The 72,089-nt window shown below is 46.6% G+C and overlaps 2 protein-coding genes and 1 long non-coding RNA gene across 3 annotated transcripts; all 3 read right to left on the bottom strand.

Moving 5' to 3' along the window:
- Positions 1 to 44,001: 44,001 nt before the first annotated feature.
- LOC122406362 (uncharacterized) lies at positions 44,002 to 46,680 on the bottom strand. Its single transcript, XM_043411762.1, has one exon. The coding sequence runs from the start codon at positions 46,678 to 46,680 to the stop codon at positions 44,002 to 44,004; it is 2,679 nt and encodes an 892-aa protein (XP_043267697.1).
- Positions 46,681 to 47,363: 683 nt separating this feature from the next.
- On the bottom strand, positions 47,364 to 48,286 carry LOC122406567 (uncharacterized). The gene is made up of 3 exons (XR_006260010.1): positions 48,188 to 48,286; positions 48,009 to 48,067; positions 47,364 to 47,935 (listed from the first exon to the last, which is right to left on the bottom strand). It is a non-coding gene; the product is annotated as an uncharacterized lncRNA (long non-coding RNA).
- Positions 48,015 to 49,532, bottom strand: LOC122406361 (uncharacterized). Its single transcript, XM_043411761.1, has 6 exons — positions 49,215 to 49,532; positions 49,034 to 49,138; positions 48,756 to 48,950; positions 48,518 to 48,673; positions 48,188 to 48,439; positions 48,015 to 48,067 (listed from the first exon to the last, which is right to left on the bottom strand). The coding sequence occupies exons 1-6, from the start codon at positions 49,516 to 49,518 to the stop codon at positions 48,015 to 48,017; spliced, it is 1,065 nt and encodes a 354-aa protein (XP_043267696.1). The 5' UTR covers positions 49,519 to 49,532.
- Positions 49,533 to 72,089: the final 22,557 nt, after the last annotated feature.

The following is a 72,089-nucleotide window of genomic DNA, read 5'->3' as shown; positions in this document are numbered from 1 at the left end:
GTATACGGCCCATACTTTTGCCGACGCCCGCCGCCCGCCTGTTTTCATTCGGATGAAGATTCTTTAGTTTTAGCTGCGTCACGTAACGTTAACTTGGCCTTACCTTGAATTCTTGAATTTCTTCCTTTGTATTATTTATTGCCTACCTGCGCACACGCCATCACGAATTGCCTGTAAAAAGAGAGGGAGACGCGCATTTGTAGTACCTATTCGTATGCTATCTTCTGTCGAGCGTCGACGGACTTGAGGTCGAATCTTTGTTTCGCGACTATGCCTCGTGGGAGTTTCCTCGGGATCACCGAAGTACCTCGTTTCCTTCCCTCCCCCTCTGCCGGCCGCGCACGCGGGTCGCGCTTTCGCGTGCTCAATTTCTCTGTGTGGGGTTCGCGGGGACTTTCCTGTCCGCGTACCGGGGACTGGGCTCCGCACAACCAAGCTCAGTCCAGTGGGCGGTCAGAGGATCACGCCGGTTTTATCGGCCAATTTGAACGCCTCCCGTGACCTCTTCGCCGAAGCAACCGAGAGTTGTCCCGTCCACCGTCGTCCGCCCGGGCACTACAGTTCGTAAAACCGGCGCCTCGTCCAGTGGGGCTCGGGATTATCCACCGGGAGTCGGGGTGTAATCTTTGCCTGGTGGCGCCTAGCGGACCCACCGTGGCTCGAAGGGACGCCCCGAGTCGCGAGGGAGGTCTCCCCCCGGCTCTCCGGTAACGTCGGCCGAGTCCCCAAGAGGAACAGTGTCCGGGCCTCGACAAAACCACCGAACGCGGTCGGGAACTTTGCCCGCAGAACCCTTCATTTCTTGAATCCGGCGTTAGCCACAACCGGGCGCGTGAGAGGTTAACTCTCCCACGTGCTCGATTTTCGTATTTGCCGCGGGAAGCGCGGTGCGCGAGCAACCACAAGTCCGCTCGTGAGGCGCGAGAGCGTGGCCCGTGGCGTGCGGCCCGGCGGAGAGGGGGAAGTGCCGAGACGGCGCACCGGCCGGCGCACTAGTCAGTCTTCATCTGAACAGCGCGGCGGACGGTGCCTCCTACCTGACTTGAAGGGATCTCTCGGTAAGCCCGCTCCTCATGTTTCTCTTCCCTCCTGTTCTCGTGTCTCTAGTCCCTTTTTTGTATAATGTCGCCTCTGGGGGATCGAGCCCCTGACATTTATTTGTAGATTGTGCCTGATGAGAGATCGTGGAAGGGAATTGTCGGCCTCGCGGCCGGCAATCGTCCCGACTCTTTCTCCGTCGTCTCGCGGATATTTCCGGGATGGAACACGAGGACAGGAGCGATATTGTTTGGCCAATTGCTGATTCCGTCTATTCGTTTCCCTAGTTTTCGCCTCAAGTCTCTCGCCGTCGCGTTATTACATTTTTCGTCGTATTACCTGGCGACTAGCGCGTGCGCTAGCGCCCTGCCTATCTCTCTCTCTTTCGCGTTGTCGCGCTTCGGGATGTACGGCGTTGAGCCCCGGCTTTGTTTAGCCTAATATTTTACGTGCGCTTCTGCCGTCTCGCGTGTTACCCCGTCGTTGTAATGGAACTACTCTGATTTGTCCTCGGTATTGCCCTCGCGCGTTGCGCTGAGTCGATCATAATATCTTTCTGTCGAATCTTACCTGCGCTTACCTACAGCCTCCGCGGCTGTTCAATTTTTCCCTGCGCTTTACCTACGGTACTCGTTACCGGTTACCTGCGCCTTACCTCCGGTACTCGCTACCGGCTACCTGCGCTTTACCTACGGTGCATGTCGCCGTTTGTCCTCGACCTGCGTTCTATCTACGGCCTTCGGCCCCTGCGGATGTTACCGGCGTGTTACCGTTTCGTTCTGAGGCACTCACTGTATTCTCTACCCATGTTTTCTTATGAATTTCTTGTCATCATTAAACGGTGAATAAAATTGTTAATAATTTACTGATCCATTGATTTGTGTCGGCTACATTCTTTCGTGTCGTGAATGGTTGTCTTTTCCCCAAGTACCCTCCCCTCTACCTTTAGTAACTCAGAATCGAGCTGAGTAGTCGGGTCATCCTTCGTCGCGCGGGGAATCACGGGGTCGTGTATAACCTTCCAATTCGGGTGGGCAAAATTAAGTCGATTTCATCGGCGGTACGCTCGTACCTGGCGCCCAGCCCACCCGGGGCCGTGTGGACTCGTGATTCTCCTCATCGTGAGCGGAGAAGGGGCGAGGCAACCCTCTCGGGGGAAATGTCTCGTTACAAATGGCGCCCGACGTGGGGCCCGAAAGTAACCATTCGCGAATTTACAGATTGAAGTTAATTTCGTAAACTTCGGTGGAAATAATATCGTTTGCATTATACCGACGTCTCGAACTATCTTTTTCCCTCATCATCGTACCTAGGCACTAAGTCGCGGGCAATAAACGTGACCCCCCCCGGTCCGACGCAGTACATTCCTTTCGTCGATTACGGTTTCGTCGAAGAGTCAAGATTCCGCGTTTTTGTGCGTCGTACGGCGAGAGACGTTGAGTGTTGTTGTACACTAAAAGTACGTTATGATTATCATTATTTACGGTCTTCGGGAGCGCCAGCACTGCCCATTGTTCGCTCGGCCGCTCGAAATGTTTACACCTCTCCCTAAGCTCAACGTTGAGCCGACATTGTAATTGTGTCCTTTGTGTGATAAGTTGTCTTACGAGGCGGTGAAGCCACCTCTTACCCCCCACATTAAATATAAACGGGCGAGCGCTCGTCTCCCCGTACACCCCCAACCCGGCTATCATATACAATATCTGGTTTTTGCGTGCTTCCTTGGAACCCGCAGGCGTGCACACCGAAATTTTTTTGGTTTCCCCGAAATACTCGTGTCGATCAGCGAGTGGGTCTCTCGCGGCGTAGTGTTGTCATCTGCTGAGTCAACCGCGGTCGGACACGAGAGGTGCGTCGTAGTACGCGTCGCGCGGGTTACACACATCAGCGACGCTCGACCTATGCTCGCTTTGTTATTGTTTGAGGCACAGTTCTTCGAACGGGGATTAACCCCCCGAGCAGCGGAGCCTACGTCCCGAGGCACCGAAGTGGAAAACAATTTTTGTTCTTTCTTCGGAACTCAGTCCCGAGGTCTCGAGTGTTCCGCGAACGGTTAATCCGTTGTTTACACTAGCAGAAACGCCGCGTTCTTCTTCTCCCCTCCCCACCCTAATAATAGGCCCGGAAAGTTTAACCCCACTCCTGCTCTAGCACCAAGAGGTTCACGGCGAGGCGCGCCAACCGGACAGTATTGACCAAGCCGCGCGATCGAGTTGTCACGTCCGGGAGTACCCATCAGTTGCACCTCACGCACGCCGTACTTCGTCCGAATAATCTTCGAATTCAGCTCTTATCACGTAATTACCCAATTTCACCCCTTCGCTCTAGTTACGTCTATTCATTTACAGTCGTGCGGAAAATCAGTCGGCGCGACTTGCCTGTCGATTCGACAACCGCGCGCTCTCTTCGCGAATTACCTGTCGTTTCGACACTTTCGAATTAATTTCGCGAATTACCTGTCGTTTCGACACTTCGAATTAATTTCGCGAATTACCTATTGATCCGACCGTCGGATTAATTCCGCGAATTACCTGTCGATTCGACGACCGCGCGTTCTTTTCGCGAATTACCTGTCACTTCGACACCTTCGGATTAATTTCGCGAATTACCGGTCGATTCGACGACCGCGCGTTCCCTTCGCGAATTACCTGTTGTTCGACGCTTTCGAATTAATTTCGCGAATTACCTGTCGTTACGACACTTTCGAATTAATTTCGCGAATTACCTGTCGTTTCGACACTTCGAATTAATTTCGCGAATTACCTATTGATCCGACCGTCGGATTAATTCCGCGAATTACCTGTCGATTCGACGACCGCGCGTTCTTTTCGCGAATTACCTGTCACTTCGACACCTTCGGATTAATTTCGCGAATTACCTGTCGATTCGACGATCGCGCGTTCTTTTCGCGAATTACCTGTCGACTCGACGACCGCGCATAATTTCCGCGAATTACCTGCTGACCCGGTAGCCACGAATTACCTCTCACGAGTTATCTACCGGCCGCGCGCCCCCTGCCGTCTCTCGACGAGGGGCCCCCCCCGCTTCAGCTAACAAGAACCCGGGTCACGCTTCAAACTATCCGCGGGTCCCGACATGCCCGAGGGCGAACCAACGAGCCCTCCGGATTTCGGTTCCGGCCTGCCGCGGGCACCCTCGCCCTCCTTGTCAGTAGCGGCCGGCGGGTTAGACGAGCACCTCGACGCAGATACTCTGGCGTCGGGGACATCGCGATTACCCCACGGGGTGGGCGACGATTCCGGCATGGGGTCGGTTCTACACCCCGGCGGGGGTTTAGGTGCATCGGGCGTGTGGATGGGGGGAGTGACCAAAACGACCGATAGCGTGAAAGGCCCCCGGACGACCCCCGGTACCGACGCGTCGCACCACGCGGCGCCGCCGAATTGGTTAGACTCCACCCGCTACCAGGAAGTTTGGGCGCAACTAGCCGACTCCGCCGCAACCCTCCCGGGCCACCAACCCTGGGCCGGCCCACCTTCTAATCTCGGCAGTCAGCCCACCGGGACGCGCCCGAAAACCTCATTGGCCTGGTACCCTCCTCTGAGCGCGGGAGTGATGCACCCGGGGCGCTTCTCCGGCGTCTTCGCGGAACCGCCCCTAGGCGGGGGGCTCCAACCCCGAAGGACAGCGCCACCAGGGCCCGATCCCAGGTTAGTAACTGATAATTCTTCTCGTCAAGGGTCCGAGGTACCTCACCCTCGTAACCAGGCCTCTGCCTCTTCCGTTCTACACCTAATGCGTAAGTGGAACATCTCCTTCACGGGTAAGAAAGGGGAAGATATCGATACCTTCCTCACGCGGATCGAAGAAGGTCGGGCACTGGTTGCTGTTTCGGAAACCGACCTGATCCGTTGTATCCCCTTCTTCCTGTCAGGGGTAGCCTTACAGTGGTTCCGAAACGATAGCAACCGCTGGACGACGTGGAGTCAATTCGCCGCGGCGTGTCGCGTGCGGTTCGGCGACCCCGATTACCAATACGCGTTACGCGAAGAGATCATGCGTCGGACACAGGGGATCGACGAACCTGTAGCGGATTACCTTACCTGCTTGCGTGGATTATTCAACCGCTTGCAACCTCCCTGGCGCGAATCCGAGCAAATACAGTACGCCCACCGTAACCTGATACCGAGACTGCACATCGCGATACATCGGGACGACGTGTTCGACTTCGACTCCTTCGAACACATTGCCGTGCGGATCGAGAAAAGTTTCCTGGTCTCACGCACGTATCGGGCACCCCCGCCGCCCGGGCAGTCGTTATGCCCCGAATTAGCGTATCGCGGCGCGAGAACCGCCCCAGCGCCCCCCGCACGTCAGGCGTACGCCGCCGTGGAAGTCTGGCCCGAAGTCGCCGGCCGGGACGGCGAACCAACCGCGAACGCGGGCGCCGCGGTCTCCGACCTCGACTCAGCAGCCGTACCGCCCACGGAAGCGGTAAACGCGGTGCAAAGATCAGGCAACCCTCGGCCGAGACGTAAAGCCGCCTCGAAACCCCCTACCTCGGGTTCAACAGGTCCAACCTTGGACGCTACCTCGGAACCGCTAAACTCCCTCAATCCCTTCCGCGAAAACGGACCGTCGGCGAACCCGACTACCGGCAACCACTCCACCATGGCTTCGCGGCCCACCACGTGTTGGAATTGCGGCAAGTCAGGCCACCGGTTTAACGCGTGCTCGGAGCCGCGTACTACCTTTTGTTATCGCTGTGGGCGTCGCGGGTTGAAAGTCACCGAGTGTTCCTGTTCGGGAAACCGCTAAAAGCGGGCCCGGAAATCCCTACCGGTGTACCCGCTGACAGATCACACCAGCCGTACCTACTAGATACCTACCCGACCAACGACGAGCCGATCCGTTGCGGTACCGTCCAGACCGGAGAGAGCCCCACCGCGATTTTTATTACCTTCACCATCCGTGGCCACCCGATTCGCGCATTGTTTGATTCCGGCTCCAGCCGAACTTTCCTGGGCCCGCTCGCAATCCAGTGGATGGACGACCTCGGGGTAACCCGAGAGCCCTGCCGCCCGCGCGGAGTGGAAATGGCAGGGGGGCAACGGGCCATCGCCCGCGAAGTCGTTAACCCCCTCGTATGCCTGAATGGCAGTACCTTCCGTTTGACCGCATACCTATTACCTGCACTGGTTCTACCGTGCATTTTGGGATTAGATTTCATGCGTACAGCGCAGATGGTCGTCGACTTCGCTAGCGAACGATGGTTCAGCTGGTACGATCCCCAGCGAATCCATACCTTCGAGTCGCAACACGGACCGTCGGTGGTAAAACACCTGTGTTGCGGCCTGAGAGACTTAGCCGCGAACGAATCGGCCCTACTGAAAGAACTCGTGAAAAACGAAATACCCCCAGCGCCCGAAAAACCGGGTTGCACGTCCCTAACTGAGCACCACATCGACGTCGGTGGCCATCCCGCTATTAAACAACGGTATTACGCAGTATCCCCGGCCATCGAGAAGGCTATCCACGAGTCAGTCCAACAAATGCTCGCGGACGGAATCATCGAGCCGTCAGCTAGCGACTGGTCGAGCCCTATCGTCATGGTGAAAAAGCCCAACGGAAAGTTACGTTTCTGCTTAGATTTCCGCAAAGTCAATGAAGTCACGAAAAAGGACGCGTATCCGATCCCTCTCATGAATAGCATACTCGACCGCTTACGGCAGGCGAACTACATCACGACGCTTGACCTCAGCCAGGCGTACTTTCAAATACCTCTCGCCGAATCGAGCCGCGAGATAACTGCTTTCACGGTCCCGGGCATGGGCCTATTTCACTTCCGTCGTATGCCATTCGGCCTCACTAACGCCCCAGCTACCTTCCAACGACTGCTAGATCGCTTGATCGGACCCGAGATGCAACCGCACGTATACGTGTATCTAGACGACATTATTATCGTGACGCCCACTTTCGAGGAACATCTAACCTGGTTGAAACGTGTCCTCTCGAAGATTCGTAACGCCGGCTTGACTATTAATCCGGACAAGAGCGAATTCTGCTGTTCGGAAGTTAAATACCTCGGTTTCGTGGTCAACCGCGAAGGCCTCCAAATTGACCCGGAAAAGGTGTCCCCGGTCCTGACTTACCCCGCGCCGCGAAACATCAAGCAATTACGCCGCTTCCTAGGAATGGCCTCGTGGTACCGGAGATTCATACCTGCCTTTGCCTCGTTGGCCGGTCCGCTTACCTCGTTATTGAAGAAAAATTCGGCTTGGGCCTGGGACCTACCTCAACGTAAAGCGTTCGACGAGATTCGCGCTCGTCTATCTACCTCGCCCACCTTGAGCTGCCCCGATTTCGAACTCCCTTTCGTGCTTCAGACCGACGCCAGTAGCGTAGGCCTAGGAGCAGTGCTCACCCAAACCGTGGACGACGTCGAACACGTGATTGCGTACGCCAGCCGCGCCCTGAACCCCGCGGAGAAGAATTACACCACCACTGAACAAGAGTGCCTAGCGGTGATTTGGGCCGTTCGTAAATTCCGCTGTTACCTGGAAGGTTATCACTTCACGGTGATAACTGACCACTCGAGTTTGAGGTGGCTACACCACTTGAAGAATCCCTCGGGTAGGCTCGGTCGTTGGGCGTTGGAGATGCAGGAATACGATTACGAGATACTCCACCGTAAAGGAGCACTGCACCACGTCCCTGACGCGTTATCTCGTATCCCAGAGGAGACCTGTTCCGCGTTGACATTCCCCAGCCCCAGTAACGATCGTTGGTACAATAAGAAACTTCGCTTAGTCCGTCGCAACCCCGATCAGCATCCCGATTGGCGAGTGGAGGACGCGCGACTGTATCACCATCGGCCACCGCGTTTCCCTGCCCTCGAGTTAGGAGACTTAAACGCCTGGAAGCTAGTGCTGCCCGTTGAACTCAGGCAGCAGGTACTGTTTACCTGCCACGACGTCCCGCAAGCAGGTCACCTCGGAGTAGAGAAAACTTTCCATCGTCTGAGCGTGCGTTATTACTGGCCAAATATGTTCCGGGACGTTGCGAATTACGTGCGGAAATGCGGAGTCTGCCAGCGCTGTAAAGTAGAACAAGCCGTCCCGGTCGGTCTCATGGGTAAGCGTGTACTAGACAAGCCCTGGGACATCGTCGCGGCGGACATAATGGGGCCCCTACCTACTAGCAAAAATGGGTTCGCGTACATCCTGGTCCTGCAGGACTTATTTACGAAATGGATCGAGTGTTTGCCGCTGCGTAAAGCCACCGGAAAGAAAATAGCGGAAGTCATCGACGACTTCGTGGCGTGCCGTTGGGGTAAACCACGCGTGCTCCTCACCGACAATGGGACGGAATTCGTGAACCGCGATATACGGGCCCTGACTGAACGGCTGGGCGTTCTACACCACACCATCGCCCCCTACCACCCTCAAGCGAATCCGGTCGAACGCGTTAACCGCGTGGTTAAGTCAATGATTACCTCTTACCTCGGGCCCGACCACCGCCAATGGGACGTCCACCTACCTGAATTCCGGTTTGCCTACAATACTGCCTACCACAGCTCCACCCAATCGAGCCCCGCGTACCTAAACTTCGGCCGTGAGCCCCTACCTTCCCAGGATCTAGCGGCGCCGGACACTCGCGAACCGATAGCGAATACGCCTCAAGCCTGGCTTGATCGAATGAAACGGATGCAGCAATTGAGGGGACTCGCGCGAATAGCCATTGACGAGGCCCAACAACGCCAAGCGTTGTATTACAATCGAAAGCACCGCGACCGCGATTATTGCGTCGGCGACCTCGTTTTGAAAAGACAACACGTTCTTTCCTCCGCTACCCAACATGTCGCCGCGAAATTAGCGACGAAATTTCATGGACCATTCGTCGTCCGGAGTAACGTTTCCCCAGTGGTATTAGAACTATCTAACCTCGAAGGTACCTGGGTGGGCAAGGTCCACGTGCAAGACTTAAAACCCTACGTGGCCTAGACCGTGAGCACCCATTAGGATCGACCACGAGTATTTCCCCCGCTAGTCCTACCGCCTTGCCACTTTACCTCGCATGTGTGAAGCTAATCTTATTTTTTTGTTTGCGTCCACCCCTTCCACAGGCGTCTTGTTACCTGCTCATACCTGCACCGCTTTCTCATTACCTACCAAGCTTGGGCCTCCGACGTTACCTGCATAAAGTTACTACCTGACGCAATCCCTACCCCTCACACTACCTTGGCTGTTGTTTGCACCATTCGCGCTGCCTTACCCGGTTTCCGTGTCCCGAACGGCGCGACTCTTCGGTCCACGAGAATGAACGGCGGAAGTGCAGACCCGCGGCTACGGAGGAGAGCCTCGGAGGGAGCCTCGACGCCACCAGCTCCCGACACCGGCAGGGAACACCTCACGACCAGACCATCTGAGGAACCCCCACTCCTGGTGGTGAATCTCGACAGCGACGAGGAGGACGAATTGCTACGCAGTCCCAGCGATTCGAACGCGAGTTCACCCCCGCGAAAGCGCTGGTCTCCGCCGGGCAGTCCGTCCCGCTCGCCCAGCCCATCACCGCCACGCCACCGCCGCCGCGAGCCGAGAACTCCGCCGAGGTCACCGGACCCCTCACCGCCTCGGGGACGGGAGTCGCGCTCGACTCGGCGCAGTCCCACCCCGCCGCGCCAGCGATCTCCCCGACCGCGCAGTCTATCGCCACTGGTGATCCTCGGGGAGCTACAGGAGGCGTTAAAATTCGACTGGTCAGAAGAAATAGACACCAACCCGCTCTTCAACGGCATCCGTCCCTTCGCCAGCCTGCTGGCCGCCAGCGAGTACGTCCGCCCGGGATTCGTTTCGGCCCTGACAGATTTGGTCCGCGCGCTCACTCACCAGGGCTGCGGCTACTGCCCCATCGCAGAGGGACTGCGACCTCCACGGAGTATGGGGTCCTCCGCTACGATTCGGGAGTTCCCTTTAACCCGGGAGAGCGGCACACAAACGGTGGAACCAGAGCCACTCCCGTTACCTGCCGTCCCGCCTCCACCTCAAGAAACGGCCATAAGGGAGCCCGAACCAGCGAACCCGTCACCACCAAGTAACCAAGCGGAGGCGAGCCAAGCGACGGAGAATCGGGTCACCAGTGAACTCCACCCGAAAAGGAAGCCCAGCCGAGAGCTACCCAATAAGCCCGCCCAACGAACCCGCTACGGGGCCTGTTACAACTGCGGTAGTTCCCGGCACGCCCGCCAGGAATGTCCGGAGCCCCCTGGAATCTTCTGCTTCCGTTGCGGAACCCGAGGGGTCACAGTGCGTACCTGCCCGATCCATGGACCCATTTACGAGAAGGAGCAGCGCAACAACACCCGTCCAACACCGTCGCGGCGTCGCGACGACGATCGCCAAGGCCCTCAACCGCACCGTAACCACGCACGGGGATAACTACCTGCCCCCCTTCGCCACTCCGGATTGACAGTACCTCTCTCCCCTGCCCGACTCGACTGCAATACCTGGACGACACCTTTCCCCGCGTCCTACCTAGCCGGTATACCCCCCCTAGCTTTTAGTTCATGCACTCAATTTAATTTCGTTTTCCCTTTCTATTCTGTGGGTCATTTATGACGCCGTCCCCTCGAGGGAAAAGCCTATTTATTTTGCGTTACCTAGTTTAATCCTTACTGTAAGTTACGTTTACCTTGCTTTATTGTTAGCCACGTTGCCAAAGGGGCTATCATTGCGTTCCCATTGGGCCCATTACGCGAAGCGTTCACTAGTCTTAAGTCCTAGATCAGAGTGGGAGTACCTCGTTCCTGATACCTGTCAGCCCACCAACCTCAGTGTCACCGCTCTCTAGTGATTAACTCATTAAACATGATTACCTCATACGCCTTGTTGTTGATTAGTACCTTACCCCTTCCGGTGGACGTGCGATGGGCTTAGTGACCTTGAGGCTCACTCGAAGACCGAACCGTCCTTTATCAATTCAATTGGCGACTTCGCGTATGTTCGAGGGGTTAGTGGCCATTCGATGTGAAGAGGGAGCACGCCTGTGGCGTGGATGGAGGAACTAACAGGGCTCCGAGGACGGTCTGCCGAGGGACCCTTCTTTGTTACAGGTCATTTCTCTGGGAGGCTCCCGGAACACTGGTTGCTACGATCGTGCGGGCGGCCCCGGAAGGATCCTGGCTGCGGGAGGACGCTACACCACAGCGAACGCCGAACACCACAGCCGACATCGACGAGCGTCGCCTTCCTCTCCCCGAAGCGCATTCTGGGGTGGAGGTTTTGTGACGTGACATTTCGCCCCGCCACGCCCGTACGAACCCGTGTCGACCAGTGGACCGGTATACGGCCCATACTTTTGCCGACGCCCGCCGCCCGCCTGTTTTCATTCGGATGAAGATTCTTTAGTTTTAGCTGCGTCACGTAACGTTAACTTGGCCTTACCTTGAATTCTTGAATTTCTTCCTTTGTATTATTTATTGCCTACCTGCGCACACGCCATCACGAATTGCCTGTAAAAAGAGAGGGAGACGCGCATTTGTAGTACCTATTCGTATGCTATCTTCTGTCGAGCGTCGACGGACTTGAGGTCGAATCTTTGTTTCGCGACTATGCCTCGTGGGAGTTTCCTCGGGATCACCGAAGTACCTCGTTTCCTTCCCTCCCCCTCTGCCGGCCGCGCACGCGGGTCGCGCTTTCGCGTGCTCAATTTCTCTGTGTGGGGTTCGCGGGGACTTTCCTGTCCGCGTACCGGGGACTGGGCTCCGCACAACCAAGCTCAGTCCAGTGGGCGGTCAGAGGATCACGCCGGTTTTATCGGCCAATTTGAACGCCTCCCGTGACCTCTTCGCCGAAGCAACCGAGAGTTGTCCCGTCCACCGTCGTCCGCCCGGGCACTACAGTTCGTAAAACCGGCGCCTCGTCCAGTGGGGCTCGGGATTATCCACCGGGAGTCGGGGTGTAATCTTTGCCTGGTGGCGCCTAGCGGACCCACCGTGGCTCGAAGGGACGCCCCGAGTCGCGAGGGAGGTCTCCCCCCGGCTCTCCGGTAACGTCGGCCGAGTCCCCAAGAGGAACAGTGTCCGGGCCTCGACAAAACCACCGAACGCGGTCGGGAACTTTGCCCGCAGAACCCTTCATTTCTTGAATCCGGCGTTAGCCACAACCGGGCGCGTGAGAGGTTAACTCTCCCACGTGCTCGATTTTCGTATTTGCCGCGGGAAGCGCGGTGCGCGAGCAACCACAAGTCCGCTCGTGAGGCGCGAGAGCGTGGCCCGTGGCGTGCGGCCCGGCGGAGAGGGGGAAGTGCCGAGACGGCGCACCGGCCGGCGCACTAGTCAGTCTTCATCTGAACAGCGCGGCGGACGGTGCCTCCTACCTGACTTGAAGGGATCTCTCGGTAAGCCCGCTCCTCATGTTTCTCTTCCCTCCTGTTCTCGTGTCTCTAGTCCCTTTTTTGTATAATGTCGCCTCTGGGGGATCGAGTCCCTGACATTTATTTGTAGATTGTGCCTGATGAGAGATCGTGGAAGGGAATTGTCGGCCTCGCGGCCGGCAATCGTCCCGACTCTTTCTCCGTCGTCTCGCGGATATTTCCGGGATGGAACACGAGGACAGGAGCGATATTGTTTGGCCAATTGCTGATTCCGTCTATTCGTTTCCCTAGTTTTCGCCTCAAGTCTCTCGCCGTCGCGTTATTACATTTTTCGTCGTATTACCTGGCGACTAGCGCGTGCGCTAGCGCCCTGCCTATCTCTCTCTCTTTCGCGTTGTCGCGCTTCGGGATGTACGGCGTTGAGCCCCGGCTTTGTTTAGCCTAATATTTTACGTGCGCTTCTGCCGTCTCGCGTGTTACCCCGTCGTTGTAATGGAACTACTCTGATTTGTCCTCGGTATTGCCCTCGCGCGTTGCGCTGAGTCGATCATAATATCTTTCTGTCGAATCTTACCTGCGCTTACCTACAGCCTCCGCGGCTGTTCAATTTTTCCCTGCGCTTTACCTACGGTACTCGTTACCGGTTACCTGCGCCTTACCTCCGGTACTCGCTACCGGCTACCTGCGCTTTACCTACGGTGCATGTCGCCGTTTGTCCTCGACCTGCGTTCTATCTACGGCCTTCGGCCCCTGCGGATGTTACCGGCGTGTTACCGTTTCGTTCTGAGGCACTCACTGTATTCTCTACCCATGTTTTCTTATGAATTTCTTGTCATCATTAAACGGTGAATAAAATTGTTAATAATTTACTGATCCATTGATTTGTGTCGGCTACATTCTTTCGTGTCGTGAATGGTTGTCTTTTCCCCAAGTACCCTCCCCTCTACCTTTAGTAACTCAGAATCGAGCTGAGTAGTCGGGTCATCCTTCGTCGCGCGGGGAATCACGGGGTCGTGTATAACCTTCCAATTCGGGTGGGCAAAATTAAGTCGATTTCATCGGCGGTACGCTCGTACCTGGCGCCCAGCCCACCCGGGGCCGTGTGGACTCGTGATTCTCCTCATCGTGAGCGGAGAAGGGGCGAGGCAACCCTCTCGGGGGAAATGTCTCGTTACAAAGCATATGGAAAAAGGCGCCGGGATTTATATTTGGGTAAGCCACATAACTTGTTGGACGATGAATCATGCATTAAATTCAGCGACTCACTCATATCGTGAAATACTACTGCAATTGTGGTGAATCGGTCACTAATACAGTTTTTAAAATATTACTGAGATATAAATGAGGCAGGATGGAGAATTAATTTTTATTTTTCATTATAGCATGTCATCTTGGAATCTCATCGATTAACCTAGTTGGGTTAGTCATATTTTACAGAGATGGTTCAACTCCGGTAGAACTCGCAACGAATTTGCAAGCGAGAAAATGTGGATTAGGCCTCTTGGGGATACCACGTAAAAAAAAACGCGCCTAGAACTCTACCCCTGCGGTGGTGTGGAAAAGACTTCGAAATATCATATCATACCTTCGTCATGAGTATATAATCATAAAAAATAACTACAAACAGAATAATAATCTTAAAAAATATACTAACAGAATAAATTCAAATACTATAGCCACGAAAACAAGAATGAAAAATTCTTGAGAAAAAAGACGTGATATCAAACCGTGAAAATTCCCCTAGGGAAAAAAGGTTGGGACAAGTACATTGATGGTTCCTTGTTTGTTGATGACATTATAAAAAAATAATAATTCCATAAAAAAAAATTGCATAAAAAAAATTATTCCATAAAAAAAATAATTCTATAAAAAAAATTCCATAGAAAAAACTATTCCATAACAAAATTTTTCAACACAACAATTAAGAAAAAAATTTATAAATCAGGAAATTATATATGAAAAAATAATAATTCCATAAAAAAAAATTGCATAAAAAAAATTATTCTATAAAAAAAATAATTCTATAAAAAAAATTCCATAGAAAAAACTATTCCATAACAAAATTTTTCAACACAACAATTAAGAAAAAAATTTATAAATCAGGAAATTATATAACAATAAAAATCCACCATAAAAAAAAATTCCATAGAAAAAATTATTCCATAAAAAAAAATAATTCTATAAAAAAAATTCCATAGAAAAAACTATTCCATAAAAATATGATTTCAACACAACAATTGAGAAAAAAATTTACAAATCAGGAAATTATATTACAATAAAAATCCATAAATAAAAATAAATATTCAAATGAAACGTGATCAAATACGCCACTCAAAAATGTGGTTAATGTAACAAATAATGAAATCTCGTTAGAAAACATTTTAAACATCGATCCGACATTTTTCTCATCTTATTCTAAAAAAGAAATAACTAACTAAATGAATTGAATAAGTTTCCATCTGAGATACGTACAGCATTAAAATTTATGATATCAGTTCGAGGCCAAGTATTTATTGACAATTCGGAATACTAATTCCTACGGAACACAATAGGAACTTGGGGAAAATTTCGTGAATCAAAAAATTTACCATTTAAGTTATGTACAGTTGTAAAATTTATGATATCAATTAGTGGACAAGTATTTTATTAGAAATTCGCAATTTAACATTATAACATTATGGTTAATATTCTAAACCAGTAGTGTAATAGCATTAGAATAATTAATTTTAATACGCATTAATAATACTCGTCCGGCTCAATTCATTTTATGGAAATTAGAAGAACAATCAGTAACTATAAAAAATCTTGAAATCTTGCTTTCTAACAATTAGAACGATGCCAACTCATTTTTTTAATAATCAGAACATATACAAATAATCAGAACATATACAATTTTGTTTGAATGCGAGTTGAAAATACTCTTCCAGCCCAAGCAACGATGAAGTTAGAAGTTAGTTTCCGACAGCAGAAACTTATAAGGAAACCGAAGCCTTCCTGTCCATGACTTTTTGGTAAAATGCCTAATCCAAAAAAATCACATTAAAGGTAAAGCCATTTATTATTCGTTGACGGTAGAGACTGCTAAGAAAATCGATTCTTCTCTGACTTTCAGGACTTCCATGGTATTATTTACTACATTCGACGTCGATTGGATCGGTACAGATTTTGTTTAAATACGTGTTAACAGTACTTGTCCGGCCCATCACTTTTCATTCAAATTGCTCATTCAAATAAAAATCAAAGAAGAGCACAAACACTGACGCTGCGCGCTCACTTTACTTCGGACATCTGACAGGTGCTCCGTGGTAACGATTCACGGTAACAGATAAAGGCTCTACATCAAGAGACTCGGTAGAGTCTCGGGGCAAGTACATTGACAGCCCTGTCATCTGCTGGCCCGAGGCTCTCGCCGAGACTATATTATCTCTGAATAAAACGATTCGTGGTAGTTTCGATATATCGAAATATCTTTTTCAAGACAGAGTGTTCACTAGAATTTACTTCTCTCAGAGTTCTAGGGTACCCTTGTGGCGTACTTATCTTTTGACGTATAATTTAACGAGTTACAATTGTGTACATGATCATAACAAAATGGAATTGTATGGCCGAATCCACTTGCAAATTTATTAAAATGCGTTTTATTATCAGCTTAATGGTCTCAGCAATAGTATAGGTTATAGTTCTTATACCGAATAGATAGTTCTTATACCGAATAGAATTGTTTCGCTAAATAAAGAGAAACGTACAAATTGTTGTCATTGCAATATCAACTGGGATGTTTAAATCCCAGTTTAAATCTTAGATGCTCGAAAACTTTTATTATACAAAGTGTATCTTTTTACTGAACAAACAATATATTCCCTTGTATATTACAAAAAATCCTTTTCTATTTCTCTTTAAATCAGTGCAGTCGAGTTAAAATTACCTGAGATTAATCTCATTTCTCTCTGTATGTAACTTGTGATCGATCATTTCTAGAGGAGAGCCCTGATTTTTATTTGAATGAGCAATTTGAATGAAAAGTGATGGGCCGGACAAGTACTGTTAACACGTATTTAAACAAAATCTGTACCGATCCAATCGACGTCGAATGTAGTAAATAATACCATGGAAGTCCTGAAAGTCAGAGAAGAATCGATTTTCTTAGCAGTCTCTACCGTCAACGAATAATAAATGGCTTTACCTTTAATGTGATTTTTTTGGATTAGGCATTTTACCAAAAAGTCATGGACAGGAAGGCTTCGGTTTCCTTATAAGTTTCTGCTGTCGGAAACTAACTTCTAACTTCATCGTTGCTTGGGCTGGAAGAGTATTTTCAACTCGCATTCAAACAAAATTGTATATGTTCTGATTATTTGTATATGTTCTGATTATTAAAAAAATGAGTTGGCATCGTTCTAATTGTTAGAAAGCAAGATTTCAAGATTTTTTATAGTTACTGATTGTTCTTCTAATTTCCATAAAATGAATTGAGCCGGACGAGTATTATTAATGCGTATTAAAATTAATTATTCTAATGCTATTACACTACTGGTTTAGAATATTAACCATAATGTTATAATGTTAAATTGCGAATTTCTAATAAAATACTTGTCCACTAATTGATATCATAAATTTTACAACTGTACATAACTTAAATGGTAAATTTTTTGATTCACGAAATTTTCCCCAAGTTCCTATTGTGTTCCGTAGGAATTAGTATTCCGAATTGTCAATAAATACTTGGCCTCGAACTGATATCATAAATTTTAATGCTGTACGTATCTCAGATGGAAACTTATTCAATTCATTTAGTTAGTTATTTCTTTTTTAGAATAAGATGAGAAAAATGTCGGATCGATGTTTAAAATGTTTTCTAACGAGATTTCATTATTTGTTACATTAACCACATTTTTGAGTGGCGTATTTGATCACGTTTCATTTGAATATTTATTTTTATTTATGGATTTTTATTGTAATATAATTTCCTGATTTGTAAATTTTTTTCTCAATTGTTGTGTTGAAATCATATTTTTATGGAATAGTTTTTTCTATGGAATTTTTTTTATAGAATTATTTTTTTTTATGGAATAATTTTTTCTATGGAATTTTTTTTTATGGTGGATTTTTATTGTTATATAATTTCCTGATTTATAAATTTTTTTCTTAATTGTTGTGTTGAAAAATTTTGTTATGGAATAGTTTTTTCTATGGAATTTTTTTTATAGAATTATTTTTTTTATAGAATAATTTTTTTTATGCAATTTTTTTTTATGGAATTATTATTTTTTCATATATAATTTCCTGATTTATAAATTTTTTTCTTAATTGTTGTGTTGAAAAATTTTGTTATGGAATAGTTTTTTCTATGGAATTTTTTTTATAGAATTATTTTTTTTATGGAATAATTTTTTTTATGCAATTTTTTTTTATGGAATAACTATTTATTTTGTTAAAATTTATGATATATTAAATCGGTATCAAAGCGGCCGCGTAAATGTAGTCTGTGATGTGTGTGTGAAAAAGAATATAAAAAATGCGCGATGCATATGTCAATGAAACTTTTCAAGATTTCATTATTTCGTTCGATTGGAAATAAGTGTTGACTGAAATAATCCTTCAATTAAACCAGATTACAAAATATTGTCCAGTGCGAATATATCGTCACTGGCGTGGTTATATATCATGTGTAAATAGGTTATACATACGAATAAATAGAACAAAAACACACGGAACTGTTAGAATGATATTAGAAACTTTACTTGAATAAATGTTTTCTAATTTATTTCTTGTGTCAACATTATATATAAACATTCCCATATTTTGCTTGATATTCAGTTTGGCTCTGCCCTCTCCGATCCTTGTTTTCACCCCATCAGTTTGCAGAGGATCGATACATATTATTAATTCGTTCCCTAATATGTGTCCTATGATTTTCTACTCTTTCTTCATGATGATAGTGGTAACATGATTCGAGAGGTTTCTAACCATAATCTTGAATTGCACATTTTGTAAATCAGATTTTCAAAAAAATTTCTGGTCTTGGTATACTGGGTAGTTATTCTTTTCCCTGTCTGTCGAGTGATAAATTTGGAAACTAACTACAAATATGGAATTATTATAAAAAAAATTCATTCCGATAAGTCTACAGTTGCTCAGTTTTGGATGTGATCAAATATAATGCCTACCAACATCCCCAGAAACTTACAGAATTTCTGAATGCAATGTGCGCTATGTCATTTTAATGGGACATCATGACTTTTGACAACTTTTCATTATAATGCTGTAGATTCGGATCATTGAAATACAGCGAAAATCTGCAAACTATACAATTTATATACTGTGCCATTCATTTTACATTTTGACTCTAACCGTAACATATATATGAAGTAAAAAATTGATTATAAAAGTCTTCAGTTGCTCATTTATGGATAGATTTGAAATTGCTGTCTTCGAAGCTCATTGCGCAGATACATTGAACCACAGCAGATACCTGCGAACTCTGAAATTTCTGTGCATAAATATGTGTGCTAAGTATCACCCCCTATTTTTGATTATGGTAATATGTAATGGAACTTGGTTCAGCAAGTTTTAAGGTGTTTCTTTTCAAATAGTATTGAAAATGTATTACTGTGGTATGGAGCGAAAACTTTCAAACTTTCATATTTTTGTGGCGCAGCATGTGTGCCAATACTGCGGTATGGAGCGAATACCTGCAAACTTTCATATGTTTGTGTCGCAGCATGTGTGCCCATCATTTAAATTTTTTACTCCAACCGTAACATATAATCTCAAAAATTCATCCCAAAAGTCTTCAGCTTTACTAATTAACTTAATTTTCCTTTTTCTAAATTCTATGCTGAATTTCTGAATTTCTAAATTTATTTCTAAATTATCCTGAAATTAAATTGTTTACCTCCACAACCAATGCAGGTACCTTAAACGTCTTTGAATTCCGTTGCTCTGTTGAATTAAGTACGCTCAGTTTTTTTTGCTTCTTTGAGTTCTAACATAATAAATGTTTCCAGGTGCCTTTTTTCGGCAACTATCAAACTGTAGATAATTGGATCGCAGCGGCCACTTGCAAACTTTGGAAATATATTTCGTCGGGGGTACGTTTTGGAAGACACGAAAATGTCTAGATTCAGAATGCAAAAGCGACATTTAAAAATGGCCAATTCTGTTGGATTTGTTGAGTCTTGAATTTGATCTATCTTTCCTCTTTTCCTTTCTTTTTTCTAACGTTATAAGCTGAAAATCACATCTCGGGCCGCAACACGCATTGCTCCATGCTCTTGAGTTCCCAATGGACAAAACATATTAAAAGACAAGGAGAAAAATCACCAAAGTCCAAGAACAAACCTCTATCGAAATAGTTCCAATACAATTTTGACGAAAAATAGGTCTATTTTCGTGGAAACCAAAGTTACAAGCCGAAAAACATATCTCGGCCTCCAACCTGCTTTCCATCGTGCTCTTGGGTTCCTAATTGACAAAACATATTAGAGTTAAAGGAAAAAGATTGCCAAAGTCCAAGAACAGACCTGTGAAGAAATATTTGCAGTACATTTTTGACGAAAAATAGGTCTTTTTTTTGTGGAAACTAACGATATAAGCCGAAAATCATATCGCAGCCTCCAACCCGCTTTCGACCGTGCTCTTTGATTCCTAATTGATAAAACACATTAGAGTACATGGAAAAAAATCCTCAAAGTCCAAGGACAGACCTGTGACGAAATATTTTCAGTACTATTTTGACGAAAAATAGGTCTTTTTTCGTGAAAACCAACGTTATAAGCCGAAAATCATAAATAATTCGTAGAAATTTAAACTAAAATCCTATAGTCAACTGAACATAAATAAGGAACTTTAGAGAAAAAATACGTGATATCAAACCATAAACTTCCCCTAGGAAAAAAAAGGTTGGGACAAGTACATTGATGGTCCCTCGTTTGCTAATAAATCCATCCATAAAAAAACTTTAAAAAAAATTTTCTTTAAAAATTGTCAAAAAAATTATTTTATAAAAAAAAAATACAGTACAATTCGAAAAAAAATTCACAAATCTAGAAAAAACATTATGTTTAAAAAAAAAATATTCTGTATCTATTTTTTAAAGTTCAAAAAAATCAAATAACAAGTAAAAAATAAAAAACCGAAAAATCGCGTTTGAAATCATTATGCAAACCGATGCCTCATCCTTCTTATTTGATTCGAACAGCTAAATCAATTGAAAAAAATTCCATCTAATTTACGTGCAGCATTAAAATTTATCATATCAATTCGAGGCCAAGTATTTTCTAATGAATTGAAAAAAGTTACCACTTGAGTTACGTACAGCACTAAAATTTATGATATCAATCAGTGGACAAGTATTTTATTAGTAACTCCAAATTTTGACATTATTAAAATGTTCTAAGAAGCTTTTAAATCCAAAAAAAATCACATTAAAGCTAGTCATTCGTTACTCTATGGTGGCAAAGACTTATAAGAAAATCGATTTTTCTCAGACTTTCAGGATCCTTTGGTATTATTCACAAAATTCAACGTCGATTGGATCGATACAAATTATGTTTAAATATGAGTAGTAGGTGGTGCACTATGGCGACCCCCACTCCTATCCCCACTCCTATCCCCACTCCTTTCCCCCCACTAGGCCGAGCGGCCGGCGTTGTGGGTGAGCGGTTTGCGGGGGTGCGGAGCGTGGATGAGCGTGTCACCATAGTGCACCACCTTTTTTTTTTATTTTTTCTCCGTACATATATATATATATTTCAGTTCTTATTAATTTTACAATTCTGGTTATAATATGGTGCATAATTCGCAATACATATAGTAGTAGGGGGTATTTTTTGTGGATATTTTTTTGGTTTTCGGCCGATTTCACGACGGGACCGATGACCATGGAGCGGCGGCTTGTGAGGTGTGCTGCTTAGATGGTCGGACGATTCTGTAACGAGGGTGACGGAGATACCATAATGTGAGAGAGAGGCTCGTGTACATTTGGGAGTGTTCAGATTTATGATAAATAAGTTTTTGCCTCATACCTGTTTATGATCATTCTTCAGCAGGTTTGAACTCCAGTCTGTTGTATTCCGTGCCGTGGTACACCATGATTAATTTATTGTTTGAGGCTGCAGCGCACATCTGCTGGAATAAAACGTTCTTATCTTCGAAAACTTTCACGAATCTTAACGGTAGGAAGCATGTAAACGAGTTGTCCACGTCCATGACGATTCGTTTGCCCCATCTCGTTTCGACGAACCGAATACATGTGATGCGGTAATCTTTGGCTAGTTCAAGATCGGCCAGTTTTTTGACGGGGTAGACGGACTCCAAAAGGCCTGTTTGATTGACGAGCGAGAAATCCATTGTTCAGATCGAGTTTTTTTACGGCCACTGTTAAAGCGTGGAGTTCTGATATGTCGCGTATTCTTGCTTTAAGCGTTGCAATATCGTGCAAAAAGATATCTAAGAGTGCTTTCAATTCACGGCGTTTACTTATGCGACGACTCGGGAGTACTGTCGGCTCATCAGAGAACTCGAGCGATTTAAACCTCCTGTTCGGCAGATCCATATCCCTACCTTGAGCGCAGAAAAGAGCTGACAACAATCTTTTGGTGCAGCATCTCCCGCCATTGTCGCAGGGGGGTAGTGGTGGGAGAAATCAGCCAATGTCTTGGCTGATGTATTGGTTTACCATGACCCTGACAGCCGCCAGCATAAGTCAGCGTTTATAAGATGACGAAATGCGAGGATGAGATCAGCGGCAATGCGCGTCTTTACGAGGGTGATTTTTTGATACCGGCTGCTTTTCCCTCTTCCCGCTGCTTCACCGTTAATAAACCAGCAGTCCAGGATGTGGTGGTTCTGTACTCCCACAAGGCGATGGAGCGATCGTTATGAGAAAGCCATTTTTTCAATCTCACAGCGCCGTTGAGAGCACACTTGAACGAGGTATTTTTGTGCAGTAAGCCGTGAAATACGCAAAAAGTGCTGCTCTCAGGGAGGTTACGAGACGGTGGTTCTTCGTTCTCCTCTAGATTTATAACGAAGCAGTCTGTTAGCTGTGTCAAATATGCGGCTGCATCAGATCCTCTTGTAAACAGGCGATCGGATTGTACCGCGATTTGCTTTAAAGCCGCTTCGACCGCACGTAAAGGTGTTTCACCCTCGGACCAGTCTATACCGTGATGATTGCACTTTAACCACGTGTTTTGTCGTTTCACACTAGGAGGCAGCGCGCTATAAGCGTGAGGCGGTGATATGACCCAGTGTGCCAGGTAAGATGTTTTCACAGAGACCACGGCTATTTCTTTAGGCACGAAGTTATTATATTTATCCTTCAGGCCTTGTATATCAACGACGATGTTCATGATACCTCCCGAACGACGTAAAGTCTCAAGCCTTGAGCGTCGACTGACGATGAGTGTTGAACGCTCTGCAGCTGCATTAGAGACAACAGTGCTGATCGTCAGCGAAATTTGACATCCGACCCGCGTCACCACTCGTACAATTTTCGCCGAAAGAAACGGGATAGGAGACAGACACAGGATTTTAAAACAGCTCGTGTGATTCTTGTTAAAATTTTATTATCATGTAATTACCGAGAACGAGAGCAGCAGTGTTGTATACAATGTAAATGCTTAATCCTATGCCCCCTGCCGATACAGTCATCTGTATCGGAAACCATACCCTTAGATTTACCACCCTTGCTGCTATACGCATTATAATACTCATGAACTATTTTATCGTTTCGCTGCAGATCATGCGAAAAAACATCTCTAAATCGCTGAATACCGAGACCAGTAGCCATATAATGAAGAAACATAACACAATACTGTCCACAGCACTGCGAGTTAGGGCCTTGGAGCTGAACCGTGTTGCAGCGGAAGAGTCGACAGTTTCTTCGGAGACGCGCGAGATGCTGTGGGATGATTGGTGGTAGCCCGTAACTGTCGAAGAACCACCCGTGTCCATTTCGATCGACGTACATGGCGACCCAGTGGGCTCCCGGGCGTTTGTATCCATCGGTGTTAACCACGAATGCCGTCGGTTTCGTCCACACCCTCGGGATACGATCGGCTGGGTAGACGCCTATAGCATGCTCCTTTATGTTTTCGAGAGATTGTAAGATCTGAAGACTGTTCATGATTCGAGGGTTCTTTTTCCTCTTCGGTCCTGGTCTCGGACATACCAATGCTCCACGACGTGGTAGCCCTATACTCCCATAAGGAGGTAATCCTCTCACTTTGACAGAGCCAGGCCTTGATTCTCATAGCGTTGTTCAGGGCGCATCTGTAGGCCTGTCTGTGATTTGCGACGCAGTGGTGTATGCAGCATGCGTCGCTTCGAGGTAGCTGACGTAATGAAGGAGCCTCTTCATCATCTTCTAAATTTATAATAAAATAGCCCGTGAGCTGCGCCAGATACGATGATTTGTCAGAGCCACGCGTGAAAATCCGTGTCGCATGGCCCGCAATCCTTTTCAGATTTGTCTCCAGCGCTTGTAGCGATGTATCACCTTTAGACCATTCTATACCATGAACATTATCACATAGCCACATATTTTGACGCTTTACAAAGGCTGGCAAGTTATCGCCCGTATAGGGCGGCTTTACAATCCAGTGGCCATAGTCTTCAGTTTTTACCGATACGACGGCTACTTCTTTAGGTATAAACTGGTTATCTCTACCTCTCACGCCCTGCACATCAATAACAATATACATGATGCCGTCTTTTTATTTGACCGTCGCTCTTTGAATGCTCAGTGAAAACTGAGGGTGCTTCTCTCTCGCTCATCAACCGCTGAAATCTACGATGACCTGTCTAGATGAGTCAATCTCAAGCACATTATCATATTCAGCGTACACAATACAGTTAATCGTTGTAGGTAAAGACCCTGCGAAGCGTACTTCTATCCGCACGCTGCCATGCCTCACCAGGTTCCAGTGGGTGCTGCTATTAGCAGAGAGATCGGGTGTCAGATCAAACGCGAAAAGACAATGACCGTATGGGTAGCTCAAACGCGAGATACAATTACCATCGTTGAGAAAGTGAATACCCGAGCCAGAAAATAACGTATGATATGCATCCACATACATATTACTATCTGTGAAGTCTGTCTGCAGAGGTTTTGATGGTATCTGCTGGCCGTCTACATATAAAGAAAGATAATTGATCGAGTAGTGGTGAAAATTGAACGGATTTTTTCCGTAATCACCGTTGAAAGCCTTATTATCGACAAATCCAATTATTATACGTTTTGGTAGCTGGCCCAGTATGACGTTATCAAGAGTATCGCCATGTATTCCGGCATGCATTGATATAGCTTTAACCTCGACGCGTGTCAGCGGATATTTTGCTGTAGATTTAGACAGAGCTCTCGCATGAGACAGGAGTATACCAGGGGCTATCTTAACGCGTCGCACGATTAGCGATGCTTCTGTAATGCGGATTTTACAGTTTTTCAAATCAGTCATGAGACAGAAAGCGCTATTGTTCTGCACAAGGCGCAAACGCATCTCAACACCGTTCAGTAAAAACCTTTCCTGATTGAAGATATCGCAATGCAAATGTCCAAGAAGATCGATCGTTCTATCCTTGCCTAATGCATCCCGTCTCTCTACAAGTCCTTTGTTACCATCACCCTTATCATCCATTGCTCCCTCTGTATCACTATACCATAAAGCACTTGTAAGATGCGATGTTTCGCGGCGTATGCGTAGTTCAATAGAGTTTCAATATAAGCTCTATAAGCATAAGCGTTGTTAGGAGGAGACACAAGTTTTTGATTCAAAAATACATCGATCTGACTGAACATTGAGTGTAGGAGATTATTGACAGGTCCTACATCGGGTGATACGCCCTCTAGCCCCCCTGTCTTTTTATAATCTGGAGCATCTATCTTAACGCGTATACTTAGCATTGTATGCGCGAGATCAATGTACTCATCCCCCTGGCCTGGGACGACAAATTCTATCGGTGAATCATCCGTCAACGATGAGATTGGTTTGTAGTATACAGAGTGTGTCCCCTCGATCGTTGTCTGGGTTGGCGGTAATGAAAATAATTCAAGCTCCGACTTAAGACACTCGCACGAGTGCGCGTGTAGGAACGCCATTTTTCAGAGCGCTGTTTAAGCAAAAATATCCGTCACCGTTCTTGGCTTCTTGTTACGTCTCGTGACGCGCGGTTTAGCCGATGATTTTCTACCTCTCACAGCCTTCTTCCTCTTCTTAACACACCTCGTTCTCGCGCCACCGCCGCTTGAACGTTTTCGCGATTTCACTGCCTTTCTTTTCACAGAGCTGCGTCGTGATACGCTCCCCGCAGCAGAATGCATCAGTTTATTAATCTTGCTGCCTTTATAGCCGGAGCCCTTCATGAGCGATGTAATTTTTTCCTTAGCTTTACGCCTCAGGTTTTGGCCTGATTCACGCAGGCGCGTTTGAAACGCTTCTCTCGGTTGTATGCCGGAGTTAACGACATCAGAGGCCATGTTAACCCCCGAGCGAAGCGCCTCTTTACCAACAGTCCGAGCCCCCTGTTTCAAGAGAGGTATGATACGTCGAAAGAGACCCCCTAAAAAACTTCCAATGCCATGACCTCGCTGGTTTGGTAAGCCGATATACACGTGGCTGATACCACCATAGCCTGTTCGACCCCCACTCCCCGTCTGCACGCCGAAGTACTCACCATAGTAATCCATTGTAGATACACCCAGGTCAATCTATACGCTTGAACTGTAGCGTCACCGTCAGTGTCCCGTGCTCGAATGGTATTGGTTCGCCAAACTCATCCCTTATATCAATGGTTATTGTTTGAAAACTAGTATGTAGTAAGGGAATATAACGCGGTGGCGAGAAGCTTCTTATCCTCACAGACCCGTAATTATGGGCATCGGCGATAGCAACAGGTACAACGCGCAGCAATGGTGTGCGAACATCGCCGGTAATATAGGGCTCACAGATATCGGTTGTAACGAGACATTTCCCCCGAGAGGGTTGCCTCGCCCCTTCTCCGCTCACGATGAGGAGAATCACGAGTCCACACGGCCCCGGGTGGGCTGGGCGCCAGGTACGAGCGTACCGCCGATGAAATCGACTTAATTTTGCCCACCCGAATTGGAAGGTTATACACGACCCCGTGATTCCCCGCGCGACGAAGGATGACCCGACTACTCAGCTCGATTCTGAGTTACTAAAGGTAGAGGGGAGGGTACTTGGGGAAAAGACAACCATTCACGACACGAAAGAATGTAGCCGACACAAATCAATGGATCAGTAAATTATTAACAATTTTATTCACCGTTTAATGATGACAAGAAATTCATAAGAAAACATGGGTAGAGAATACAGTGAGTGCCTCAGAACGAAACGGTAACACGCCGGTAACATCCGCAGGGGCCGAAGGCCGTAGATAGAACGCAGGTCGAGGACAAACGGCGACATGCACCGTAGGTAAAGCGCAGGTAGCCGGTAGCGAGTACCGGAGGTAAGGCGCAGGTAACCGGTAACGAGTACCGTAGGTAAAGCGCAGGGAAAAATTGAACAGCCGCGGAGGCTGTAGGTAAGCGCAGGTAAGATTCGACAGAAAGATATTATGATCGACTCAGCGCAACGCGCGAGGGCAATACCGAGGACAAATCAGAGTAGTTCCATTACAACGACGGGGTAACACGCGAGACGGCAGAAGCGCACGTAAAATATTAGGCTAAACAAAGCCGGGGCTCAACGCCGTACATCCCGAAGCGCGACAACGCGAAAGAGAGAGAGATAGGCAGGGCGCTAGCGCACGCGCTAGTCGCCAGGTAATACGACGAAAAATGTAATAACGCGACGGCGAGAGACTTGAGGCGAAAACTAGGGAAACGAATAGACGGAATCAGCAATTGGCCAAACAATATCGCTCCTGTCCTCGTGTTCCATCCCGGAAATATCCGCGAGACGACGGAGAAAGAGTCGGGACGATTGCCGGCCGCGAGGCCGACAATTCCCTTCCACGATCTCTCATCAGGCACAATCTACAAATAAATGTCAGGGGCTCGATCCCCCAGAGGCGACATTATACAAAAAAGGGACTAGAGACACGAGAACAGGAGGGAAGAGAAACATGAGGAGCGGGCTTACCGAGAGATCCCTTCAAGTCAGGTAGGAGGCACCGTCCGCCGCGCTGTTCAGATGAAGACTGCTCAGTGCGCCGGCCGGTGCGCCGTCTCGGCACTTCCCCCTCTCCGCCGGGCCGCACGCCACGGGCCACGCTCTCGCGCCTCACGAGCGGACTTGTGGTTGCTCGCGCACCGCGCTTCCCGCGGCAAATACGAAAATCGAGCACGTGGGAGAGTTAACCTCTCACGCGCCCGGTTGTGGCTAACGCCGGATTCAAGAAATGAAGGGTTCTGCGGGCAAAGTTCCCGACCGCGTTCGGTGGTTTTGTCGAGGCCCGGACACTGTTCCTCTTGGGGACTCGGCCGACGTTACCGGAGAGCCGGGGGGAGACCTCCCTCGCGACTCGGGGCGTCCCTTCGAGCCACGGTGGGTCCACTAGGCGCCACCAGGCAAAGATTACACCCCGACTCCCGGTGGATAATCCCGAGCCCCACTGGACGAGGCGCCGGTTTTACGAACTGTAGTGCCCGGGCGGACGACGGTGGACGGGACAACTCTCGGTTGCTTCGGCGAAGAGGTCACGGGAGGCGTTCAAATTGGCCGATAAAACCGGCGTGATCCTCTGACCGCCCACTGGACTGAGCTTGGTTGTGCGGAGCCCAGTCCCCGGTACGCGGACAGGAAAGTCCCCGCGAACCCCACACAGAGAAATTGAGCACGCGAAAGCGCGACCCGCGTGCGCGGCCGGCAGAGGGGGAGGGAAGGAAACGAGGTACTTCGGTGATCCCGAGGAAACTCCCACGAGGCATAGTCGCGAAACAAAGATTCGACCTCAAGTCCGTCGACGCTCGACAGAAGATAGCATACGAATAGGTACTACAAATGCGTGTCTCCCTCTCTTTTTACAGGCAATTCGTGATGGCGTGTGCGCAGGTAGGCAATAAATAATACAAAGGAAGAAATTCAAGAATTCAAGGTAAGGCCAAGTTAACGTTACGTGACGCAGCTAAAACTAAAGAATCTTCATCCGAATGAAAACAGGCGGGCGGCGGGCGTCGGCAAAAGTATGGGCCGTATACCGGTCCACTGGTCGACACGGGTTCGTACGGGCGTGGCGGGGCGAAATGTCACGTCACAAAACCTCCACCCCAGAATGCGCTTCGGGGAGAGGAAGGCGACGCTCGTCGATGTCGGCTGTGGTGTTCGGCGTTCGCTGTGGTGTAGCGTCCTCCCGCAGCCAGGATCCTTCCGGGGCCGCCCGCACGATCGTAGCAACCAGTGTTCCGGGAGCCTCCCAGAGAAATGACCTGTAACAAAGAAGGGTCCCTCGGCAGACCGTCCTCGGAGCCCTGTTAGTTCCTCCATCCACGCCACAGGCGTGCTCCCTCTTCACATCGAATGGCCACTAACCCCTCGAACATACGCGAAGTCGCCAATTGAATTGATAAAGGACGGTTCGGTCTTCGAGTGAGCCTCAAGGTCACTAAGCCCATCGCACGTCCACCGGAAGGGGTAAGGTACTAATCAACAACAAGGCGTATGAGGTAATCATGTTTAATGAGTTAATCACTAGAGAGCGGTGACACTGAGGTTGGTGGGCTGACAGGTATCAGGAACGAGGTACTCCCACTCTGATCTAGGACTTAAGACTAGTGAACGCTTCGCGTAATGGGCCCAATGGGAACGCAATGATAGCCCCTTTGGCAACGTGGCTAACAATAAAGCAAGGTAAACGTAACTTACAGTAAGGATTAAACTAGGTAACGCAAAATAAATAGGCTTTTCCCTCGAGGGGACGGCGTCATAAATGACCCACAGAATAGAAGGGAAAACGAAATTAAATTGAGTGCATGAACTAAAAGCTAGGGGGGGTGTACCGGCTAGGTAGGACGCGGGGAAAGGTGTCGTCCAGGTATTGCAGTCGAGTCGGGCAGGGGAGAGAGGTACTGTCAATCCGGAGTGGCGAAGGGGGGCAGGTAGTTATCCCCGTGCGTGGTTACGGTGCGGTTGAGGGCCTTGGCGATCGTCGTCGCGACGCCGCGACGGTGTTGGACGGGTGTTGTTGCGCTGCTCCTTCTCGTAAATGGGTCCATGGATCGGGCAGGTACGCACTGTGACCCCTCGGGTTCCGCAACGGAAGCAGAAGATTCCAGGGGGCTCCGGACATTCCTGGCGGGCGTGCCGGGAACTACCGCAGTTGTAACAGGCCCCGTAGCGGGTTCGTTGGGCGGGCTTATTGGGTAGCTCTCGGCTGGGCTTCCTTTTCGGGTGGAGTTCACTGGTGACCCGATTCTCCGTCGCTTGGCTCGCCTCCGCTTGGTTACTTGGTGGTGACGGGTTCGCTGGTTCGGGCTCCCTTATGGCCGTTTCTTGAGGTGGAGGCGGGACGGCAGGTAACGGGAGTGGCTCTGGTTCCACCGTTTGTGTGCCGCTCTCCCGGGTTAAAGGGAACTCCCGAATCGTAGCGGAGGACCCCATACTCCGTGGAGGTCGCAGTCCCTCTGCGATGGGGCAGTAGCCGCAGCCCTGGTGAGTGAGCGCGCGGACCAAATCTGTCAGGGCCGAAACGAATCCCGGGCGGACGTACTCGCTGGCGGCCAGCAGGCTGGCGAAGGGACGGATGCCGTTGAAGAGCGGGTTGGTGTCTATTTCTTCTGACCAGTCGAATTTTAACGCCTCCTGTAGCTCCCCGAGGATCACCAGTGGCGATAGACTGCGCGGTCGGGGAGATCGCTGGCGCGGCGGGGTGGGACTGCGCCGAGTCGAGCGCGACTCCCGTCCCCGAGGCGGTGAGGGGTCCGGTGACCTCGGCGGAGTTCTCGGCTCGCGGCGGCGGTGGCGTGGCGGTGATGGGCTGGGCGAGCGGGACGGACTGCCCGGCGGAGACCAGCGCTTTCGCGGGGGTGAACTCGCGTTCGAATCGCTGGGACTGCGTAGCAATTCGTCCTCCTCGTCGCTGTCGAGATTCACCACCAGGAGTGGGGGTTCCTCAGATGGTCTGGTCGTGAGGTGTTCCCTGCCGGTGTCGGGAGCTGGTGGCGTCGAGGCTCCCTCCGAGGCCCTCCTCCGTAGCCGCGGGTCTGCACTTCCGCCGTTCATTCTCGTGGACCGAAGAGTCGCGCCGTTCGGGACACGGAAACCGGGTAAGGCAGCGCGAATGGTGCAAACAACAGCCAAGGTAGTGTGAGGGGTAGGGATTGCGTCAGGTAGTAACTTTATGCAGGTAACGTCGGAGGCCCAAGCTTGGTAGGTAATGAGAAAGCGGTGCAGGTATGAGCAGGTAACAAGACGCCTGTGGAAGGGGTGGACGCAAACAAAAAAATAAGATTAGCTTCACACATGCGAGGTAAAGTGGCAAGGCGGTAGGACTAGCGGGGGAAATACTCGTGGTCGATCCTAATGGGTGCTCACGGTCTAGGCCACGTAGGGTTTTAAGTCTTGCACGTGGACCTTGCCCACCCAGGTACCTTCGAGGTTAGATAGTTCTAATACCACTGGGGAAACGTTACTCCGGACGACGAATGGTCCATGAAATTTCGTCGCTAATTTCGCGGCGACATGTTGGGTAGCGGAGGAAAGAACGTGTTGTCTTTTCAAAACGAGGTCGCCGACGCAATAATCGCGGTCGCGGTGCTTTCGATTGTAATACAACGCTTGGCGTTGTTGGGCCTCGTCAATGGCTATTCGCGCGAGTCCCCTCAATTGCTGCATCCGTTTCATTCGATCAAGCCAGGCTTGAGGCGTATTCGCTATCGGTTCGCGAGTGTCCGGCGCCGCTAGATCCTGGGAAGGTAGGGGCTCACGGCCGAAGTTTAGGTACGCGGGGCTCGATTGGGTGGAGCTGTGGTAGGCAGTATTGTAGGCAAACCGGAATTCAGGTAGGTGGACGTCCCATTGGCGGTGGTCGGGCCCGAGGTAAGAGGTAATCATTGACTTAACCACGCGGTTAACGCGTTCGACCGGATTCGCTTGAGGGTGGTAGGGGGCGATGGTGTGGTGTAGAACGCCCAGCCGTTCAGTCAGGGCCCGTATATCGCGGTTCACGAATTCCGTCCCATTGTCGGTGAGGAGCACGCGTGGTTTACCCCAACGGCACGCCACGAAGTCGTCGATGACTTCCGCTATTTTCTTTCCGGTGGCTTTACGCAGCGGCAAACACTCGATCCATTTCGTAAATAAGTCCTGCAGGACCAGGATGTACGCGAACCCATTTTTGCTAGTAGGTAGGGGCCCCATTATGTCCGCCGCGACGATGTCCCAGGGCTTGTCTAGTACACGCTTACCCATGAGACCGACCGGGACGGCTTGTTCTACTTTACAGCGCTGGCAGACTCCGCATTTCCGCACGTAATTCGCAACGTCCCGGAACATATTTGGCCAGTAATAACGCACGCTCAGACGATGGAAAGTTTTCTCTACTCCGAGGTGACCTGCTTGCGGGACGTCGTGGCAGGTAAACAGTACCTGCTGCCTGAGTTCAACGGGCAGCACTAGCTTCCAGGCGTTTAAGTCTCCTAACTCGAGGGCAGGGAAACGCGGTGGCCGATGGTGATACAGTCGCGCGTCCTCCACTCGCCAATCGGGATGCTGATCGGGGTTGCGACGGACTAAGCGAAGTTTCTTATTGTACCAACGATCGTTACTGGGGCTGGGGAATGTCAACGCGGAACAGGTCTCCTCTGGGATACGAGATAACGCGTCAGGGACGTGGTGCAGTGCTCCTTTACGGTGGAGTATCTCGTAATCGTATTCCTGCATCTCCAACGCCCAACGACCGAGCCTACCCGAGGGATTCTTCAAGTGGTGTAGCCACCTCAAACTCGAGTGGTCAGTTATCACCGTGAAGTGATAACCTTCCAGGTAACAGCGGAATTTACGAACGGCCCAAATCACCGCTAGGCACTCTTGTTCAGTGGTGGTGTAATTCTTCTCCGCGGGGTTCAGGGCGCGGCTGGCGTACGCAATCACGTGTTCGACGTCGTCCACGGTTTGGGTGAGCACTGCTCCTAGGCCTACGCTACTGGCGTCGGTCTGAAGCACGAAAGGGAGTTCGAAATCGGGGCAGCTCAAGGTGGGCGAGGTAGATAGACGAGCGCGAATCTCGTCGAACGCTTTACGTTGAGGTAGGTCCCAGGCCCAAGCCGAATTTTTCTTCAATAACGAGGTAAGCGGACCGGCCAACGAGGCAAAGGCAGGTATGAATCTCCGGTACCACGAGGCCATTCCTAGGAAGCGGCGTAATTGCTTGATGTTTCGCGGCGCGGGGTAAGTCAGGACCGGGGACACCTTTTCCGGGTCAATTTGGAGGCCTTCGCGGTTGACCACGAAACCGAGGTATTTAACTTCCGAACAGCAGAATTCGCTCTTGTCCGGATTAATAGTCAAGCCGGCGTTACGAATCTTCGAGAGGACACGTTTCAACCAGGTTAGATGTTCCTCGAAAGTGGGCGTCACGATAATAATGTCGTCTAGATACACGTATACGTGCGGTTGCATCTCGGGTCCGATCAAGCGATCTAGCAGTCGTTGGAAGGTAGCTGGGGCGTTAGTGAGGCCGAATGGCATACGACGGAAGTGAAATAGGCCCATGCCCGGGACCGTGAAAGCAGTTATCTCGCGGCTCGATTCGGCGAGAGGTATTTGAAAGTACGCCTGGCTGAGGTCAAGCGTCGTGATGTAGTTCGCCTGCCGTAAGCGGTCGAGTATGCTATTCATGAGAGGGATCGGATACGCGTCCTTTTTCGTGACTTCATTGACTTTGCGGAAATCTAAGCAGAAACGTAACTTTCCGTTGGGCTTTTTCACCATGACGATAGGGCTCGACCAGTCGCTAGCTGACGGCTCGATGATTCCGTCCGCGAGCATTTGTTGGACTGACTCGTGGATAGCCTTCTCGATGGCCGGGGATACTGCGTAATACCGTTGTTTAATAGCGGGATGGCCACCGACGTCGATGTGGTGCTCAGTTAGGGACGTGCAACCCGGTTTTTCGGGCGCTGGGGGTATTTCGTTTTTCACGAGTTCTTTCAGTAGGGCCGATTCGTTCGCGGCTAAGTCTCTCAGGCCGCAACACAGGTGTTTTACCACCGACGGTCCGTGTTGCGACTCGAAGGTATGGATTCGCTGGGGATCGTACCAGCTGAACCATCGTTCGCTAGCGAAGTCGACGACCATCTGCGCTGTACGCATGAAATCTAATCCCAAAATGCACGGTAGAACCAGTGCAGGTAATAGGTATGCGGTCAAACGGAAGGTACTGCCATTCAGGCATACGAGGGGGTTAACGACTTCGCGGGCGATGGCCCGTTGCCCCCCTGCCATTTCCACTCCGCGCGGGCGGCAGGGCTCTCGGGTTACCCCGAGGTCGTCCATCCACTGGATTGCGAGCGGGCCCAGGAAAGTTCGGCTGGAGCCGGAATCAAACAATGCGCGAATCGGGTGGCCACGGATGGTGAAGGTAATAAAAATCGCGGTGGGGCTCTCTCCGGTCTGGACGGTACCGCAACGGATCGGCTCGTCGTTGGTCGGGTAGGTATCTAGTAGGTACGGCTGGTGTGATCTGTCAGCGGGTACACCGGTAGGGATTTCCGGGCCCGCTTTTAGCGGTTTCCCGAACAGGAACACTCGGTGACTTTCAACCCGCGACGCCCACAGCGATAACAAAAGGTAGTACGCGGCTCCGAGCACGCGTTAAACCGGTGGCCTGACTTGCCGCAATTCCAACACGTGGTGGGCCGCGAAGCCATGGTGGAGTGGTTGCCGGTAGTCGGGTTCGCCGACGGTCCGTTTTCGCGGAAGGGATTGAGGGAGTTTAGCGGTTCCGAGGTAGCGTCCAAGGTTGGACCTGTTGAACCCGAGGTAGGGGGTTTCGAGGCGGCTTTACGTCTCGGCCGAGGGTTGCCTGATCTTTGCACCGCGTTTACCGCTTCCGTGGGCGGTACGGCTGCTGAGTCGAGGTCGGAGACCGCGGCGCCCGCGTTCGCGGTTGGTTCGCCGTCCCGGCCGGCGACTTCGGGCCAGACTTCCACGGCGGCGTACGCCTGACGTGCGGGGGGCGCTGGGGCGGTTCTCGCGCCGCGATACGCTAATTCGGGGCATAACGACTGCCCGGGCGGCGGGGGTGCCCGATACGTGCGTGAGACCAGGAAACTTTTCTCGATCCGCACGGCAATGTGTTCGAAGGAGTCGAAGTCGAACACGTCGTCCCGATGTATCGCGATGTGCAGTCTCGGTATCAGGTTACGGTGGGCGTACTGTATTTGCTCGGATTCGCGCCAGGGAGGTTGCAAGCGGTTGAATAATCCACGCAAGCAGGTAAGGTAATCCGCTACAGGTTCGTCGATCCCCTGTGTCCGACGCATGATCTCTTCGCGTAACGCGTATTGGTAATCGGGGTCGCCGAACCGCACGCGACACGCCGCGGCGAATTGACTCCACGTCGTCCAGCGGTTGCTATCGTTTCGGAACCACTGTAAGGCTACCCCTGACAGGAAGAAGGGGATACAACGGATCAGGTCGGTTTCCGAAACAGCAACCAGTGCCCGACCTTCTTCGATCCGCGTGAGGAAGGTATCGATATCTTCCCCTTTCTTACCCGTGAAGGAGATGTTCCACTTACGCATTAGGTGTAGAACGGAAGAGGCAGAGGCCTGGTTACGAGGGTGAGGTACCTCGGACCCTTGACGAGAAGAATTATCAGTTACTAACCTGGGATCGGGCCCTGGTGGCGCTGTCCTTCGGGGTTGGAGCCCCCCGCCTAGGGGCGGTTCCGCGAAGACGCCGGAGAAGCGCCCCGGGTGCATCACTCCCGCGCTCAGAGGAGGGTACCAGGCCAATGAGGTTTTCGGGCGCGTCCCGGTGGGCTGACTGCCGAGATTAGAAGGTGGGCCGGCCCAGGGTTGGTGGCCCGGGAGGGTTGCGGCGGAGTCGGCTAGTTGCGCCCAAACTTCCTGGTAGCGGGTGGAGTCTAACCAATTCGGCGGCGCCGCGTGGTGCGACGCGTCGGTACCGGGGGTCGTCCGGGGGCCTTTCACGCTATCGGTCGTTTTGGTCACTCCCCCCATCCACACGCCCGATGCACCTAAACCCCCGCCGGGGTGCAGAACCGACCCCATGCCGGAATCGTCGCCCACCCCGTGGGGTAATCGCGATGTCCCCGACGCCAGAGTATCTGCGTCGAGGTGCTCGTCTAACCCGCCGGCCGCTACTGACAAGGAGGGCGAGGGTGCCCGCGGCAGGCCGGAACCGAAATCCGGAGGGCTCGTTGGTTCGCCCTCGGGCATGTCGGGACCCGCGGATAGTTTGAAGCGTGACCCGGGTTCTGGTTAGCTGAAGCGGGGGGGGGCCCCTCGTCGAGAGACGGCAGGGGGCGCGCGACCGGTAGATAACTCGTGAGAGGTAATTCGTGGCTACCGGGTCAGCAGGTAATTCGCGGAAATTATGCGCGGTCGTCGAGTCGACAGGTAATTCGCGAAAAGAACGCGCGATCGTCGAATCGACAGGTAATTCGCGAAATTAATCCGAAGGTGTCGAAGTGACAGGTAATTCGCGAAAAGAACGCGCGGTCGTCGAATCGACAGGTAATTCGCGGAATTAATCCGAAGGTGTCGGATCAACAGGTAACTCGCGAAAAGAACGCGCGGTCGTCGAATCGACCGGTAATTCGCGAAATTAATCCGAAGGTGTCGGATCAACAGGTAACTCGCGAAAAGAACGCGCGGTCGTCGAATCGACCGGTAATTCGCGAAATTAATCCGAAGGTGTCGAAGTGACAGGTAATTCGCGAAAAGAACGCGCGGTCGTCGAATCGACAGGTAATTCGCGGAATTAATCCGACGGTCGGATCAATAGGTAATTCGCGAAATTAATTCGAAGTGTCGAAACGACAGGTAATTCGCGAAATTAATTCGAAAGTGTCGAAACGACAGGTAATTCGCGAAATTAATTCGAAAGCGTCGAACAACAGGTAATTCGCGAAGGGAACGCGCGGTCGTCGAATCGACAGGTAATTCGCGGAATTAATCCGACGGTCGAATCAATAGGTAATTCGCGAAATTAATTCGAAGTGTCGAAACGACAGGTAATTCGCGAAATTAATTCGAAAGTGTCGAAACGACAGGTAATTCGCGAAGAGAGCGCGCGGTTGTCGAATCGACAGGCAAGTCGCGCCGACTGATTTTCCGCACGACTGTAAATGAATAGACGTAACTAGAGCGAAGGGGTGAAATTGGGTAATTACGTGATAAGAGCTGAATTCGAAGATTATTCGGACGAAGTACGGCGTGCGTGAGGTGCAACTGATGGGTACTCCCGGACGTGACAACTCGATCGCGCGGCTTGGTCAATACTGTCCGGTTGGCGCGCCTCGCCGTGAACCTCTTGGTGCTAGAGCAGGAGTGGGGTTAAACTTTCCGGGCCTATTATTAGGGTGGGGAGGGGAGAAGAAGAACGCGGCGTTTCTGCTAGTGTAAACAACGGATTAACCGTTCGCGGAACACTCGAGACCTCGGGACTGAGTTCCGAAGAAAGAACAAAAATTGTTTTCCACTTCGGTGCCTCGGGACGTAGGCTCCGCTGCTCGGGGGGTTAATCCCCGTTCGAAGAACTGTGCCTCAAACAATAACAAAGCGAGCATAGGTCGAGCGTCGCTGATGTGTGTAACCCGCGCGACGCGTACTACGACGCACCTCTCGTGTCCGACCGCGGTTGACTCAGCAGATGACAACACTACGCCGCGAGAGACCCACTCGCTGATCGACACGAGTATTTCGGGGAAACCAAAAAAATTTCGGTGTGCACGCCTGCGGGTTCCAAGGAAGCACGCAAAAACCAGATATTGTATATGATAGCCGGGTTGGGGGTGTACGGGGAGACGAGCGCTCGCCCGTTTATATTTAATGTGGGGGGTAAGAGGTGGCTTCACCGCCTCGTAAGACAACTTATCACACAAAGGACACAATTACAATGTCGGCTCAACGTTGAGCTTAGGGAGAGGTGTAAACATTTCGAGCGGCCGAGCGAACAATGGGCAGTGCTGGCGCTCCCGAAGACCGTAAATAATGATAATCATAACGTACTTTTAGTGTACAACAACACTCAACGTCTCTCGCCGTACGACGCACAAAAACGCGGAATCTTGACTCTTCGACGAAACCGTAATCGACGAAAGGAATGTACTGCGTCGGACCGGGGGGGGTCACGTTTATTGCCCGCGACTTAGTGCCTAGGTACGATGATGAGGGAAAAAGATAGTTCGAGACGTCGGTATAATGCAAACGATATTATTTCCACCGAAGTTTACGAAATTAACTTCAATCTGTAAATTCGCGAATGGTTACTTTCGGGCCCCACGTTGGGCGCCATTTGTAACGAGACATTTCCCCCGAGAGGGTTGCCTCGCCCCTTCTCCGCTCACGATGAGGAGAATCACGAGTCCACACGGCCCCGGGTGGGCTGGGCGCCAGGTACGAGCGTACCGCCGATGAAATCGACTTAATTTTGCCCACCCGAATTGGAAGGTTATACACGACCCCGTGATTCCCCGCGCGACGAAGGATGACCCGACTACTCAGCTCGATTCTGAGTTACTAAAGGTAGAGGGGAGGGTACTTGGGGAAAAGACAACCATTCACGACACGAAAGAATGTAGCCGACACAAATCAATGGATCAGTAAATTATTAACAATTTTATTCACCGTTTAATGATGACAAGAAATTCATAAGAAAACATGGGTAGAGAATACAGTGAGTGCCTCAGAACGAAACGGTAACACGCCGGTAACATCCGCAGGGGCCGAAGGCCGTAGATAGAACGCAGGTCGAGGACAAACGGCGACATGCACCGTAGGTAAAGCGCAGGTAGCCGGTAGCGAGTACCGGAGGTAAGGCGCAGGTAACCGGTAACGAGTACCGTAGGTAAAGCGCAGGGAAAAATTGAACAGCCGCGGAGGCTGTAGGTAAGCGCAGGTAAGATTCGACAGAAAGATATTATGATCGACTCAGCGCAACGCGCGAGGGCAATACCGAGGACAAATCAGAGTAGTTCCATTACAACGACGGGGTAACACGCGAGACGGCAGAAGCGCACGTAAAATATTAGGCTAAACAAAGCCGGGGCTCAACGCCGTACATCCCGAAGCGCGACAACGCGAAAGAGAGAGAGATAGGCAGGGCGCTAGCGCACGCGCTAGTCGCCAGGTAATACGACGAAAAATGTAATAACGCGACGGCGAGAGACTTGAGGCGAAAACTAGGGAAACGAATAGACGGAATCAGCAATTGGCCAAACAATATCGCTCCTGTCCTCGTGTTCCATCCCGGAAATATCCGCGAGACGACGGAGAAAGAGTCGGGACGATTGCCGGCCGCGAGGCCGACAATTCCCTTCCACGATCTCTCATCAGGCACAATCTACAAATAAATGTCAGGGGCTCGATCCCCCAGAGGCGACATTATACAAAAAAGGGACTAGAGACACGAGAACAGGAGGGAAGAGAAACATGAGGAGCGGGCTTACCGAGAGATCCCTTCAAGTCAGGTAGGAGGCACCGTCCGCCGCGCTGTTCAGATGAAGACTGCTCAGTGCGCCGGCCGGTGCGCCGTCTCGGCACTTCCCCCTCTCCGCCGGGCCGCACGCCACGGGCCACGCTCTCGCGCCTCACGAGCGGACTTGTGGTTGCTCGCGCACCGCGCTTCCCGCGGCAAATACGAAAATCGAGCACGTGGGAGAGTTAACCTCTCACGCGCCCGGTTGTGGCTAACGCCGGATTCAAGAAATGAAGGGTTCTGCGGGCAAAGTTCCCGACCGCGTTCGGTGGTTTTGTCGAGGCCCGGACACTGTTCCTCTTGGGGACTCGGCCGACGTTACCGGAGAGCCGGGGGGAGACCTCCCTCGCGACTCGGGGCGTCCCTTCGAGCCACGGTGGGTCCACTAGGCGCCACCAGGCAAAGATTACACCCCGACTCCCGGTGGATAATCCCGAGCCCCACTGGACGAGGCGCCGGTTTTACGAACTGTAGTGCCCGGGCGGACGACGGTGGACGGGACAACTCTCGGTTGCTTCGGCGAAGAGGTCACGGGAGGCGTTCAAATTGGCCGATAAAACCGGCGTGATCCTCTGACCGCCCACTGGACTGAGCTTGGTTGTGCGGAGCCCAGTCCCCGGTACGCGGACAGGAAAGTCCCCGCGAACCCCACACAGAGAAATTGAGCACGCGAAAGCGCGACCCGCGTGCGCGGCCGGCAGAGGGGGAGGGAAGGAAACGAGGTACTTCGGTGATCCCGAGGAAACTCCCACGAGGCATAGTCGCGAAACAAAGATTCGACCTCAAGTCCGTCGACGCTCGACAGAAGATAGCATACGAATAGGTACTACAAATGCGCGTCTCCCTCTCTTTTTACAGGCAATTCGTGATGGCGTGTGCGCAGGTAGGCAATAAATAATACAAAGGAAGAAATTCAAGAATTCAAGGTAAGGCCAAGTTAACGTTACGTGACGCAGCTAAAACTAAAGAATCTTCATCCGAATGAAAACAGGCGGGCGGCGGGCGTCGGCAAAAGTATGGGCCGTATACCGGTCCACTGGTCGACACGGGTTCGTACGGGCGTGGCGGGGCGAAATGTCACGTCACACGGTATAAACGTACATCATGTTGGGCGCTCCGTTGGCTAAATTGGCAGGCCTCTGAGCAGTGTATCCTTCACGGGGCACTACTACGCCTCCTGTTTCGGCGAACCCTAAAACCTTGCTCAGTACGTCGGAGAAAAAAAAGGTGTGCTCCAGGCTCTTACAGGATTCGCAGACACGCTTCACCGTCACATACCCGTTGCGGGCGTGCTTGAATTTCAAATGGCCCGTGACATAAGGTATTTCGTTAATAGCCTCGAGCAATGTCCCTATGCTATGGTATACGCCGGGCGGCACACAGGCGTTATCTTCCTTAAAAGCAGACGCCTTTGAAGCACCGGCCTCCAACTCGCTCTTGATAGGTACGTACTTCACCAGGGTACCAGCCGGTTGCCTCGTTGTCACACTCAGGATGTTTCGCCTACCCTCGGTAGGTACGTACCTCATTGAGATACCAGCCGCCTGCTCCGTTATCATATTCAGGAAGTTTCGCCTGCCATCGGTAGGCACGTGTAAAATGGTTGCGGGTATATGGATCTCGGCTAATGAAACAGCCCAGCTACCGTGAAGAGACATACGCTGCGGTAGATGTGTGGTATACCGCGTTGTTACATTATCGGGATAATAATCCATACTACTATTGCTAGGTAAAACCATGTAAAACTCGTCTTTCATTTTAACGCCCTCTGTTTAACCTGTTTTGTTTGCACTCTCGATAGCTCGGGTTCATAAAATACACCGTCAATATCCTCGTCGTGGAGATCGTGCAGGAAGTATACCACAGGACAAATACCGGACGACACACGGTGAATCTTGAATAACTCGCTGCTCCAACCACCTTCGTAACCTTTTGCAAAGGCCGCCTTCGCGCTACTGATACGCACAATGTCACCCACCTTATATTTAGGGAGACAACGCTCTGGCCTTTTGTATCGCTGTATCAAGTTATTCCGAGCCCTAGCGGCTGTAGCAAGCGTCACAGAGCCGGGCGTCATTTTTATAGCGCTATGCGTAGAGTTGTTGTATGCTGAAACAATGCTCTGTAGAACGTCGAGGTAGCGTTTTTGCCGGGAATACGTGAAATAGCGCCACATTCTCTCCTTCAGCGTTCTATTGAATCTCTCGACAATAGCCGCTTTGATATCGGGGTTTCTCGCAATGCGAAACTGTATGCCTTTTTTCTTTAAGAAATCCTGAAACGCAGCACCGACGAATTCTTTACCCCTATCCGTCTGCAGATAAACGGGTGATCGACCGTTGCTATTTTTCTTAGACAAGACGAGGTTAAACGCTTTAGCCACGGATGTGGCAGATTTGTCGCGTAGAGGCTGAACCCATGCGTATTTACTGAGAGTGTCTATCACGACAAGTAGATAAACATAACCATCGTTATAATCTTTAATTGAGCGAAGATCTACCAGATCAGCTTCCCAAAAGTCATCAATGTTCCGTACGTTATAAAAACGTCGCGGGAAGTGCTGTCGCACGGGTCTGTGTTTCGTGTAAGCATCCTGCCCCTCAAGCCACTGCAGCGTCTTCGTTCTGGATACTTTTTTCTGACGTGCCAGACGTAGCAGTTTAGTAGCACCTGAAAACGATGCTTCATGGGATGGATTAAAATACACTTTTTCCAGCGTTTTCATATTTATAATTTGAGGTTAGCCCAGATTACATGTCTTTTCTTATGATGTTTATTAGCCGTTGCCGCTCTGCCCTGCGTTATCTGATTTGCTATCACGGCCACTGAAGAACGGTGACTGACTCGTCGCACCTGTACTGTCGCTGTTTGTACTGCTGTTGCTGCTCTCCTCGAGCTGCGACGGTCGTAGCGTTGAATTGGCCCTTGTCTCCTGCCACAAGGCGTCATTACCGATGAACTCCCGCGGTGTCTGTATTGCTCTCAGAAATTTAGCGAAAGCACCACGCCCCGCCGGTTTAGATATTTTTCTAGCTCTCATGGCGTCGTTCACAAGATCAACGATATTCGAGCCCTGAATCGGGCTACCCTCAATCGATACGACACCTCCGGAATCCCAAGAAAAATTGCTGCGTGGCGCGTCATGTAAACGACGGAGCAGTAACTTCGCTTTAGTGCGATATTTGGCTGGTATGCTTTCAATTATGACGGAGTCGTTCATACCGTTACGAGTTTCTCCTTTTTCACTTTTATCATAATTAGACGCCGTTGTATGGTCGTTCTTCATAAGATCGCTGTGCTGTCGAGCTCTCTCGTCATCAGAAAAATGGAGATAACGCTGTAGCACAACCAGGTACGCTGTCCATTTTTCCCTCTCATTCTTGTAGGCGTTAGAGTTCAAAATTTCATTCATCTCCGCGTCCAGTCTGGATAATACGGTATCAGTAGATTGTGGCGGTTGTGCCGAGGCGTTCCAGCCGGCCGTTGGCTGTCTCTGATTTTGCATGCCCAGCTGTGTCGCATGCTCCTCAGGGATAAGAACCATTTTTCTCGCGTGCTCCATCATCCCCGTCCACCAATCAAGCTCGATAGAACAGTGCCTAGTATCGGTGCTAGTAGGAGCGGTAGAAACCCGCCGCTCTGGATAACAAAGCGTTTTTTACTCTTCCAACAACCTTTTTTCGCGGCTAAACGACGGAGAGCGGGGGCGTGTCGTCGTAGCTTTTTTCGCTGATCAGCCTTCAAAGGAACGTTACCGCAAAGAACGTTCAAGGCACACTCGCAGATACAGCGGATGATGCTCGGATCCGCTTTACGCAGGACAGCCTCGCGTTGCTCTTTATTGAGATACTGAAGAGCCCGTAGTATCGTCACGTGCTTTTTGCAGAGTGGTGCACCGTTTCGCTCCATTACGCATGTCAAACTGTCTAACCTCTCGACGTATCGCCCCTTTTAGCCGATTTTTTTTACCTATAGGGATGGGGGGTAGCAGTGCCTTTAAGAATATACCACACGCATAGACCAATACAATAATAAGGGTGGGAGGTGTTTGTGCAGGTGCTGGGTCTTTGCGTTATCTTGTTAGCTCGCTGAAGTGCGCTCAAAACGATCATGCATTTATCACAGTACGATAACCCTTTGGGCGCCATTACATGCGCTGAACTGGTAATTCACCAGCATTGCATCCGCTTTTAAACTTTTTCCGCGGCACGTAGACAAAATGATGGGGGTCGTCGGGAAAAATACAGGTACGGAATCTACAGTTGTCAGGCGTCGATTGTTTCAGATCGAGTAGCAAATAACCGTGCGGCTTGGATGTTGCGTCGTGGTACGCCTCCTGTAGGAAACGCGGGTTTTCAGGATACACCTGTCGCGCGAGATGCTGAATTTGAGCACGATCACGAGGATTTTTGAAAATCACTATATAGTTGGCATTCAGCGAGATATCTCGCTGACCGTGTCCTTGATGGAATAAGTTCTGGGTAATAAAAATAACGCTCAGATTTTTATGATGACTGCCTTTGGTGAAAAGGTCCACAACATTGTTGTTAGACGCCTCACGCATCAAATCATCGATTATGAGAAGTTTTGCGCGAGGGTCGTTAGCATAATCACCACTCTGAGGTAGACCCTCATGGAACTCTATTGATTCACCATACTCCGTGTACGCTGACTGCCACTCGGAGTAATAGAAAATGACTCTCTCGAATGGCTCACTGTTCATCCGTGATATAAACTTTAAAAACTTTTTTACAAAGTACGTTTTACCGCAGCCTGTGGGACCACAGATCATTGAGGTCCAGGGATGCTTCCACCGTACATCCATCTGCACGAATGACCACGTTTCCTGCGGGGCGGTATAATATAAAGAATTCGAGCAGTTGAAACATGTATAGAGCTTTTATTTTCCTGTAACAGTATAAATATTTTACAGTAATAACATAGGTATTTTACAATACTGCTTAACAATGTTTAAAGCGAGAGTTTTTATAAACGGCTATTTGTAACCGTAAGGGAGCGAACCGTATTCACCATCACGTCTTCGCTTGACACTCAGAGGCATGCACGATTTCTTTTCGGGTCGTGTGACAACCTGGTGGAATGGTGTACGACGTATTGAATCAAACTGTAGTACAACAGGATTCTCTCTCTCACCTATTATAAATGACCGTATTGATTCGTAATTTATCAGCGAACTGTTTGCGTAATTCAGCGTTATGCCTTTAACCTTGCAAACCTCGCTTTCCGCGCTGCTCGGCGTATTAACTATGAAAGAATAAAATTTAGGGCCGCCTGAGATGAAAGACTTAATGTAACTGCCCTCGCCGTAGGAGCTTAGCTCGTCGGTTAAATCCCCTAGCAATTGACCCGTTGGCGGTTCATACTCTCCAGGCTCTTTTCTCGTGACATAAATAACGGAATCGGTGTCGCAGTACAGAGCACGCTTACCCAGCGGTTCGAGGTAGGTGTAAAGTTTTAAACGGGCTTGGGCTGTGGTGTATGCAGCTATGACAGTATTTGCTATATTAGACGGTATTACAGCATCACTGGTTTTCGTATAATTAACATACAGCACCTGGTTGTTAACAGGTAGCATACCAGTGATCTCGTGCTCGGGGCTATTTAGCAGCTCCATAAGTTTTTCGCGTGTCGATACTATTTCTGTTTGCGGTAAATTTTCGCGTTGTCCAAATTTACCCCAAAAGGAGTTAAGACAAAGCTTGGCTACCGAGCGCAGCCCCGGGTTTTTCGCTACCGCACCCCGCTCCAGCTGAACCCCTTCGGCTGTCTTAAAAGCAGTTATATAACGCTCTTGGGCAGCCTCGTCATCTGCATAACCCTCGGGCCAACCGCTAGCCTCTTGTTTGATTTTAAGAAAAGTGTTTATGTACCCGGTGAAAAGGCCCCCCTTTTGTGTATCGCGGTTGTACTGCGTTATATTATACTGCCAAATCTCGCTCACGGTTAATATTTTATACCCGCACGCAATAGCTTTTCGCAATTCATCCACTACCCAAGTACCGCTAAACACACGCTCCGCGGGGTCTTCATGAGGACACGCGTCCTGGTTCATTGTTTCGCAGCAGCTACGACATAACCCGAATAACAGGCGCTGATGCATTCGCACCGGCAGCACCGGATGATAAAGATTTTGCGGTGGAAGCACTGTACATTTAACAAGGCCCTCGACGCGGGAAAGACTGATATTATTTTCGGGACCTGTCAGCTCCCTGCACTCGTCGCCGACGTATACCGTTGGATGGCCCACCGGATATTTGCCGTACTTGCAGATGTATGGGTACAAAGAGCAAACGTCAACATATCGTATCTGCTCCCCGTCTTTCACGTCGTACAGAGTGACCATGTTTTCCGTGCGACCACCGAAAAAAGCATCGCGCGGATTGAGAGGCTCCGCTCGAACCAGAGGGTGATCACTCACAAAAGCGCTCATCTCTAAATCTGTTTTTATCATCCGGTCATACGCGCACTCCCAAATCTCGGTTAACGTGTAGCCGCTTGAGCGGATTCTCTGCGATATAGCGTTTGTTCTCTCGAGACGCTCGTTCAGTGTATCACCGTCGCCTTGTACACGGTCTCTGTTTACAGTGAAACAGCTCAAACACCCGTGCCAATAGCAACCGTGAAACTGTAACACGTGGGCTGAATCAGGTGTTTCGTAGTAGCCGTCTACTAATAAATTTTGAGGCAATTTAAACTCGCGCGAGCGTCCTGCGTGAATGATACGACGATTTAAAGAATGCTCCATCCACACGAGCCAAGAGACCGCTTTTTTTGACTGATTGTGAGCCCATCTGTAACCGCCCGTAGGTATAATACCGATCGTGTTAGGTTTTAAAAAATTTTTTCGAAAGATTTGAAAGCAGGCGGACGCGATTGTTGTGTTTTCGCTAAACGGGCAAACGCGTCCGCTGTCCTTGAACATTTTCCGGAAAACCACACAGGCCTGTCTCAATATCGTAACGTCGTTTTTACAATAGGTTATGAGCTCGTTTGAAAAGTTAAATACATAAGAGGCATTCTTTAACTCGTTATACCATGCAAAAAAACGCTCGCGTTCCTCCGGGCGCATAGTGTCGGGAGAGTAATCGGCTGCAGGCGGCATCGGCCCAATATAATTTTGATTCTCGGGCCTATTGAACAGATGCGGAAAAGATCCTTTGGCGAGAGCAGTTTTTAGACCGAAAGATTTAGGCAGTGCACTCAGAGGCATGTGAAAGTAGTTCAAGCTGTCGAGAAACACGAGTTTGCTAACGCGCATTGTGATGATTTTAGTACCGTTCATTATTAAAGATGGGAGCTGCGTTTTTTTCTCCTCGATGAGGTAGCGCAGGATAAACTGGGCATCGAAACCACCGGCGTTATGGGCTATTAAAAATACGTGAGAGAAGTTCGGCATACTCTGTATGGCTAACTCCACAAGTTGACACACAGGATTCGTCCTAAATATAAACTCGTGATCCCCGCAATGCTCGCACGGCTCGTCTATAGAAACATTATCGCAGCACTTGGTGCAGACACGTTGAGCTACGCAAAGATTCGGTTCGTGAACGCGCGTTGTAGGATCACCTTTTACAGGGGTACACTGCTGCGTTTCAAAATCATAGAATATGAATATGTTCTCTTTCGGCCTCTCATCGACGCGAATAGGCCTCATATAGCACAGGCGATTATAGGGGTGCCGCGATTTACACGTTTTACAGAAACCCTCCCCGCACACATGCGTCTTTTTCTCTAAAGATCTTATTGCGCGAAAGCAGTTACGGCACCGCTGAAGAGACTCGCAAACAGTGTTTACCCTGTGTTTACGACGGATGGTAACAGCCCTGTGATTTTCTAAACATTGTTCCCCAAAAAAATCGCGGTTACATGTCTCGCATCTGATCGCGGCAGCTGCTCCCAGAGCGCAGGGCGGTGCTTGAAGGCAGCGAGGGCATTTCTTTTTTAAACATCTATGATCCCGACGAGAACGGGCGTTACAGATTGCGCAGAAGTTTAAGCTGCCTACAGCACCACGCAGATTCAAGATAGGCTGGAAATGATGCGACCGCTCATAATACAGAATGTATAACGTGTGCCGGACTGAGCCTACTGTATCCATAACCGTCTGTGTACCGTCAAACACCGGTCTTTCGCGTCGCCCCAAAGTCAAAAACTCGAAAACCACGATAGCTAACCCCTCGCGAGTCAAATAATTCTGGTACACAGCAATTTCGCGCATACCGCAGCCAGCGGGCTGTATAACAACATTTGCGCTTCTCGTGAGCTCAAGCGCCGCCTCTTTTTGAAGCGACCCGTTAATCTGTCGTATACGCTGCCATCTAGAATGCAGAGCCCCGAGCGTATCTCACCCCTTTCCGCGTACGCGCGTGCTGTTACTAACGAGCGCGGTAGACACAGATTGTCGGTATTTCGAATCGTTAAAATTGATTTTTTAGCAACGCCCTCGTGTGTCAAACGTTTTCGCCCCCTACCCTCCACGCCTTTAACGATACATACTTTTATTTGGAAAGAATCATCAATATCCAGAGACGCTGCACTTTGAGCTATGCTTGTTATTAATTGCCAGATATCTACAAATGTATAGGCGCGGACAGGACGGAATGAAAGCCAGACGGGGCCGTGTGTTAAGCTGCTCGCGGAGAACGAGATCCCCGCGTAGTCACCACCCTCACAGTGACTCGTGAGATGCGTCAGAAGATCGCGGAATGCTCCTTCAAGCCATGCTGTCACGTTTGCGCCAGCTTGAGGCTGGCGGATACGCAGTGTTATCTCCCGACCACGTAGTCGAAAACGTTTGAAATAACGAGCTGTATCGTGCGCAATGATGATCCGCCCTCCCGGGGGTTGCACATCCCCGAAAGCCTCGCACCCCTGTGTATTGCGCGTTCTCCCCCCGCCCGTTTGTATATCTGTAATCAAACAAAAGCGTGAGTTATAGGGTAGAGACAGCTGATAAAAAGGCATATTGTAACTTTAGTGTACCTCGTACTAATCGCGGTACGCCAATAACGAGACAGCTGACGAGTCAGCTGACGAGTACCCTGTGTTAAATATAATAAAGCCTTTTAAACATATCCTGCATTTACCGCAAGGGCTAGAGATAAAGAGAGAAAGCGCGCGAGTGAGGGAGAAAGAGAGAGAAGACATTATTATTTCTTTACCTGAATCACACTCCATCAGCTCTTGAAACCATAGGCCGAAGCGTCTAGCTTCTAATCGCTCCTCGTTTAGACGCTCCTCCTCCTCCCCCTCCTCCTCCTCCTCCTCCTCCGCCTGTTGAACGTCCAGCGGGTACACCCCCAGCTGATTCTCGGGTTGTACGAGGTCATCATCTTCCTGCTGACGATGGTGGTGATGCGATGGACCCGCTATCGCTCCGTCGTCATCGTTAGCTCTGGTGTGCCGGTACACAGCTGTTTGGATTATTTCATAATTTCTGTTTATTAACGCTGTTTATTTTTATTTTATTATCGCTGTACGGCTATGCTTACCCAGTATATCAGACCGATCGCTAAACATCAAGGAGGGGTTGAGAATAGTCGACGCCTCGTCGTCATCAAATTCGGGCTGCAGCGGTACCGGCTCGGCCGAGGTTGCCGAGGTGCTCGCTCTAGGCTCTTCCTCGGCCCTCTCCTCATGCTGCGGTTCTGAAAAAAACCGCGCCAGTAGCTTTTATATCTAAAAACGAGAATCGCTGCTAATAAAGCCAAAACAGAGTTGAATACACACGGTAGAGGGCGGTTTGATGCTCTAGATCCGCTTCCACCGCAGCTCTCGTCGTCTCAGCGAGAGCCTCTTCTTCTTCGTCACTCACAGCGTCGTAAAACGGCCGATATATGGTAAAATGCTGCGGTATCGTCTCGGCAGGGGCTGCCGAGGTGCTCGCTCTAGGTTCTTCCCCTACCCCCTCCTCATGCAGCGGTTCTGGAAAAATACCGCCCCCGTGGTTTTTACGTCTAAAAACGAAAATCGTGGATGATAATGCCAAAGCAGAGTTGAATACGTACGGTAGAGGGCTGTTTGACGCTCTAGATCCGTTTCCTCCACAGCTCTCGTCGCCTCAGCGAGAGCCTCTTCTTCGTCACTCCCCGCATCGTAAAACTGCCGATAGCCTATGGTAAAAAAAAAAAATAGCTGTTGTATTGCTAATCGCCAACAACAGTGATTTATCGTGATAATGGTACTTACATCTGATTTCACCGACAAGGCCTCTTACGCGGGGGGCTTCTAAAACACCGCGGCGCTGTAACTCGTCATACACAGCATCCAGCACTCGTTGACCACTTAATATGCCTCTGTTATAGGCCACCACTAGAGCACGTAAAGGGGCCCACCAGATCACGTATTTAAGTCTGTTCACGAGTCGAGCACCCGATAAACGCAGCAACTCGTAACACCATAGGTCGTTACACCTGCGTCTCAGCTGAGCGCTATGCGGTTTTGTTAGACGTAAAAGACCCAAAATACAAGAACGCACTGATTCATCCGACATTGTAAGGGGTGATCGTTAAATACCGTTCTATATGACGGTTGAATCGCTATTGTCATATCTCGAGCGAGGAGATAGGTGTGAATCATGATTAAAATGCTAGCGATACTTTTTTCAAGACAGCAAAGGAGCAGTCGCTGAAGTTTAACAGTACTCTGCATGGTCCCCGGTGTTTGCGTGAAAAAGCACGCGCACGAGTGAGACAGCTTTGTTTAGCCCTGCAAGCATATTTCCGAGCATATTGCTCCATCTTCTGTATAGCATCTTCTCCTGAAGACCGAGCTGTGTCTTTAGCCCTCGGAGATACGCTCTTCATAAGTGAATCGGCTGAAGTCGCAAAATAGTATATAATAAAGAATATATATTGATGGGGATTTGTTTAGAGGCATCAAGAGGCTGCAGCCGTATGTGTAACCCCGACAGCTCTGTATAAAGCATTGCGTCTTACGGTAGAGCGAGAGAGAGGACTACTCACTAAAGGATCGGTATGATGAGAGTGAGCGAGACGGCATACGTCATCACTGCTACAGCTTTGAAGAGTTGTGCCTCTACATCTAGCGAGAGAGCAAGTGAGAGAATGAGCGGTGTCGCGAGTGTGAGCGAGAGGGCATATGCTGTTGCTGCTGCTCTCGCGTGCTTCACAAGAGAGAGAGAGAGTGAGCGAGAAAATGTATCACGTCTCCTGGTGTGGGCGAGAGGCTGTGCTCTATCCTCGTTACAGCTCTGGAGCGCTCGGCCGATGCACGTGCAATTCTGATGACACTGCACGACGACGTCGCGAGAGCGCAGGGCCTCGCATCTCATGAGAGCGCAAGCGAGAGGGTTTATCATGGCACGGGAGCGAGTGAGATAGCATACACTACCATTGCCACGACTCTCAGATGCTCGAGTATCGGGCCCCACGAGAGAGAAAGAGAGAGAGGATGTATCATGATGGTGGAGCGAGCAAGATGGTATATGATATCACTGCTACAGCTGTGAAGCGCTGTGTCTCTACGGCTAGCGAAAGAGCGGGTGAGAGAATGAGCGGTGTCGCGAGTGTGAGCGAGAGGGCATATGCTGTTGCTGCTGCTCTCGCGCGCTTCACAAGAGAGAGAGTGCGCGAGAAAATGTATCATGTCTCCAGGGGTGGGCGAGAGGCTGTGCTCTATCCATGTTACAGCTCTGGAGCGCTCGGCCGATGCACGTGCAATTCTGATGACGCTGCACGACGGCGTCGCGAGAGCGCAGGGCCTCGCATCTCATGAGAGAGCGAGCGAGAGGGCTTATCATGGCACGGGAGCGAGTGAGATAGCATGCTCTATCATTGCCGCGACTCTCAGATGCTTGAGTATCGGGCCCCACGAGAGAGAAAGAGAGAGAGAGGATGTATCATGATGTTGGAGCGAGCGAGACGGTATATGGTATCACTGCTACAGCTGTGAATCGCTGTGCCTCTACGGTTAGCGAAAGAGCGAGCGAGAGAATGAGCGGTGTCGCGAGTGTGAGCGAGAGGGCATATGCTGTTGCTGCTCTCGCTCTCGTGTGCTTCACAAGAGAGAGAGTGAGCGAGAAAATGTATCATGTCTCCAGGCGTGGGCGAGAGGCTGTGCTCTATCCACGTTACAGCTCTGGAGCGCTCGGCCGATGCACGTACAATTCTGCTGACACAGCACGACGGCGTCGCGAGAGCGCTGGGCCTCGCATCTCATGTGAGAGCGAGCGAGAGGGCTTATCACGACGCGGGTGCGAGCGAGATAGCATGCGCTATCATTGCCACGACTCTCAAATGTTCGAGTATTGTGCCTCGCGAGAGAGAGAAAGAGGATGTAGCATGACGCTGGAGCGAGGGAGACGGTATACACCATCGCTGCTGGCTGTTGCTTAAAGAACCAGTGCGATGCTATGACTTAAGGTCAATGCTACGATGACGTACTCCCCCGCCTGCTTAGAGGCTGTGCACGGTGAGCGCGAGGTACCGTATCTCGAGAGAGAGAGCGAGCGAGAGCGTATACGCTGACGCGTATGCTAGCACGAGAGCGAGTAAGAGGGTGCACGCCGTCGAGATTGCAGCCACGTGCAGTTTTGATGAAGCAGTGAATACCTCAAGCTCTCGCGAGGCATCGCGCCTCGCGAACGGTCTTATCTAAGCGCGAGAGCGAGCGAGAGGGCATGTGTGATTCCTTTGCCCCGTATACGAGGCTGACTGCATCGGGCCGAGACGTCAGCTGTTTTACACCCCTCCTGTCCTTCTTTTACCCCTGCAATGATGTGCTCACCATAAGCACGTATTTGCATGAACGTCTTAGCCGTCAGTCTTCAGCCGAACCGTGCGCGAGTATCTCGTCCCGGCCTCTTTTATATATACCGCTCCTCTACAAGTTTTTTCTTTTTTTATTTTACACCAAAATGTATCCGCGCTACCGGGATTACGAGTTTTTGTGCCACTCGTTTACGTGCCGTGTCATACGGTTCTTGAGCGTCGCGTCCCTATACGTCCGTACCGACGCTCTTGAACAACTGTACCTCCACGTGGTAAATTTAATGCACAGCGAGTTTATAGACAGGAGGTTGGGCCGGCCCTTCCAGCGCGAGGAGGCAACGCCGGGTGTGTGCTGTGTGGTTGTATTGCGGGGCTCGCGTATTGCGTACCGCGGGGAGGTCGTGTACTGCGATAGTGGTGACTTTGTCGAGGTGCATCTGGTGGATCATGGTGACAGTGAGTTTTACGAGCTAAACTGCCTGTACCACCCGTCAGCGGCATTAGAGGCAATACCGGCACTCGTGCTAGAGTGCTCCCTCCGCAGCGTCGCCTACTTAGAGGCGTTCCATTATCCGGCCCATGAGATGGAGGCGCTGTGCGAGGGGCCTCTTACGGCTAGGGCCGTGGGCCCTCCTACACGCCACCCCCTGAGCATCCAGCTGTTTGACGAGGATGGCCGGGAGCTCGGGGGTGTTCTCGTGGACGAGTTACCGGACGGCTATCGCGGCTACGACGAAGGGGCTGAAGACGGGCTCGTCGGCGTTGCTGCAGCCCCTGACGACCCTGAGGAGTAGTGTGTGTGTGTGTGTGTGTGTGTGTGTGTGTGTGTGTGTGTGTGTGTGTGTGTGTGCGCGCGCGCGTGTGTGTGTGCGCGCGCGTGAAAAAACAGTGGCGTGCGAGCCAACGCCGTGGAGGCTGGATCGGGGCGAGAGAGAGAGAGGCACGTCACCCTGGTAAGTTTCTCGATATATATTTTTTATTTTTAATTTTTCTTTTTATTTTTTTTTATCCATTTTAAAAATTAATATGTATAGAGAAAGAGAGAGATTTTTTTTTTATTTTATATTTTTACAAATATAAAATAAAAAAAGCGATGGTACACTATGACGACACGCTCATCCACGCTCCGCACCCCCGCAAACCGCTCACCCACAACGCCGGCCGCTCGGCCTAGTGGGGGGAAAGGAGTGGGGATAGGAGTGGGGATAGGAGTGGGGGTCGCCATAGTGCACCACCTACTACTAATATGTGTTAAAAGTACTTGTCCGGCCCATCACTTGTAACGGCACACTTATGTGCCACAGCCCCAGCAGCACCACTGCTGCCATCTGTAGGAGTACCTGCGAACAGAAAATAAATATTAATAATAATAATAATAAGTTAATAAATTATTTAGTTCATTTATATGCTGCCAGAGGGCTAAATTGAACAAATATTGCTCACAAGCAAAGCCGACTCTGGAAGCAGATAAATTCAACAGCGAATTCATGCTCGCTCTCTTCTCTTCGGTTCTTATAACAGAGCATTAGCTCAACCAAATATCTAATACGTTATTGGCAAGACTCAGCCTCGCTAGAGCCCGACAGTCAAGGAGTAATCCAAGACTGAGCGACAGCTCCTGTGTAGTGGCTGAATCAAACCAGTAGTATTAAAGGTATATGGCATATTGAAAGATCTCTGGATTCTCTCAGTATCTCCATGAAATAATGACTTGTCCAGATATCTTTCAACTAATAAATAATATAGGTGATACTTTGACTTACCCAGATATTTGATAAAGATTCTCTCCGTCACTGGTCCTCCGTCACCAGGAGTTCTGCTCCACCTCTGTCGGGTCGCCCAAAGATACCTGCTAGGGGATATCAAATCAATTAGTAAAAAGAATTATAAAATTATAAGTAAGAAAGCCACCCCTCTGCCTCTGGCTCAAAAGTAGGAGACAGAGTGGGGTTTCTCTAATACAAAAAAAAAAAAAAGTAATTAAAGAAAATTAAAAGAAAGGAATTTTTGTGTAATCCCTCACACGAAAATTAAAGGAAAGGAATAAGAGGGTGACCAGGAGGACGGAATTGATAAAAGAAATCAAATTTATAAAAGGAAATAACAAAAGTTATATCGGGGGGGAAAAGAGGCAAGGTATCACTTCTTGACTACGCCGATACAACACGTAGTCAAGAAACACACGCAAAGTACACTGAGAACACAACCATTCACAAAACAAACGATCATTGTACAAATTTTATTTAAGACACTTTATTATTTCTGTAAATTAATCGAAACACTCACTCGAGCTGTCACACGCGGGCGCAGCCATATTGACTGTCTTCGATCAGCCGAGGCGAAAATCATGTGAATGTAGCGCCACGATACACAGCGGTAAAAATAGATACTTTTACACCACATTGAATGTACACTCGCAATGAAAAGTATCGTCATTCACACATCATATTTAAACTTGCGAAATCATTGAATTTATCATTTGTACCACCCAAATAAACGATAGCCCGAGCGTAGCCATATTCGAAGATTTAAATCACGTTCATTTCATACCATTCTGTCAAAAATCCGAGAGTACAGTCATATTCGAAAATACTCTCACAATGTCATATTCGTCGGTAATAACGAGATTTCTCGTGGGGTAAAACCTGGACAAATCAATACAAAACACATATTTCGTTACACATTTTCTTTATTTTACATTTGTATTAGTAAATAAGTTACTGAATAAATTCTTTGTATAATTCTATGTGACAAACAATCAAACAAGGTCTCAAATTAATTCACACCCTCTTTCGTGTCCCGAATCCTTCATAATAAAAGAAACACAAATAAGCAAATACGTTTCCTTTGGCGCCCGAACAGGGACTCGATAAGGTGGAAGAAAGACCAGTCTGAAGTTTGTCACATAGGGTTATAAATTTCAATAAATGAATGGTAAATCGATACGAATGAGAAAAATCGATCGAGTAAAATTTAGTCCGGAAATTCGGCGCGAATATTATCATAAAATCGGGGTCACGATGTCCGAGGGAGAAAAAATGGATTCATTAACTTGGGAATCCACTACCGCTGATGCTTTGCTAAATCGGAAAAAAAATAAGCCAGAAATGGGTAGAATATCAGATATAAGACCACGCGAGGGTGAAGGAGAGTCTATTAATGAAGAAACATTTGATATTGATAAAACTAATAAAGATCCCCAAGAAGAACTAGACGAAATTATTAAATTGCTTGCACACGAAGTCAAAGAATTAAAAAGGGAACAAGGCATAGAAAGGCTCATGCGACAGGAGCAGTGGAAAGAAGCAGATGAAAAATGCGTCCTTCGGTGCCAACAAGTTCGCGAACACACCACCAACGATTTCCGTGAAGAAATCGATAAATTAAAAATGCAAACGGAGCGAATGGTGACAATAGCCCAAGGGACAATTAGTGCGCAAATCGAGGAGAATGAGCGGGAAAGAAGAACCGAAATTGATGATTTAGAAAATCGACTTCAAAGAGGAGTAGCGAGCATGTCGCAAGTGTCATCACTGGGAAAAGACATTCGCGGTATCGTGAATAAACATGGGCAGCGAATCTCGAAATGCGAAGAAGAATTGAACTCACGACTGTCCCAGACCATGAATTTAAGTAGTGGGGGACTGAACGTGAGCCAAGCATACGCAGCTAAACAAAAACCTCCCACATTCAGTGGTAATGGGAATGAGAGGCCAATGCAGTATCTGAAGGAATTTGAACAATTCTGGAGAATAACAGGCAATACGGACCTCCATTACATCATCGGCCAATCCCTCAAGGACACTGCAAAAGACTGGTGGAGGGTCGTGGAAGACCAGGTGCATTTAATAGAGGATTATAGCCAAAAGTTTCAAGCAAGATATTGGAACGCAGAAATCCAAGACAAGATCAGCAGAAATCTAGAGTTTGGAGCCTACGCATGGCACGGGCAAAAATCCACAAGAGCGGAATATGCCACAAAAATCTTTGGTAATGCGAAAGATTTACAGAAAAACCTGAGCAACTCCGATATCATTCGATATCTGGGGAACCATTTTGATGAAACTGTTCGATCGGCAGTACAAATAGGTACAATACAAACGATTGAACAGTTCCTCACATTTTTGGAACGCCTGGATGGTGCAGGACCTTTGAATGCACAAAGATCGCCCCAGAAAACACTCCAGGGGCCTAGTGAGCAAAATTTCCACAACAAACCATGGCAAAATCCACCACCAGGCCAACAAAATTTCAATCGGCCGCAAAAGAAGTGGAACCAAAATTACGTTCCTGGGAGTCAATGGGGACAAAAACCATGGCAACAACCCCAACAACAACAGCAATGGCAGCAACCTCAACAGTCGCAATTACCCCACCAGTGGCAGCCACCACTTAAAACATGGCCAAATTCAAATCAGTGGGGGAACGCGGCGATGAGAGAGACGCCTGCACCACCAACGGGAACAGGCCCATCAACGGCCACGATAACTGAAAACCAGAACCTTGGGGGACCATATTGCAATCAACCAAACCCTTTCATGAAACAGGACCAGGGAAACGCATAGACGTTGCGCCCGAGACGATGGCCTTAATTAAAGAAGAGCCACAACGAGGCGCAACGGAGGACGAATTACAGAAAGCCGCCATGAAAGACGTTGAAGAAAGAAGAAAAAGAAACGCTCAGAAAAGGGAGCGTAAAAAGAAAAATAAAAAAGAGCAATCAGAGCCCAAAGAAGTGGTAGCTCTGGACATAATTGAAAAAAAAAAAATCAAAAGGTGGTCACCCGAATTTTACAAAAGGGAAGAAGAGATGAAAATCCTGGAAACCACTTACGAGAGTCCTCGCGATTATTTGATGGAGGAGGGACTTATCAAACTCGATAACAACGGGAGATATCCCAGGTGCCCTGTGCTATCAATCAAATTGGAGGGGATACCGGCGGATATGTTGATCGATAGTGGAAGCGAAGTTTCGTGTATCTCCGAGGATTTTTATAAACGGATGGAAAAAACATTCAAAAACTGTCCGAGATTACCAGTAATCGGAGGAGAAGTTAAAGGCGCTTTTAGCGGAAATAATAGCCGGATAAAAAACCAAATAATGGTCGAGGCCGAGACCAATGGAACTAAAAGTACCTTACAACTCATGATCGTCCCAAAACTACGACGGGACGCACTCCTAGGAATCGATGGAATGATTCAATTAAAAATCGAAATTGATACGACCCAAGGTCAGATTTTAGTCAAAAAAAAAGTTGTTCTCTTACTATATGAGGGGGTCTGGACAAACCCAGAAGGCAGAATCGAAGCTAATGAAGATGAAATGAATAATGTATCCATAAATGTGCAATCAGCTTTTGTGCTTAATGAGGAAGAAATCACCGAACAACAGGTCGATGAAAAGATCGCCGAATGCGAGTGTATGCTTCCAGAGATTAGGACACCTTTCAAAAATCTTATTTTTCGATTCCGGCACATATTCACGAAAAGGCCCGGAAAAATGGCTGCTTACGTTCATAAACTGGTCATGAAAGATCCTGAGCCGTATATGCATCGATCATATCCGGTGCCAATGCAATATCGGAGTAAAGTGAACGATGAAATCAACAAAATGTTGGGACATGGGGTAATTGAACGAGCAACGAGCCGATTCATAAACCCACTCGTCACGGTAATAAAAAAAGATGGGTCAATTCGACTATGTCTCGACGCGAGACAGTTGAATAAATATTTGGTCGAGGACCACGATTCTGCACCACCAACGGAAGAAATATTCCAGAGATGTGGGGGCGTTAAAGTCATGTCAAGCCTGGACATGACAAGCAGTTTTTGGCAGATCCCGCTCCATGAAGAATCCCGGAAATATACAGCATTCTTGCATGAGGGAAAGTGCTATCAATTTACGGTCACGCCGTTTGGATTAAAAACGAGCACCGCCAGTCTAATAAAAGGTCTCGACATCGTGCTACAGGATCTGGGGGACTCGGTTATAAACTTCGTCGATGATTTGTTATGTATTTCAAGAGATCCAAACGATCATATTGGGCATCTTACACTATTGTTTCAACGGATCGAGTTACATGGCATGACTTTAAATTTCAAAAAGTCTGCATTCTTTCAGAAAGAAATGTCATTTCTGGGCCATATCCTCACGACAGAGGGTATCAAACCACAGCCCGAAAAAATAAAGGCGATCCACGAATTTCCAGCACCAAAGAATCTGAAACAACTCAGAGGATTTTTGGGGTTGGTAAATTTTTATACCAAATTTACCAATAAACATGCGGACAAAACGGTACCCTTGTTGGAGTTATTAAAGAAAAACGAAAAATGGGAGTGGAACGAGAAAAGACAAAGATCTTTCGAAGAAATAAAGAAACTTTTTACCGAAAGTGTGATGCTCAGGCACGCTGATGTATCGAAACCTTATGTACTTACGACTGATGCAAGCGAATATGCACTGGGAGCAGTCCTTGGACAAGAGGATGGTAATGGTGAAATGGGAGTTATTTCTTTCGCGAGTCGAACTCTAAAAGGGGCAGAACTCGGTTACACCACAACCGAAAAAGAGCTCTTCGCCATCGTATGGTCATTGCAAAAATTTAGAACATATTTATTGGGAGCAAAAATAAAGGTCGTAACAGATCATAAAGCCCTCATGTTCTTAAAGTCATGTCGATTCGTTGGTGATCGCCTACTGCGATGGGCGCTACTCCTACAGGACTACGACCTGGAAATTGAACACCATCCCGGAATAATGAACAAAGTGGCGGACATGCTGAGCCGACCATATAATGGAGTAAACGAAGAGGAAAAGAAGAAAAACAAAGAAATCATCATCGCGACCATTCTGGCAGGAGAACCGAGCAAAGAGTTGGAAGAAAGTATGCAAACTTTTGGAGAGGTCCAAAAGGAAGATCCTCGACTTCAAGAACTATGGAAAGCAGTCGAAGAAAGCCCTGATAACTTCCGAAAATATAGAATATTGAATCATTGCCTACAAAAAAGAATGAGGAATGGCGATTGGAAATTCATGCTCCCAAATGTCATAATGGGATGCTTTATCGAGGATATGCATCGTTTATACGGGCATCAGGGTGCAACCAAGCTGTTTAGACTATTAAACGAAGAATTTACTAATCCACATATGGCGAGAAAGATTCGGCAAGTAGTGGCCACGTGCGATCGCTGCCAGAGAATGAAAGTCCCGAACCAAACAAACTTTGCTAAGATGCAAACAATTATACCGGAGGGCCCGGGGGACTTGCTCTCAATCGATTTTTATGGACCACTACCCACGTCAACTGGAGGGGTAAAACATATCCTCGTCGTTATTGATGCCTTTACAAAATTTGTCAAACTATATGCGCTGAAGAAAGCAAATACAATTACTACAATACGACGGATATTTAACAATTATATTCCGAAATATGGCAGGCCGAAAAGAATCCAGTTCGATCATGGAACCCAATTCACTTCAAAGGCGTGGCAAGATTGTTTGCAGAAAGAAAATATCAAGGGAATATTTTCATCGATTCGTCACCCACAAGGAAATATCGTGGAACGCGTGAACCGCGAACTTGGAAGATTCTTTCGAACATTTCTGGAGGATAAGCATACCGGGTGGGCCAAATGGCTACCAGTGATTGAGACATGCATAAATGACCTGCATCATGAAACCACTGAATTTACACCCACCGAGCTCCAGACCAAAAAGAAGCCTTACCGAATATGGAAAGAATGGCTAAAAACAACGCCAGAAGATGAAATTGATAAAGTTCCATATGAGGAAAAAGTAAAAATGGCGAAAGATCGAATTCAAAGGAAAGGACTAGTACGCGCCGAAAGATTTAATAATTCTCACAAAACAGTAAGCTTTGAAGAAGGGGAACTCGTCCTAGTCAAAGCGTTAACTGTATCAGATCCGCAGAGGCAGATAACCGCGAAATTCTTGCCCTTATACGAGGGACCCTACCGTATCGATAAATGCGTGGGGATCGCGACGTACCTACTCAAGGACCCGATAACGCGCAAAGACCGCGGCAAATTCCACGGATGTCTATTAAAGAGATACCGGGTCGATAAGGATAATACCCAGGAATCAATAAGTCAATGAAAAAGGAATCTCACGCCGCACACCGACCAAGCGAGGAATTAAATCATTATTTGATTATTAATAACAATTTAGAACCTTCCAAGAAACCGGAACCATGTCGATCGAAAAGTTATAAAAGGCAGCAAAAATTCATAGAAGATCCTCTTTTAAAAACGGACGTGAATACGAATACAATGGACGGGATCTCTACACGAACCCCCATAGCACAGAAAGAAGAAGACAGAAAAAGGAAACGTAGTCTGCGCCGAAAAATATTTAAAAATCAACAGAAATTGAAATTCCAAACGATTAAAAGTGAAATTGAACAAAAAACGGATAAAAACGAAGACGAATACGAAATTCGCGAATTAACGGATGCGGAAGTCAAAAACTGGTATCCGGGGCAATCCTTAGGCCTCTAAAAAAAAAAAAAAAAAAAAAAAAAAAAAATTTAGCATGAAACACGTGCTCCAGACCTTTGACTCCATCGACGATAGTGAGTAACGAGTGAAACCACGTGTCACGAGGTTATAGAAAATGATCTACGAAAATTATCCGGCATACGCCATGAGTGGCACTTACAACGAAGTCGGGATCATGGGAGTAATATCCGTAGATCAATTCTGTGTTATGCTGGACGTGGAGGATGACGTCAGCGAGGGATTATTCGAAAAGATCGCAATGTACAAAGCCACACACGAGGAAATAAATCCGTGCGTGGAGGAAGAGATCTTCCCAGGAGCGGCCATTCTAGCCGTCGAGGATGATCATTTCAAACGGGCAACTGTGCTGGAGTACCGGGAAGGGAGGATCAAAGTCTGGCTTGGAGATGTGGGGCGTGAGAAGAGTATACCCCTGGAAAAATGTTACACGACCACTAAAGAGGCGTTATCCATGCCCTTCCAAGGTATCATCATCGGAATCAAGAATATCGAGCCGCAAAATGGACACCAATACTCTCGTGACGCTACCCTCATGGTCATGCAATGGGCACGCGATGAAACATGGAAACTCGTGATTGACACAGAGCCGACAGGTACGGACGCGGCATGGGGAGAATTATATATAGAAGAAGGAGAGGCTGCTGGAATGTCATATACTGAACTAATTGTGAGCTCAGGAGCCGCTCGGAAAACAAATCGAAAAGCGGCATTCCACTGGAAGCACGAGGGGGCCGAATGGGGAAGCATGTTCAGGCATCTTCGAAAGGAACAATTCATCGCAGGAGACGATGGAGAACCAGGAAATGCAGGTACAAGCTCTGAAGCCTCAGAAATCCTTCCACCAACCATCATCCTTGAGGACTCGGACGAAGAGGAAACATTCGCAACAATGGGTGCAGAAGAACGGGCAATTTTAACACAATGGGGTGTAATTGAAGAACCACCTAGTGAAAGTGAAGACAGTGACAGAAATTCGATAAAATCAGTAGAAGACGATTAGTGCGTGGTCCGGTCTATAAAAACATTCTCTGACATCCAGGAAGAAATATAGAACAAACATTTCCTTTTGTAACAACCAGATTTTCTATGGAGCTGAAATTAATAATAATAATAATAATAACAAAAAAAAAAAAAAAAAGGGAAAGAGGAAAAATACATGAAAAAGGGCCTATTTATTGATAAAACCCATTCTTTTTTTTTACAAACAAGACAAAATGAATAAAGATCGGTTAGAATAAGAAAGAATAATGCAAAGGCAAACAGAATAAAAAAAAAAAAAAAAAAAAAAAAAAAAAAAAAAAAAAAGGGAGTACGAAAACAAGCAAAAGTGAGATAAAATATGTCAAAAAGCAAGCAGCAAAGCATCATCGGGGGGGGGTTTTCCTTCAAACAGACCCTCGTAGAAGCCTCCCATCATTCATAACATCTGCGAGGTGGATTCTCCTTCGGACAAACCCTCGACGTAGCTCCGGTTGACCCTCCGCAGAATCCAGGGGGACAATGTAACGGCACACTTATGTGCCACAGCCCCAGCAGCACCACTGCTGCCATCTGTAGGAGTACCTGCGAACAGAAAATAAATATTAATAATAATAATAATAAGTTAATAAATTATTTAGTTCATTTATATGCTGCCAGAGGGCTAAATTGAACAAATATTGCTCACAAGCAAAGCCGACTCTGGAAGCAGATAAATTCAACAGCGAATTCATGCTCGCTCTCTTCTCTTCGGTTCTTATAACAGAGCATTAGCTCAACCAAATATCTAATACGTTATTGGCAAGACTCAGCCTCGCTAGAGCCCGACAGTCAAGGAGTAATCCAAGACTGAGCGACAGCTCCTGTGTAGTGGCTGAATCAAACCAGTAGTATTAAAGGTATATGGCATATTGAAAGATCTCTGGATTCTCTCAGTATCTCCATGAAATAATGACTTGTCCAGATATCTTTCAACTAATAAATAATATAGGTGATACTTTGACTTACCCAGATATTTGATAAAGATTCTCTCCGTCACTGGTCCTCCGTCACCAGGAGTTCTGCTCCACCTCTGTCGGGTCGCCCAAAGATACCTGCTAGGGGATATCAAATCAATTAGTAAAAAGAATTATAAAATTATAAGTAAGAAAGCCACCCCTCTGCCTCTGGCTCAAAAGTAGGAGACAGAGTGGGGTTTCTCTAATACAAAAAAAAAAAAAAGTAATTAAAGAAAATTAAAAGAAAGGAATTTTTGTGTAATCCCTCACACGAAAATTAAAGGAAAGGAATAAGAGGGTGACCAGGAGGACGGAATTGATAAAAGAAATCAAATTTATAAAAGGAAATAACAAAAGTTATATCGGGGGGGAAAAGAGGCAAGGTATCACTTCTTGACTACGCCGATACAACACGTAGTCAAGAAACACACGCAAAGTACACTGAGAACACAACCATTCACAAAACAAACGATCATTGTACAAATTTTATTTAAGACACTTTATTATTTCTGTAAATTAATCGAAACACTCACTCGAGCTCTCACACGCGGGCGCAGCCATATTGACTGTCTTCGATCAGCCGAGGCGAAAATCATGTGAATGTAGCGCCACGATACACAGCGGTAAAAATAGATACTTTTACACCACATTGAATGTACACTCGCAATGAAAAGTATCGTCATTCACACATCATATTTAAACTTGCGAAATCATTGAATTTATCATTTGTACCACCCAAATAAACGATAGCCCGAGCGTAGCCATATTCGAAGATTTAAATCACGTTCATTTCATACCATTCTGTCAAAAATCCGAGAGTACAGTCATATTCGAAAATACTCTCACAGTGTCATATTCGTCGGTAATAACGAGATTTCTCGTGGGGTAAAACCTGGACAAATCAATACAAAACACATATTTCGTTACACATTTTCTTTATTTTACATTTGTATTAGTAAATAAGTTACTGAATAAATTCTTTGTATAATTCTATGTGACAAACAATCAAACAAGGTCTCAAATTAATTCACACCCTCTTTCGTGTCCCGAATCCTTCATAATAAAAGAAACACAAATAAGCAAATACGTTTCACACTATTCATTCAATAAAAAATCAATCATAAAAAAATGAAATTGTACGGCAGAATCTGGTTAAAAATTTGTTGAAATGCGATTCATTATTAGTTTAATGCTTTTAATAATAGTAGAGGTTAGTTCTTAGTCCGTATGGAATTCGTTCGCTGGAAGAATAAGTAGGAAGTAAGAATTGACATCATTGAATATAAACTGGAGAGTTATTTTGGAAGCATGAACATATATATTATGTACAATTTGTTTCATTTATCGATGCAGAATAAAATCCCTTGTATATTGCGGAATAATTTGTTTCCGTTTTTTATTAAATTAGTGCAACTACGTAAAAATTACGTAAAGATAATTCTCTCAATTCCCTCTGGATGAATACTTGTGACTTGTGAACCATCAGTTCTAGACAAGCCCTGATTTTTATTTGGATAAACAATTTAAACGGAAAGTGATGGGCCAGACAAGTACTTTTAACACATATTTGAACATTATTTGTATCGTTCCAATCGACGTTGAATTTTGTGAATAATACCAAAGGATCCTGAAAGTCTGAGAAATATCGATTTTCTTATGTCTCTGCTACCATAGAGTAACAAATGACTAGCTTTCATGCAATTTTTTTGGATTTAAAAGCTTCTTAGAACAATTTAATAATGTTAAAATGCGGAGTTACTAATAAAAAAACTTGTCCACCGATTGATATCATAAATTTTAGTGCTGCACGTTATTCAAGTGGTAACTTTTTTCAATTCATTAGAAAATACTTGGCCTCGAATTGATATAATAAATTTTAATGCTAATCGTAAATTAGATGGAATTTTTTTCAATTGATTTAGCTGTTCGAATCAAATAAGAAAAATGAGGCATCGGTTTCCAAGGTTTTTTTTATGGATGGAATTATCAGCAAACACGACACCATCAATGTACTTGTCCCAACCTTTTTTCCCTAGGGGAAGTTTATGGTTTGATATCACGTCTTTTTTTTCGAAAGTTCCTTATTTATATTTTGATGACTATATAATTTTAGTTTAAATTTCTATGAATTATTTACGATATACTGCTTATAACGTTGGTGTTCACGAAAAAACACCTATTTTTCATCAAAATTGTGCTGGAAGTATTTCGTCACTGGTCTGTCTTTGAACTTTGGTGATTTTTTTTCTTGTACTCGAATATGTTTTGTCAATTAGGAACTAAAGAGCACGGTGGAAAGCGGGTTGGAGGCCGAGATATAATATTCGGCTTATAACGTTGGTTTCCTCGAAAAAAGACCTATTTTTCGTCAAAATTGTACTGGAAATATTTCGTCACAGCTCAGTCCTTGGACTTTGGCGATTTTTTCCTTGTACTCTAATATGTTTTGCCAATTAGGAACCCAAGAGCATGGTTCAAAGCGAGTTGGCGGCCGAGATATGATTTTGGCTTGTAACATCTGATTTGTCGAAAAAAGCCTGATACCGCACAATCAGTATACTAGTAAAGAATATTATACACGAATGCTGTAGGATTGTAATATATTTGATATTTTCTTACGGTTCGAAATCATTTTCGTTGTGTGATTTAAGAAGTTTTGTTTACATTTTTTGTGGTATAATGCGAAAACGGGCGATCATCAATGAAATTGTCCAAATTTTTTTTCTCCGAGAGGGGATTTTTACGGCTTGATATCAAATCTTTTTTCTGTGGTAGTTCTAAACGACAAAAAATATTCTTAAATAAGATTTTCTAAAGTTGTCCAATGTTTCTATTGTGATATTTAAAAATAATTTCTCCAATGATTTTCTTTAAGTTTTATACAATTTATAACAATTTGATATTCTTCGAATGTTTGAAGTGATACCCTTAATTTATCAACCATTTCGAACGTGTCCATAGATTTGTGGGATTAAAATCATATTCCGTGAGGTTTTTCAATATTTCGTATCATTCTGGAATTTTTCCCCGTCATTTATAAATTTTTTTTTCAATTGTTTTGATGAAATCATTGTGAATAAAGAAAATATGAAGATTTTTCAATGAAACGAATTTTTTTTGATTGATTTTCTTTAAAATTTAACAGAAGGAGAAAGAAAAAAATATATTTAATGTTCACCAAGTCCACCGGAATTCGCAATTTTCACATATGTTTATTGAATTCTAATGCTAGCAATGTTTATTTCATTTAAAAGCGTGCTTCCAAGGACTTTTTGAAGCAAACTTTTCCATTCGTATTATCATGCCCAGAGATAGAAAGTTGACGCACCCACGTCGATGCACAAAATTTTCAAACTCTGCATGTAGCCACCAAGGTTTAACCGCACAAAAGAAAAAGTATGAAGTGCGTCAAGACCAACAGAATTGCTTACTTTTTAATATGAGCATTGCATTTTGAAAACATAACTTCTTATGCCATTCATGAACAGGTCATCGCTAAATTTTTGTAACATTCATCATTATTTTTTATTATTGATTATTATTTATAATCCATATCCAAATCCTATAATTCATGTATAATTTTCATTATTTGTAGATATTCATATTCCATAATCAAAAATAGGAAGTACTAATATCTGGCATGCATGCCAATACACAGAATTTTCCAAGTTTGCAAGTATCCGCTGCGATTTCTTCATCTAAATTTTGATACAGACAGAAAAAATTACCACCAATTCATAAAATTTATTATGCCAAAACTGAAAGAAAAAAAGATAGCGCACTTGAAAGTGAACAGAACGCATAAGTGTTTCATATATTACAGTTGGAACCAAATAGTGAAAAGATTGGCACACCTACCGCTTCGCAGGAATATCAAAGTTCATAGGTACTCGCTGCGTACCAGTAATACAAACTTTGGTGCTATGGGGCAAAAAACTTCAAAATTACCTGAACCACATTTTTGAAACTTATTATGACATATTCAAGAAATAAAGTGACAGATACACTGCATGTTGAAGTAAATCAAGTAGTGTAATTTAGTGTGTCTCCATGGTTATACACAGACGAAATATTTGATCACATCCAGCAATGATCAGGCGTAGACTCACACATGAATTTTCCAATCCATAATGCCAATCATAAACATGGTCTGGAAATACTCAATATACATGTCGCTTCATCATGTTGTCAAACTTAAGAGGTGTTCATTGCATTTCAAAGATATAAATTTTGATATCACGAAAAATAAGCAACCAATGACTCATTGAAATAAATTTCCAAATTCATCATGCAACAATTCAAGTGAATATCTATGTATTTACATGGCCCAAAGATTTTTTAAAACTCGGGTTTATAAACAAACAATCATGAAAACTTTTTGTTATGAATTTTCCAATTTATTGAAATCAATATGAGGAAATAGAAATACAATTGTCACTCGAATTGTCTAGAGAATGAATAGAAATTGGTATGGATATACTGTAAGCTAAGGAGGTGGGAAAAAGGGCCCGGTGAACACAGCCAAACAAAATGAAAGAAAATATGACCACAATACATTGAATTAGACACTTACTTGACCAAAGTTTTTCAAAATTTATTTGCATTCATTCACATACAACCACGCATATTTTTTCTATAATGTAATTACACAACATAAAATTTCTGTTTGGAAAGAACGTTTGAGAGGTTATAATAATTGAAATTCATGATAATTATTTTCAAGAAAAAAGTTAATGAAAAAAAAGTCATAACGGAAGTTACGTGCAGTACTAAAATGAATTATATCAATTCGAGGTCAAGTATTTATCAGTTATTCGAAATATAATCTCCGGCGACAAATGAGCGTTGAGAATCCTTGTCGGGCTCACAACGTTTTATCAAAATTACTAAAAAATTAATGGAAATAAAATCATTAAAAATTCACATGAAAGTCATTCGTTACTTCAACAAGATACACACTGTAAAGAATCGATTCCCCTCCGACTTTCAGGATCCCCTGCTATTATTCACAACATTCAACTTCGATTGGATCGGTACAAATTATGTTCAAATACGTCTTAAACGTACTTGTCCGGCCCATCACTTTTTATTCAAATTGCTCATTCGAAAACAAATCAAAAACGAAGTTAATGCATGTGTTATAATATTAAGGAACAGTAATTCCCGAGAAAATAATTTTCCTTCGAATCGCTCTTGTCAAAATGAAACGAAAATGAAAGATGAAGTTGATTAATCTATTTATATTATATGGAGTCATAATTCACAACAAAATCATTTTTCTACAAATTCCAGGAATCCACGTGTCGTACTCGACTAGTGATATTTATCAAAATGTGTACGTGACTATAGAAAAAAAAACATTGCATGGCTGAGTAGGTTCGAAAATTTCTAGTAATGCGCCTGATTATTTCTCATTTTCATTGGTTCTTACCGAATGGTATGTGTTCACTGAAGAAAATGAGAAGTGGATATTGCTATACGAACTTGCGAACAATCAAGTTCAAATTACTTGGAGATATTATTTTTATTTCTATCCATTTTATTATATTAGTCATTATAGAACAGCCCTAATTTGTTTTCGAATGAGCAATTTGAATAAAAAGTGATGGGCCGGACAAGTACGTTTAAGACGTATTTGAACATAATTTGTACCGATCCAATCGAAGTTAAATGTTGTGAATAATAGCAGGGGATCCTGAAAGTCGGAGGGGAATCGATTCTTTACAGTGTGTATCTTGTTGAAGTCACGAATGACTTTCATGTGAATTTTTAATGATTTTATTTCCATTAATTTTTTAGTAATTTTGATAAAACGTTGTGAGCCCGACAAGGATTCTCAACGCTCATTTGTCGCCGGAGATTATATTTCGAATAACTGATAAATACTTGACCTCGAATTGATATAATTCATTTTAGTACTGCACGTAACTTCCGTTATGACTTTTTTTTCATTAACTTTTTTCTTGAAAATAATTATCATGAATTTCAATTAAAGATTGCGATTTGTTCGATAAATATTTCAAATTATCAATAAAAACTTGGCCTCCAATTGATATCATACATTTTTATACTGCATGTAACTTGGATAGTTTATTGTTCAATTTGTCCAATATTTATGAATTTTTTTGAAAATTTTTTATTTTTCTTTACAGAATTTTTTCGATTGTTTTTTATTTTTGTTGAATTTTTTTGAAGTTTTCAATTTTTCGTTTATTATTTCTATAGAATTTTTTCCTGGTTCTGAATCTTTTTTCTATGTCATCCAGAAACAAGAGACCATCAATGTACTTGTCCCAACCTTTTTTTCCCTAGGGGAAGTTTATGGTTTGATATCACGCCTTTTTTCTCAAAAGTTCCTCATTTATGTTATGACGGTTATAGGATTTTAGTATAAATTTCTATGAATTAATTGCTTAGTACATTTTTATAGATTCCATTCTCATACGAACATTATTTATGGGATAATGTTTTTCATGAAATTATCAGCAAATAAGGGACCATCAATGTACTTTTCCCAATCTTATTTTCCCTGTGTATGATGTTCGGCTTATAAAGTTGGTTTGCACCATAAAAAACCAATTTTTCGTAAAAATTGTCGTGAAAATATTTCGTCACAAGTCTGCCCTTGAACTTTGGCGATTTTTTCTCTTATACTCTAATATGTTATGCCTATTAGGAACTCAACAGCATGGAGGAATCCGGGATGAGGCCCTAGAAATGAATTTCGGTTTATAATGTTGGTTTCCACGTAAAAGACCAATTTTTCTTCAAAATTGTACTGAAAATATTTCGGCACTGGTTTGGTCGTGGACTTTGGTGATTTTTCTCCTTGTCTTTTAATATGTTTTGTCTATTGGGAATCCAAGAGCATGAAGAAATACGTGTTGTGGGCCATAATATGATTTTCGGCTTATAACGTTGGTTTCCACGAAATAAGATCTATTTTTCGTCAAAATTGTACTGGAAATATTTCGTCACAGGTCTGTCTTTGCACTTTGGCTTTTTTTTTTCTTCTACTCTAATATGCTATGCTTATTGGGAACCCAAGAGAATGGTAGAAAGCGGGTTGGGGGCCGAGATATGATTTTCAGCTTATAACGTTGGTTTCCGCGACAAAAGATCTATTTTTCGTCAAAATTGTACTGGAAATATTTCGTCTCCTGTCTGTCCTTGGCCTTTCGCGATTTTTTCCAAGTCTTCATACCAAGAAAGAACTGATGTAAAGATTTCCTTAATAGAACAGATTTTATTTATCCCTGTTCTTTAAAATTCAAATGAAAGATAGATCAAATTCATAACACGAAAAATCCAACGGATTTGCCCACTTTAAATGTCGCTTTTGCATTCTGAATCTAGAGATTTCATTTCATCCAAAACGTGCCCTCAATGAAATATATTTCCAAAGTCTGCAAGTGGCCGCTGAGGTCCAATTATCCACAATTTGATAGTTGCTGAAAAAAAGTACCCGAAAACTTCTAACATTTATTATGCCAGAACTCAAAGCAGCAAAAAAAACTAAGCGAACTTAATTCAACAGAGCAACAGAATTCAAAGACGTTTAAGGTACCTGCATTGGTTTTGGAGGAAAACCATTTCAGGACAATTCAGAAATGAATTTAGAAATTCGAAAACTCACAATGGAGTAGAAAAAGGAAAATTGAAGTATTTAGAAAAGCGGAAGACTTTTGTGATGAATTTTCTAGATTACATGAGACGGTTGGAGTAAATGATTTGAATGATTGGCACACATGCTGCAACACAGAAATTTAAAATTTTGGAAGTATTCGCTGTATATCAGTCATACAAACTTCAATACTATTTGAAAAGGAACACTTAAAAACTTGCATTTACCTTACATATTACCATAATCAAAGATAAGGGGTGATCCGTCGCATATATATTTATCCACAGAAATTTCAGAGTTCGCAGGTATCTGCTGCGGTTCAATGTATCTGCGCAATGAGCTTCGAAGACAGCAATTTCAAATCTATCCATAAATGAGCAACTGAAGACTTTTATAATCAATTTTTTACTTCATATAGATGTTACAGTTAGAGTCAAAATGTAAAATGAATGGCACAGTATTTAAATTGTATAGTTTGCAGATTTTTGCAGTATTTTAATGATCCGAATCTACAGCATTATAATGAAAAGTTGTCAAAAGTCATGATGTTACATTAAAATGACATAGCGCACATTGCATTCAGCAATTCTGTAAGTTTCTGGGGATGTTGGTAGGCATCATATTTGATCGCATCCAAAACTGAGCAACAGTAGACTTATCGGAATGAATTTTTTTTATAATAATTCCATATTTGTAGTTTGCAAAGTGGAAATTCTCAACATACATGTCATTTTATAAGTTTTGTTATCAAAATTTGTGTTTGCATACCGCATTCCTAAGATATGACTTTTCATATCATCAGCAAAAAAAGCATCCATAGGCTTTCTGGAAAAGTTTCCAAATTTATCACTCGTCAGACCTAATGGGAAAAGAATAACTACACACTATACCAAGACCAGATGTTTTTTTGAAAATCTGATTTACAAAATGTGTAATTCAAGATCATGGTCAGAAACCTCTCGAATCATGTTACCACAATCATCATGAAGGAGTAGAAAATCATAGGACACATATTAGGGAACGAATTAATAATATGAATCGATCCGCTGCAAACTGATGGGGTGGAAACAAGGATCGGAGAGGGCAGAGCCAAACTGAATATCAAGCAAAATATGGGGATGTTTAAAAATAATGACGACACAAGAAATAAATTAGAAAACATTTATTCAATTAAAGTTTCTAATATCATTCTAACAGTTGCGTGTATTTTTGTTCTATTTATTCGTATATATAACCTATGTACACATGATATATAATCACGCCACTGACAATATATTCGCACTGGACAATATTTCTCGTATTCTGGTTTAATTGAAGGATTATTTCAGTTAACACTTATTTCCAATCGAACGAAATGATGAAATCTTGAAAAGTTTCGTTGACATATGCATCGCGCATTTTTTATATTCTTTTTCACACACACATCACAGACTACATTTACGCGGCCGCTTTGATACCGGTTTAATATATCACAAATAACAAAATAAATAGTAATATGCACTTCTTTAGATGACGAAAATTATTTTTTTATTGATCCCGCACGTACTTCGTAATGTCGAAACTCTGTTCATACGATCAAAAACTGACACATGGTTTGTACATTATTATATTTATGTATATCGATCGAATTTATGACTGCTGTTACCAGCTGTGCTGCGCCGTGTGTTACGTTCTGAAGTTGACGTCAGATTTCCAATCATCAACAACTAATTTCAACAACCAATGACAACGTTTAAAAATGGATGTCGTCAGATCCAACCAATCAGAAACTCGAGAGCATCAAAGTGCCTTTGATTGTGTTGTAAATATAGACGCATAAATTCTAGAATGTGTTGGTACCTTTTGCATAATCTTGAGCCTGTGCAAAGTTTTTTCTCAGCAATTACGCCACCGATCATGCTGATTGTGGGTGGAATCGAAAGAGAATTTATTAATTAATCTCCAGTTCAATTTTCAAAGCCTCAGATGACTCAGGAGTTTCGTAATTGAACAAAATGATATGCCAATTTTACCCCCACCACCGCGAATCGTTTTATTCAGAGAAAAGATAGTCTCGGCTAGCTCGGGCCAGCAGACGACAGGGCTGTCAATGTACTTGTCCCGAGACTCTACCGAGTCTCTTGATGAGCGAAAGTTTTGTTTTCTCACATAACTCCCATTGAAAATTTTTATAGAACCAGAACCGGGATTGCAA

This window comes from Venturia canescens, chromosome 2, assembly GCF_019457755.1.
Source record: "Venturia canescens isolate UGA chromosome 2, ASM1945775v1, whole genome shotgun sequence".
NCBI lineage: Eukaryota > Metazoa > Arthropoda > Insecta > Hymenoptera > Ichneumonidae > Venturia > Venturia canescens.
This window is presented reverse-complemented; position numbering and strand designations above follow the sequence as displayed.

What these genes read in the sequence shown, in the direction of transcription:
- LOC122406362 (XM_043411762.1), bottom strand. Translation starts at nt 46,680, where the DNA reads ATGAGGCCTATTCGCGTCGATGAGAGGCCGAAAGAGAACATATTCATA.
- LOC122406361 (XM_043411761.1), bottom strand. Translation starts at nt 49,518, where the DNA reads ATGTCGGATGAATCAGTGCGTTCTTGTATTTTGGGTCTTTTACGTCTA. An exon ending in CCTTGTCGGTGAAATCAGAT is followed by an intron (nt 49,139 to 49,214) that starts GTAAGTACCATT and finishes TTTTTACCATAG; the next exon opens with GCTATCGGCAGTTTTACGAT. An exon ending in GCTGATGGAGTGTGATTCAG is followed by an intron (nt 48,068 to 48,187) that starts GTAAAGAAATAA and finishes TATTTAACACAG; the next exon opens with GGTACTCGTCAGCTGACTCG.